General features: G+C 53.4%; 2 protein-coding genes across 2 annotated transcripts in view; both read right to left on the reverse strand.

Moving 5' to 3' along the window:
• LRRC32 (leucine rich repeat containing 32) overlaps positions 1 to 1,897 on the reverse strand; it is a gene marked incomplete at its 5' end in the record, with an annotated part of 8,505 nt that extends 6,608 nt beyond the window's left edge. The window contains one exon of the mRNA XM_080817722.1: positions 1,811 to 1,897. Coding sequence (XP_080673848.1) covers positions 1,811 to 1,897 — 87 coding nt within the window. The remainder of the gene's footprint in view (positions 1 to 1,810) is intronic.
• Positions 1,898 to 21,361: 19,464 nt separating this feature from the next.
• On the reverse strand, positions 21,362 to 56,772 carry LOC308350902 (guanylate cyclase D-like; the record flags this gene model as incomplete). Its single annotated transcript, XM_080816359.1, has 19 exons — positions 21,362 to 21,470; positions 25,344 to 25,429; positions 26,762 to 26,856; positions 27,694 to 27,792; positions 28,783 to 28,957; positions 35,164 to 35,356; positions 35,778 to 35,941; positions 39,879 to 40,027; positions 43,408 to 43,557; positions 43,842 to 43,998; positions 44,232 to 44,408; positions 44,851 to 44,931; positions 46,320 to 46,448; positions 46,533 to 46,629; positions 47,302 to 47,386; positions 49,111 to 49,177; positions 50,961 to 51,308; positions 53,248 to 53,543; positions 56,070 to 56,772. The coding sequence occupies 19 exons, from the start codon at positions 56,770 to 56,772 to the stop codon at positions 21,362 to 21,364; spliced, it is 3,360 nt and encodes a 1,119-aa protein (XP_080672485.1).
• Between the last annotated feature and the right edge of the window lie 13,852 nt (positions 56,773 to 70,624).

Below are 70,624 nucleotides of genomic sequence, written 5' to 3' on the forward strand. Positions count from 1 at the left end.
TGTACTGGCATCCACATGACCCCACACCCCATTTCATCTCCAGATATGAAAGGCTCCCGGGACACCAACGCCTGAGAGCCAAGCCAGGACACAAAGCTGGCCACTCCCAGCTTTCTACCGTGGTGCCTACAGGGCCCAGCCATGGCTGCCGGTCAGCGGGCAGCACTGGGCTGCCAATCCTGAAGGAAGCTTAAAGCCCAGGGTGCTCTCAGATCTCTGTTTCTAAAGACGCCCCCCACTCCCTGAGCTCTGAGTCTCCAGCATGACAGACATAGCCAAGTTCAGAGCTCCCCTTGACAACCTGCGACCCATTCTCTCTGGGATGCCAGGATGCCACTGCCCCCATTTTTTTTTTTAAAAGGAAGGAAGAGGACTTGCCACCCAACTCCATTTGGCCATCTTTGCATAGAAGGGAAACAGGGTGTAAAAAAGTAGCCAGCAGAGGCCAGCATAAGCTTGGGAGAGCTGGGTTCGAGCCCTAGCTCTGGTACTTCCTGTCTGTATGAGCCTGGTGGGTCACATCTCTTCTCTCGGCCTTGGTTTCCTCCACTGAAAAGACGAGTTCTTTGCAGGATAAAATGAGAGAAAGCCTTTAGTGTGGTGTGGGCCCCTCCCTAGCCCTCAGGATTGTGGCCATTTCTTTTTACCATTTTACAAATGATCATAATCCCTGTACTGATCTTCCCTAGCAGTGCAGAGAGGGCTTTCCTGCCCATCACCCCCCAGAATCCAAAGCTCACCCAGCTTCCCTCTGCCTGTGGGGTGGTCCAGGCCCTTCACCTCTCTGAGCCTCTCTCCATGGGCAGAATGTGACTCTGCACCTGGGGATGTCTGAGGTCTCCTCTGCCGGTTATTCTCGGATCTGGGAATCTCAGAAGGGCTCTGAGGAGCAAGAAGGGAGTTGGCAAAAGCAGCACCTGGCCAACCCCAGGGAAGGGCTGAGGGCCCCTGCCTGCCAGCACTCCCAGAGGTAGCTGCCCCGCCTGTGTCAGGAGTGTCTAGTCCTAGCTGGCTCCAAGTGGGGCTGCTGGAGGGCCTGTCCCTTCCCCAGCTTGACTCCCGCCTTGACCTCAGTGACTGCCCAGCCTTGTAAGAGGACCTTGGTGGTCCCTCTTCCCTGTATCCCACAGGGTCCCAGTGACTTCAGGGCTAGTCTCCCTGGCCAAGGGCAAGAAAAAGGAACAAAAGTGAATCCAACCTTGTCCCTGTCCTGAAGAAGTTCTTGGTCTGGCAAGTGAAACAGGCTTGGACCCATTCACCAATTCCCCCATGTGCTCAGTCTGAGAGTCCAGGAAAGGGCACCCAGAACCAGATCAGCCTGGGAGGGGCTGGGGAGAGGGGGCTCCCTGGAGGAGGCAGCCATGAGTGAGAGGAATCCCATCAGAGAAGCAGCAGAGGGGCACAAGTCAAGGACCTATTAAAGCAAAGGGGATTTGGCCCAGAAGGGACCCAGCTCACCCACCCCAAGTTCCCTACACATTTTCTGCATCATGCTGAGGGTCCACTGCTCTGCAGGGGCAGCTGGAGGGAATAGAGTCCAATCTCGGCCCCACTGGTCCTAGTCGAATGACCTTGGACAAGTCATCTAATCTCTCTAAACTGTAGTTTCCAACTCTATAAAATGGTAACAATGGTACTTACCTAACGGGATGAAGAGAACCTCAGGTCTTTAAACATCCTAGTAGGTACTCATGAAATGCAAGGTTCAAATGCCTTCCCTTTCCTCTTCTAACTCCTCTGCCTTCTGGCTCTTGGGGCTGGGGCAGGAAGACCCTTCAAGGATTTACCCCACCTGGGCAGGGCTTCTTACCATCTCACAGGGCGCCTTGTCTCGCTGTTGGGAGGAGGCCAGGCCCTGGGTCAGCACGGCCAGGAGCAGCAGGATCTGGTGGCTCATGGCTCTGCAGAGGGTGGGGAGGAAAGGGAAACACTGTAAGACCCCTGGCTCCTTTCCACTGCCAGCCCCCATCGCTCCTGTCCTGTCAGGGCTGCCTTCAGGGAACCCCAGGTCACAGCCAGAGCTGCACCAAAGACGTGGGTGATGGGGCCTGCCGCCTACCTCAAGGGCCCTCTCATGCCAGGCCAAGGGGCTAGGCTGTCGCCCCAGGCACCAAGAGTTTTGAGGCAGTGGGTGACTTGGTCAGATCTGGGTTTCAAAAGACCCTCCGTGATGGAAGACTGCATGAAGGCTGTGAGCAGGAGACAGAGGGACACTAAGGGCTGCTCCAGAGCCAAGCTCAGAGCTGGGGTGGGGTAAGAAGGGGAGCTAGGCCTCTGACTGCATTTTTACCCAGACCCTAAGCAGGTCCCCCATCCTAGTTTCTTAGGCCCCAAACGGAATTCCTCAATCCCCCCACCCCTGGACCTTTATTTTGCCCTTTTTCTTTTGATTTTCTGATTCTGGAGTCCCTGCCATTGTTTGAAGGCTGGGCCTGGAGCCCTGACAGGAAGCCCCGCCAGGAGGCCTGCCCTGCCCCCAGCACTGTTGCTGCGGACTTCCCCAGGAGCAGGTTCCAGGCCCTTTACTTTCACTGAAGTTACCACCAGCACAGGGGCCACTGGGGTGGGCCTGCTGGTGTCCTCTCTCCGTATAGCCCAGCCGAGGTGGCGTTGAGGGGGACCACAGAGGCCCTGAGCAGAGTCAAAGCCCAGTGCAGCTAGGGGCTCACTTACTGAGGACCTGGGCTAAGGGCAACAAGTCCACATCAAGTCGTTTCTTCCTCTTTCTTCCTTTTTTCTCTCTTTCTCTCTTTCACACCTTACTGAATGCCTCCTCAAGTCTGGCTCTGTGCTGGGAACTAGGTCACAAATAAATGCACAGAAGGGACCAGAATGCATACTGAGTGTTCACGAGGAAGGACACACAAAACCCTCCAAGAGCACTGGACTCAGTCACCCATAACTCTGTCTCCCTCCACTTACTTTCTGTGGGACCTTGTACAAGCCACTTCACCTCTCTGAGCCTCAGTTTCCCCTTCTGAGGTTAATGTCAACTTTGCTAAGTTTTGATAAAGACCAAGTGAGCTGCGTTGCATGAAAATACCCTCACAGAGCCCTTAATATGCACCAGACAGTCTTCTTAATACTTTAATCATTAACTCACTTAATGCTCACAGTAACTCAAGGACTGGGGTCTATGATTACCCCATTTTGCAGGTGGGAAAACTGAGGCTCAGATTAAGTAACAGACCAAGGTCACACAGCTCACTAGTGGCAGGCCCACGCAACCTGTGCCCTTAACCTCTACTCTAGAAGGTCACCCGCAGGTGCTCAGTAAGTGAAAAGTGAGTTGTGACTCTGAAGGATGCTTTAGAAGAAGCAGCATCTATAGGGCCTTTGAGGACTGAGACTTTTACTGTCGGAATCCACTAGCGTCCTTGCGATGAATTTTAAATTAAGATGGTTAGTCAGAGGCCCTTTTTTTTGCCCAAACATGCTTGAGCCACAGTGGTGTCTTTTCAACCTTATTCCCTGGCTTCAGCTGGAGGCCATGGGCCCCCTGCCCCCCACAGCTGCTCTCCTCTCACCTGCAGTTCACAGGAAATTTGGTTCTGCTGTTTAAAAAGCAGAACATCACCACCCATTTGAAAGCTAGTGTACTCAGAATTGAATGGAAACCTCTCAGTGGGACCCTTGAGGCCCTTGGGGAGTGTGTCTGCCCGGCCAGCTCTTCCCCCAGCTTCATCGCTGGTTCACTGTTGCCTTTCCCGCTCTGGCTTCTGGCAGCCTCCCACTTCCTTCAGTTCTGTGAGCACCTTTTCATTGCCCCAAACCTTCACTTCCTCCCCTGCCTTGTGCTGAATGCCTCCTCGTCCTCTGGGTCTCTGCTTAGATAGCCCTTCCTCCAGGAAGCCTTCTCTGATTCCCCAAGTCTGATGATGGATAACTCATCCTCCAGGTTCCCACAGACCTTGAGCTTCCAGTGAGCACAGCACTGAGCACTCCGTTCCTTCCTCTGATCCCTACTCCCCTCCCACCCAGTGCCAGGGAGGCACTGAGACTGACACAAGGTGGGGGGAGGGGGCAGGGGGCAGCAGGGGGAGACCTTCTTGACTCTCCCTTCATCTCCCTGCCATACTCCTTCCCCCCATCAGCGAGTTCTGTCTGTTCTGCCTGAAAAACAGACCCTGGGTCTGCTACCTACCTCCTCCATCGCCATGCTACACTGAAGCACTGCCCCAACCCTTGGCCCTGAAAGCAGCAGCACCCCACTTCCACCCGACCCACTGCAGGTGGTCCCCCACAGAGCCAGAGTGCTGTCTTTAAATCACATATCAGAGCATGAATCTCACTGCTTGAGAACCTCCCCTGCAATCCGGGCTTTACCCACTCTCCTCTCTGACCACATCTACCATGTGCCCTGCCCTTACCAAATTCTAGTTTTTTTCTCACCATTCCTCAAACACAGCAAGTGCATTCCTGCCTCAGGGCCTGGAATGCTATTCCCCAGATTCCCACACATTTGGTTTCCTTGCATTGATCATTTCCTGCTGATAGCTTTCTTTCTTTCTATCTTTCTAACTTTCTTTCTTTCTTTTTAAGATTTTATTTATTTGAAAGAGAGAGAGAGAGAACAGGGGGATGGGCAGAGGGAAAAGAACAGGCAGACTCCCCACTGAGCAGCCTCCCCCCTCTAATATGGGATTTGATCCTGGGAGCCCTGGATCATGACCTGAGCTGCAGGCAGAGACATGACCGACTGAGCCACCCAAGCACCCCTCCTATTAATTTATTTCTGATTCTATGAGAACAGGGGTCTATTAAATGGTGCTCACCAAACATCTATTGAACAAATGGCAAAGCAAGGGATAGAAGCTCTACTTGAGGGGGCTGTGAGGTCAGGACAAGGAAGGACCTGGATTGATTCTGAACCTGAAGTCAGGGCCACTCAAAGGAGCCCTCACTATCCCCCTTCTTACCTCACCTGCCAGATTTCACTCTACCCCCAAGGCGGCACCCGTGCATCCAGCAGAAGTCTCTGGCACCTCATGTGCAGGCCCCCTTAGGTTGTGCCCCCGACTCGCTGTGTAGCACATGAGGGCCACTCACTCTCAAGAGGGAGGACTGTGGTCACGTAGACCCAGGCTTACATTCAGACACCACCACTTCCGTGCTCCCTGGGCAAGTCCCTTAACCTTTTGGTGCCTCAGTGTCCCATCTGTACAGCAAGTCGCCTGGTGACTGTTTTGCCACCAGCTTCCCCCAACCACTGTGATGATCGAGCTGAGAATGACTGTGAAGGTGTCCTAGGCACACTGTCTTTTCCAGCTGGGGCAATGATTCGGAGGGCCGAAAGGCCCAGGCTGAGGAGGGAGGCCCCAGGCCTGCAGACTAGTAGCCTAGGCAAGAGAAGGCAAGAGACATTTTAGGACTCACTGGGAGGACAAATGCCACACACACACAGTGTGTATGTGTGTGTGAGAGAGAGAGAGAGAAAGAGAGAGAAATAGATTGGGGGAGGGCAATGCCTATTATGCTATTATAATAAGCCTATCCCTACTATTTCAGGACATTAGACATTGTCCTAAGCACTTGATGTGTACTATCTCATTGAAGTCACAACCCAATAAGGTGGTTACCATAATTTCCATTTTACAGATGAGAAAACTGAGGCTCAGAAAGTGACTTAGCCCATAGTTCATAAGCATTTGGGGAGGGTGGGGGTTAACCCAGGTCCACATAACCCAAATGCTGAGCTACCTGCTCTCTATAGAACTACTCTTACTTTCCCTGGAGGGCATTACAAGGCTCAGAGAGGTGACTTAACACAAAGTCACACCCGCAGTAAATAGCAGATGGATTCAGAATCTGGTCTGTCTGCCTCCAAAGCAAATGTTTCCACTACACCTGGCCAAGATCTCCCCTTCTAATCACCTCCAGCGATGCCCACCCGCACCCCTATCACACACAGACAAGCTCACAGGGCTGGGGTCTGGGGTGCTCCTCTCCCTCCTCCCAGCCCCAATCTCCAGCAGAGTAGGGTCCTGGGAGAGCTGCTGTGGATGTTCATACCAAGCAGTGAATCACTACGGGCCTGCCCCATTCTGGAGACATGTGCATCCCACGGGGGAATTAGACCTTAACCCAAAGGAATGTAGCTGTGATGGCGGAATTTCAGGCAGCTCGGGTGGGGGTGGGGGTCGGGGTCCCTCACATCTTACCACTCACGAAGAAGGCCAGCTTCAGAACCCTTCAGGGAGACGTGGGTGCCCCCCCTCCCCGCCAATCCCCACCAGAGATGGGCAAGCTACTTGGTGCGTTTTCGGTGCGGTGGGATAGGAAGCGCGCATCCGTCTGAGTCCGAGGGCGGTAGGAGACTTGGATTCAAATCCTGCTCTGCCCTTGACTAGCTGTGAGTTCCTCGGCAAAAGTGTGCCGGCCTTTCGGCTGCTTTTTTCCCATCTGTCAAATAGGAACGCCGGCCTCTCCCTTCGCGGGAAAGATCAGCTGAGACTGGAGCCTCGGGGCCGAAGGACGGTCAGGCTTGGCTCCGCGCGTGGAGTGGGGGCGGCGGCGGGAGGGGACTACTGGGGCGCGGAGGGGGTGGCATCGGGATGGACCAGTCGCACCCCGCGCTCTCCAGGGGCACGGGACAGCCTGTTCCCCGAGGGGCTGGCAGCCTCGCCCACGGGGCAGCTCCTACCTGGCTCAGCGCGGCCGGCGCTCCTCTCCCGCGCAGCCCCGGCACATCTTGCGCAAACCTGACCCCCCCACGGCCCCACCCCGCGCCAGACCCCGGGGTCACGGCCCGCGGAGGCCCACGGCTGCTCCACTGCCCCACGGGAACCCGACCCGCGAGGGGGCGGCTCGGGCTCCAATTTAAATACCTCTCCCGCCGACCCGCCCCACCACGCCCCCCCTCGGCCAAGCTACGGGGTCCTAGCGCCCGGCCGGCGCGCCCCCGCGTGACTCGGTTTCTCCGGAACGCGCGAGGGAGTGAAGCATCTTTCCGCTGGAACCCCGGCTGGGAAGGGGCGGGGTAGCAGGGGGCGGGATGAAAGGGCCAGGGAGGGGAGGTTCGCTAAGGAAGCGCTGGGCGGGCGAGGCCGCCGGGACCGCCGCACGTGCAGCTCGTGGCCCCGCGGGGTCCGGAGGGGCGGGAGTCGTGGGGGGGGGGGGGCGGGGGACTCTAGGAACCGCAGGTCCGCAGAGGAAATCCGGCCTGGACCCGTTTTCCCGTGGCCGGCGCCGCCGCACTTAGGGTGAGCAAACAGGAGAGCTGACGGCAGGGGCTGAACGCGGAAGGAAATGACCCTTCTCTGGCCCTGGGGCGGCCACAGAGGGGGTTCCCCACACGAGGGCCATCCCCTCTGACGAGTCCAGGAAGGTCACTTCCCCTCTCTGTGCTCTCTCCTATCCGCGCTGGCCTTCCTCCATCTCCGGGACCCTTAAGCAGTCCTGAGAGATGGTACCGTCCAAGTCCCCAGTCCCAAATGGAGAAAGTGAGGCTAGGGATGGGACAGAGAATATAAATAAAAACCAGTTGTCTGGGACTAGTAAGGTCCTCGTTTATGTTTGGGGAAACTGAGTCTCAGAAAGGTTACATGGAGCATCCAAAGTCGCGCAGCCTGTAAGAGCAGGAATTTGAGGCTGATCTGAGTGCTCTTTTCCAGGCACCATCCTGCTCAGGTTGGTTTAAAGTGCAAGGGAAGGGTGGCTCAGTGGGTTAAGCTAAGCGTCTGCCCTGGGTTCCCGTCATGATCCCAGGGTCCTGGGATTGAGCCCACACTGGGCTCCCTACTCAGTGGGAAGCCTGTTTCTCCTTCTCCCACTCCCCCTGCTTGTGTTCCCCCTCTCACTGTGTCACTCTCTGCCAAATAAATAAAATCTTAAAAAAAGTAAAAGTGCAAGGGAAAGTAGCATGGTGGTATTCTTGTCTGTTACATTACAGGTTGAGGCGCATCTTCCCCACAAAGCCACCCTCTCTCCCAGATGCCTTGGCCCTCCCTAATCACAGGTACTCTGCCCTACTAGATGTTGACCCAAGGGTAGGGGTGCCTGGGAGAGAAAGGTCATGGCAGTCCTTCTGGCCCCCAGTTCCAAGGATAGAATGTTTCTCTTCCCAGCCCGGACAGTGACACAGGGTGCCCCACTTTGCAGATGGGAAAGTAACCACCCAAAGCCTCATGATAAATCAGGGTAAAGCTGGGCTTAGAAGTCGGGATCCCTGAATCGCTAGGTGGCTGCCATCTTTGTTTCCTCCCATCCGGCTCACACTGGGGACAGGCCTGCACCGATGGAGACAGTCCAGAGAGGACAGACTGTGATAGCAGATGGCCCCGAGCCTTACCTAGCCCCAGTGGAGGAGATCGGGAAAGTCTTCCCTAAGGACGGGCCTCAACTGTGATGAAGGCATGGGTAGGAAAGGGTTTAGGAGCAGGGAAGGATGTCCCTCGCGGCCACTGGAGGCCTCAGATTTATGCTCATGGAGGTCCCAGCTGGTCACCCAAATCCTCTCTCTGAACTCTAGTGCTCTTCTGGTCACATGAAATCTCTGTTTCCCTGCCTCTACAGTGAAGAAGATAGTAGCTACTTCTTTGGGTTGGTGCCAGAATGAAATATAGCAAACCCAGCCAGGGGCCCGGGCCCAGCAGGTGTTAGGTAACTTCTTGCTGTTTTTATTGGTGATACCTCTGCTGTACCCTGCTGGCTTCCTTGTCCAGATCCTCATCCAAGGGGCCAGATGCCCAGAAGGTGCTTCACGGCATCCCTGCAGCATGGGCAGAGCGTGGCTGAGCCAGACTCTGGCATCTCCCAGGTTCTTTCTCGCATGCAACCCTCTCCTGCCACACCCAGGCCCAGGCCGGCTGTGTGCCAGCTCTTCTTTGCCTGAGCCACTGCCAAGCAGAGATCCCTGGGCTGGCACGGAGCTTTGGCTGGTGTTGGGGTAGGGCAGGGCTTGAGCTGTGACAGGCTGGGGGACAGCGATCTGCCTCCCGCACCCCCCCAAAGGCTGTGGTTGTGGTTAGTTAGTTCACGGGGTTCCACCTCACTTGGTGTCCGGATGGGGCTCCCCAAGAGTTGGAGATAGATGGGCAACCAAGTGTGCCTACCTGTGGAGGGTGCCCCATGGGACAGGGGACTAAAAGCCAAGAACGCTGTGTGCTCAGCACCCCTTCCTTCGTTCCTTCGCTTCTTCAGCCGTCACGTTGCTGTGGGACTTTTGGCAGGTTTCTTGAGCTCTCAGACCTTAGTTTGTGAATCTGCGAAGTGGGGCTAATAATATCATCTGACGTCGTGGCTTGCTGTGAACAATCAAAAGCAACCTCGTGTGTAAGGGCCCTGGGCCGTGGTGCTTGCTCAGTAAACATGACCTCCTTTCCCTGATGGGCCCCAGAAAGCAGAGGAATAAAAGTGTCCAGGACCTACCCTTGTGAAGCTCCCAGACCAAATGGGAGGCAGATGAGAACATAGGATGATTGAGTCTAGAGGCCTTGAAGGCCGAGTCCAGGAATCTGAGCTTCATCTGAAGGAGAGGGAGAGGTTGGAACTGACCAGGGTCAGGGTTGCCTGGCAGCCGTGTGTGTGGAGGAGGGGTGGTTTTCTTTAAAAGGCCACCAAGGCTGACTTGCCATCGAGTGTTGATTAAGTCCCAGCTTGAGCACCCCCAGGAATATGGAGTTCTCCTGAACAGCCAGCCTATCGATGGGCGGCTTAGTCTGCACCATGTTGGTATTTTTGTGAAAATGCTTCCACTCCCTCATCCTCTTTGTGAAGAGAGTAGACGTGTCTTTTCCTGTGTCGTCAGACTACTACGCTGAGCTGAGAGGGTTCTCTCAGTCACCAACTTGGGCTTAGGGCTCCCTGGGAGACCTTCACCTTAAAGCCAAGATGACATCCAAAAGTCTCAAGTAGGATTGAGCGGCCCCTGAGACCACACAGGACAGCCCAGAAGGGCGATGATGTGCATATCCTGTGTGACCTTGGGCAAGTCACTAAACCTCTGGGCCCTGCTGCCCCCATCTAACTGTAAAACTGAAGTGGAAAGGATCATGGCACCTTGGGCCCTCAGTCTGGTTTCCACTGCTCTTTGCTGAAACTCCAGTGTGGGCCAGTCTTTCATCTTATGTGGCAAATCAGGATAAAAACAACCACAGGGAGCCTTGCAGTGAGGTGTCTTTATTATCAGTTACTGACTAGGCAACAGGTTCAGCGAGGTTAAGTAACTGGCCCAACTCACACAGCTTTGGAGTAAGGAATTGAACCCCAGTCTTTGTACTCCCAAGCCAGATCTCAGTGTAAGGATATGGCTGTCCTCACTCCCTGCCCCTGCCTAGCACCTCTGTGGGCCCCTGGGAATCAGGAAGTCCCTAAGCAGCCCCTCCTGGGGCCCTGCCTTCTGGGGCAGAACACTGGGTTCCCCAGTTCTTTTACCACCAACCCCCTCTCTTTGCTCCCTAGGGCAACTGGGTTCAGACTGTGCTAGCTATGGGCTGACTCCTGGAGTCACAGTAGGAGAGGAAAACAATGTTACTGGATGTCAGCTGTAGGGAGTTTATGAGCCAAAAACCAATGTTGGGTACTGGGAAGTTAGCACTTACAAAGGGACAAGAGATGTGTCCCTTGCTCTGAGGAAGCTGATGTGTTACACGGGAGTAAGGAGGCCTTGCGAGACCAGGCCTGGTGCTAGGTACCACACTTGAATTATCTCCTCCTCACAGCCTTCTGACGAGGTGGGGGTTACTGGTGCCACCCCCCCTTTTACAGAAGAGACACCAAGGCTCAGAGGATGGTGAGACTTGCCCACAGTCACACAGCTAACAGGACAGGGCCCAGCTACCATTTCCATATGAGTCCTCAGATTCCACGGACCTCAGGCACGGCCAGAAACTAGCTTGACTGGTTTTCTGTTCTCAGTGGGGGGTCCTGAGCATTAGCAGTGACCAATGCCAGGGAAGGTGAGGCCCCGTGTACCCCTCCACTGCCACACAAGAGGCTCCGGGCTCTGAGTCTGGTCATCGAAAACTGGTTCTGAGGATTCTGGAGGCTCCGGGAAGCCCCAGGGGAGAGGGGGGATGGTAGACAAGAAAATTCGAGACTACGTGAAGCACACAGGCAGGATCAGAAGCGTCTCCAGAGCTTGACTGGGTTGGGCCGTGGACCATGAAACCACAGCTCTCTGCAGCACCCAGGCTGCTGGGAACTTCAGGGTTTGTCCCTTTGAGCCACAAAACTTTCTCTTCCATTTTAACCATTTGAAGGTTAAACCCCATGTAGCTTTTTCCTGAAGATCTAGAGTTATCGGTGTCGGCTTGGGTTAGAGTCCACAATGTCATGTCCCGGTTTCCAACACCAGTATCCTGGCCAAGCCCAGGGGGAGACAGACAGCAAACACATGAGTGCCCCGAGGACAGCATTAAGTGGAGGCCAGGCTGCCTTGGGGACAGCCCACCACAGGCGAGCTGGACCACCTCAGGCAAGTCATTCTTCCTGGTAGTCTCAGTTTCTCATCTGTGTACTGGGGACCGTCATTCTGCCACCTCAAGGGGGCATTGAGATGATACTGTGGAGAGCTGAGTGGAGTAGGGGTTGTTGGGTCAGTATGATTATTGATGTCGTCTTCCTCACCTGAGAGGCTGTGACTCTGTGGTTGACTGAAGGGACCTGCTGCTGCCAGATGAAGCACCCAGCGACAGGAGACAGTGACTGGGAGGGGCTGAGATGGAGGGACCTGAGGGCTGTAGGCTCAGGGCAGAGGTGGGCAGCAAGCCCAGCTCCCATGACGGGAGGGATGGCCCAGGGAGGACATCCCATGGTGGACATACCCTGCATCCAGGGGCTCCTTGGAAGTCCCTTCCCAACGTCTGGTTCCCCACTATCCTGAACTCCCAGCAGGCTCTGGGCTCCTGTCTTCCCATGGGGTGGGGGAAGCCCCAAGCTTCCAGAACCTGGCTCACACACACCCAGGTGATCCCCACAGATAAAGATCACCTCCTATAGTTTCAGAGAATCCTGCTTGCTTCCTCTACTTTCACTCCAAGAAAAACAGCAGATTCTAGGCCCCAAGAGGGTACTGAGGGAGTGATTCCCCTCCCCCACCCTACTTTCTTAACTTGCCCCACATGAGGCACTCCAGGGTTCACACAACAGGCTCTTCAGAGGCCTTGCCTACCTCCCCTCAAACTGTGGAGACCATCAGAATCCTGGAGGACTTGATAAAACTGACTGCTCGGTACCCCCAAGACTCTGGTTCTGTTAAGTCTGAAGTAGGGCCCAGAAGCTTCAGCTCGTGCCAACCCCCAGGGACACTGGTGCTGCCCGTTCGCAGGCTGCCCTTGGAGAACCGCCACACCTGTGAGGGTGAGGAGCCGCCTTCATCCTCTGTGAGATGGAGTTGACCGCAGGCCTTCCTCACCGAGTTGCCAAAATGAAGGCATGGAGAGGGAAGCTATGGTTACCAGGATTATGAGTCTTTCTCATCATGTGTGAAATTCTGAGACCAGTGTGAGGCCTCTGTATACTTTCAAGTTGGGAAGGGGACAGGCTGGCCTAGACAGCTTTCTGATGCAGCTTTTGTGTTGTAACCCATTCGATCCTACAAGACCCAGTGAGGTAAATATTATTATTATTATTATTATTATTATTATTGTCATTATTACCTCCATTTTATAGAGATGACATATGAAGAAACCTGGAGAGGTTAAGTGATTACCTCAAGCTTGCACAGCCAGCTTAGATACGTCTAGGCAGCAGGCCTCCATCCCAGACCCATTTAACACTATAACACGTTGTCACTTGATGAAACATTAATTAGCCGAAAGAGCATGTGTTCTAAGCCTCTTTAAATATACCACGATGCCCCTTGTGTGTAACGTCTTTTCTCCCCTCTTGGGTAGGAGGAGGAGTGGCCTGAGGACGGCAAAACCGAGGGAGAGAAGCAGCCCAGATTTCAGAGGCGGACCCCCTGGCTTCCCATCCTCACTGTGCTGCCCACTGCTGTGTGGCTTTGGGCTGGCGGCCTCCCCTCTCTGAACACATTCTGTCTCTGTGAAGTGGAGCAATAGTGGCCAACTAGGGCTGTTTGAGGAGTGAGCTCCTTTGTGTCAGAGCCTGCCTGCCTGTGGCACTCATCCAGTCGATGGCACCGCTATGATTTCTGGCGGGTTATTGTTTGCTTTTTTTCCCTTGGCAGCAGCTCTATCTTCTTCATGCTGGTTTCGTTCAGGGAAGGAGTGAAATGGTCTTTCCCTGGCTCTGCTTGGAAGATGTGGGGAGGGGGCCTCTCTGAGGCTGCCCCCAGGGGCGGGGAGAGCGGGCAGCGTTCCCATTCTGCAGGAGGCAGGTGGGGCTTCCAGAGCATGGGCTGGGGGGCAGAGGGCTGGGCACACCCAGCTCTTACTGGGACCATCTTCTTTGGCACAGGCCTCCGTGACCCCTTCCTGTCCTACTCACACTGCCTTCCTCAAGACCAGTAGGCCTTCCTAGAATACTCTAGCTCATGTCACACAGCCAGAACATGGCAGCAGGGAAGCTAGACATCTGCCCCTCCCAGCAGTGCTGGGCTGCCCCCTTCCCCTCTTAACAGCTCCTCACACGCACATGCTCCCCCCCTCCCAGACACACTGCACCTGTGAAAGCACATGCCCCAACCCCCACACCCCCTATATCTCTGTAAATCCCCTCAAAGACCACACAGGACACACAGGGCCACAACTCATGAAAACAATAAGCATCAGGCTTACACAAACATTACACAAAGGTACACACTATCCACAAACATTCCACGGAGACACGCTCGAAAGTCACATAGTCACAACACACAAGTACACACACGCTCCCAAATCTGACTCCAGTGTTACACCACACAGGCAACACATGGCAAAAACGGACACCTTGAGCATACCTTATGTGCACACTGGAGATAAATATACATATCTATCCCATGCAAACGCTGGTCACAAACACACCACACACTGCCCGCCAACATACTTCCTATCCCGTAATCACAGCAAAGACTTACAATCTCCAGGCTCCCAGACCCAGGACATGTACAAGGACCCGTGTGTGTCGGAACTATGCTGTGACCTCACAGTGCTTGTGACTCTGATTTTCTCCAAAGCAGATCATACACGAGTCAAGTGGCCGATCTCCTGGGGTGTGAAAGGGAAGAAGGGAAAGGACACAGCTTGACAGACTGGCGTGTCCTCCTAGCAAGCCTGTGCTCCATCCCGATGGGATGCTGGGACCTCAGCACACCGGGAGCTTAGAGGCTGGGCTGAGGCTGCAGGACCCAGAGGATGCCTTGCCCTGTCCCCAAAGCCAGCCACTCTCACTAGGTCTGGAAGCTTGGGAATGGGTATTCAGCCTTATAGACTGCTGTTCTCTGGCCTCTTCTGGGCTGTGTGACTTCTGACCACTTGCTCTCCCTCTCCTCTGCATGCTAGGGGCAGGCCTGGGTTTGAGGCCCGACCCAGACCCCTGAAACTGTCCTCACCGCTGCTCGCCTGGTGTCCTGGGGGCCAGGCTGTGCTTCCCGCTGGCGGAGGCCATCTCTCCGGAGGACTGGGCAGCCCCTTTCCCTGCAGCCTCTCCCCTCAGCATGGACACTCCCCTATTTCCTAAACCCCGTCCCAGCCGATCCATGTCCCCTCCAGCTACTGCTGCCTCATTTTGTCTCCAGGTGAGACCTACACTTGCTGTGTCCATTCCCACCCCTCTCCCACCCCCACCGACATGCCTCCCTCCTTCCTCCAGTCATCTCCAGCCTCATGTTTCAACCAGCTCATCCCCAGCTCTCTCTGTCCCTTGGTCACTTAGCTGTCCACTACCTCCTTCCTGAATCACCTTCTGCCCTTGGCACCCTGTGACACCCTCCCCTGGCTCTCTTGCCACCTCTCCAGCTTCCCTTCCCGGATCCTTCCCTGGCCCCTCCTCTTCTTCCTCCTCCATCTGATCTTTAAATGTGGAACCTCCTAGGTCTCCCTCTGCCTTTGGCCTGGCGTGTTTCTCCCCTTGACCTCCCTTCAGGAGACCTTCCTGCCCCAGGGTCTCCCTTTCCTATTCATCCACCCAGCCATTCATCCTCCACGTGGCAGCCAGATGGAGTCTTTCCTAAACAGATATGACCAGGTCGCTCCCTGCTTAAAACCCTTTGATGGCCCTGGGGGTCCAAGCGCATGTCACATTTCCCATTTTCCTGTCTCTTTCACTACTCTCAGGGCCCAGATTCCATATCACGCACCCACATACATCCTCCACCGTCTCCTTTCCTGCCATGTCCCAGCTGTGCTCAGTGATGTCTGCCACACTCCGGCTCTCCCTGCCCCCCGCTCTCTCCTGCTCTTCCCCACCCCCACGTCCCCCTTCTGTCTCCATCCATCTCTGTGTTTAGTGTTGCCAGAGGACCACCCTTCCTAGCACTGCCTGCCTTGAAGACAATCTGCCCAGTGCCTGGAAGGCCCCGTGAAGGTTTCTGGATGGCCAGAGTCTATTGGTGCCCTTGTTATTTTGTTCTTCCACTGCCCCACTGAAACTGCAGACAGAGACCTTGACCTCTGACCGCAACATACTCTGATGTCTGCCCATTCAGCATCTCCATCCGCCATCCGGACACCTGGCTGTTGGCCTTGGCTTCCCCCGGGGACCAGCCTCACCTGCCTGCTCTTCTGGACCTCACCCCAGAGCTCACCCCATTTCCTTTGGCTGGTCCCACCCTGTAGCTGGCGGCTGAGGCCGTTACCATGTCTGTGTCAGCTTTTTCCATGTAGTGCGTAGCTGTGGCCAACAAGGCTTTGGAGGCGAGGTCTGGCTCTGCCGTTGGCTTGCTGGGTAACCATGGACTGAGTCTCAAGAACTCCACGGAAAATATGGGGACACTAATGTGTACCTGGCATGATCGTAGTGGGGTGTAAAGCGCAGGTATGCCGTCCACATCAGTTCCTTCTTTTCAGCCTCCTGTGGGCTCCCCATAGGCAGGTGAGCCTGATTCAGCCCTTTAAAAGGTTCCCAGACCTTTGACCAATCTTATAATTGCTCTTTGGGTAGCTACTGATGAAGCAGGATGCAGAAGCTGGATGCTGGTTGGTTTGGGACGACAGGGGGATTGGGAAAAAGGGGGAAAGGAAGGGAGACTGGCTCTGCCAAAGAGGGGACTGGGGGAAGAACCGAGGGGCTGGGAGGGGTTCATGAAGCCCGGCTGTCTGATGCAGTGATGTGCTCTGGCTCCCGGGAGATCTCCAGCAAACTCTCTACTTCTCACAATGCACTGGGAAGTTGGCTCTGGTCTTAGGACTAAATCAAAGGGCTGCGTGTGGGCTCCAGGTGGACGCAAAGGGAGAACACAGACTGCCTCCACAGCCCATCTTTCCCCAGGCCATGTACCCGATGGCAATTGGAAGATGTGCCAAATGGGTATTGTGATGTTTCTCAAGCTAGTATTTGGGACTTGCATACCACAGAGTCCAGACCTTGGGGGTTATTAAAACTACTAATAAGAATGTCTCACGCTAGCAATCCTCTAGGTTGAAACTGAGGGTCTGAGCAATTTGAGAGGACAAGGTAGGGCTAGGCATGGGCGTGGGAAAGGGCTGGGCACCAGAGGGGTCCAGTGGGGAGGACCCACTGGACAGAGCTCCCTGGCAAAGGGCCCTGGCCATCTGCAGTGGGGAACGTGCTAAGTGGGAAGGTGACCTGGCAAGGTCTGTGCTGCTGGTAGACTGGGGATGGCATGGGCCAATGGGGAGTGGCGGCAAGAGAGTGGACCGGGGGTCGATGCCATCACTGAGTACCCTGATGGTGGAGCCTGAACAAAGGCAGAGGCCGGTGTAGTGGGTGGGACGGACCTGGGGATTGATTGTGGGGATATGGGTTGGGGAGAGAGTCATGGGAAGGACAGGGAAGAGAAGGTGATCACTCCCGGTTCTGGCCAGGTGACCAGGCAGAGCACAGTCAGGGCCTGGAGCCCAGATGGAGGACTAAGTCAGCGATGGAAGAGAGCTGCCAGCAAGAACTTCATTCTTCTGTCTGCGCATGGGGACCACTACACCTGCCTCCCGGGGCAAGGTACAGGGGGCCGTGTGGACATCCCCTAGGTGTTACTCAGTAGCAGCACAAATGTCTGGAGACTGGACAAAAGTCTGACATGGGCCAACTTGGGCCAGGCTTTTTGGATGGGGACAGGACACTGAGATCTCTCCTCTCACTGTCCCTCACTCATCGGAGACAGTCCCCCAGCAGAACTCCTCTGTGAGGGGATGCCCCACCTGTCTCTCTGTGCGCACAGTCAGTCCTCCCTTTCTGGCCTGGCTGTCAGCCCCTGAGCCTGCTGGCTGGGGAGGGACCGGGAATCCTGGGGTGGCCCGAGGGGCTCCTGCTTCTTTCTGGAACAGCTTGCCTGCCCCCTAGTGGACTTCTGAAGAGTATCAAGGACTCCCAGATACTGGAAAGGGACCTTGAAGATCTAGTAGACCCCGTCCCCATACTGATTGGGAGAATGAAGCCCCCAGCAGGAATGGCTTCTGTGAGGCCAGGGCTGGAGGTGGCATGTCTGGCCCTTGGGAAAGAGCCCAGGCTTTGGCGTCCTGCAGCCCCAGGTGAACAACAGGGGCAGTGGGGATGACAGCACCCCATGCCTAGGGCTACAAGGCTGGCTCCCTGACAACACACACACCACATGCTCAGTCATGTGGGGCCCTTTCCTCCTGCTCTATGTCCCTTCACCTCCCCTGGAAGAGCATAGATTCAGCTCGAACAGTCTTTGTGCAAACCTGGATCTTCATGCAGGTGGATTTCCTCAAAGTGAAGTTCTCCAGCCACCACGGGAGACTTCTCTAGCTCCCCTGCCCTATTATAGTTCTTCCCCCACTGGGGTCATGGAAAAGGGGCTTAGCCCCTGTCCTGCCATTAGAAAGCCCCCAGTTTGCAGGGACAGGACAGGACAGGGTGGCCAGGGGGCTGGGGGCCCAGAGGAGTGCCCTTCTGGCAGTATGCAGGGGTGAAGAGAGAGCTTCAGGAAGGACTTCCTGGAGGAGGCGGCAGGGAAACAGAGGCATAGAGGGTGAGGAGGAGCTGGCCAGAAGGGGTGAGAAGCACAGGGGCTAGGGAAGGTCACCCAGGCTAGTGCAGGGGTGGAGGTGACACCCTCCATAGCAGCAGACAGGGTGGTGGTGAGGAGAGACAGGGCAGCAAAGGGAAGCCATGGGCTGACACCCTGCCCGTACCTGGTGTGCAGGGTCCTAGCTAAGCATTCAACTAGGCAGGAGAGCTCAGAAGCTGGCCATGTGGAGGGAAGACTCTTTGCTGAGAGCCTTTGGTGAACTAGTTCTTTAGTTTGTGAGTTCATCCATTCAGTTTCCCGCTGCACACCTCCCCCTGGGCATTGGACTAAAGGAATGAACTAGATACAGATCCTGCCATCAAGGGAGGGTCAGGCAGGCCACTACTGATTACATATAGGGGGCAGATTGAGAAAGGGTTTCTGGAGGAGGTGGTTTCTAGATGGGTTTTGAATGACATTTGGGAGTTTGCCAAATGTGGAAAAAAGGATAAAGACGCATGGGTAGAGAAAAAAACAAGACTAACATGTGGCATCGTTTGGGGTTTGGGGAAGAACAGTCTGTCATGACCAGAACATTGAGTGGAAGGGGGCAGTTGGGGTGAAGCCAGCATGAGTAGAAGAATGCCAGGCTAAAGCATTTGGCTTTCCCAAGGAGTCCGTCCTGATCTGTGCCTTCCTGAAGAACCATATGCCAAACACTTCCAGACCACCAGGACCGGCATCCACCTTCTGGAACCCTGTGGTTCTGTCTGCCGTGGTAAGAACTCCACTCCTTAGACGTGCCAGGAGTGTTCCATTGCTGGAAACCGACCAAGGGACAGGAGGATGGCCCCAGGCTAATGGCAAAGGTGGGGGACTTCGTGGGGACCAGCTAGCAGTGACTCACCATGAAAGTCATGACTTGGGGCCCCATCTCTGGGGTTCCACCGGGGCAGTTGCATGGAAGCCCCATGCAAATGCCAGGCCGGCTCCTCGTGAGAGGAGGATGAGGTCCTCAAAGCCTCCTCAGCCTACCCGGGAAGGTTCTGTCCTTACCCCCCCTCATTCACAGAAAAGCTGTGTGCCCCCTGCGGATGCCCCCTCTAGAGCTTTCCAGGGACCACTGCTCTTTCTCTGGCCTTTTGTCACACTGTGTAACCATATCCAGTCAGAAGGCAGAAGGAGGCTGGCATGGACGATCACTTCACCCCTCCAAGCCTCTGTTTCCTCATCTAGAAAGTGGGCCTTTGTCCTCCGTGATCTTGTCTCCAGCTGATGAGGGAAGGTTGGGGAAAGGCAAGGACCCTGGTGTGGGGTCTGAGAGGGACCTCTGAGAACAGAGCTGCCTCTGCCCTTCTCAACATGGGCAGCTCAGAGAGTGGCTAGACGGACAAGTCCTACTCTCCCCATACTGCCGTTCTGGAGGGTCCAAGAGCAGGGAGACCCATGGCTGATCCAGGCACAGTCTGACATACAACCCATATGTGTACAAGGCGTGCACTTGGACACACACCACAAATGGACACAGACACGAATATATGGAGATCGGCCACTACTCCCAGACACACACCCATGGACACATAATGTACACAGAGCCATACAGGTCTGTTCACATGCATGTGCGCCCTGAGGCCTCCCTCAGGTGACAGCGTGCCTTCACAGCTGTTGCCGCCTTTGACCCAACAGCAGCCCTATAAGGCAGACAGGGCAGGGGCCTGGTCCCTGCTCTGTGGTGAGGAGCCCGGGGTATGGAGAGACTAGAGTCTGGGATGCCATAGGAAAGCTGGCTCTTGCTTGGACTTCTGGTCACCTGGGTCTGCCTCCCAGCATGGGTGCTCACAGAGACTCATGCCCAGAGGGACCTTGCAGTCACCTCGACCCCACATCCCTCCCACAGATGAGGAGCGAAGATCCACAGGCAGAATGTGGGCCACTAGAGTTCAGTGGAGGAAACAGGGCCCCGCTTTTGTCCCCACCACCCCCTTGGCTATACCACAGGCACAGACGTGGTCCCGCACAAAGCCATGGGTGTGTCCCACCGATGGGGGTGTGCAGGTCCTCCCTCCTCAGCACCTCCGCGGCCTTGCTCGGCCGAATGTGCTGTGTCCACAGGGCTCTCTCTCAAGGGAGCTGAGGGTTAGTAGCCCTGTTCAGCATTTCTGGAAAGTCCGGAGTAAAAAGGTTAGGCCCAAAGTCATGCAAGGTCAGGAATGGCAGTGGCGTCTCACAAAGCTAAGTCTAGCACTTTCCACCCCACAGCTGTTCCTGGCTCCATACACACAACATCCATGGGCCTCTTGCATTTCCTCTCTCCTGTTCTAGTGCGAGCACACGTGCGCACACACACACACACACAACCTAGCATCTGTGAGTGCACCCACCCACTGGGACATTTTTCCAATGACCCCCAGTTCCGAGTAGTGCCAGCTCTGTTTCCCAAGGGCTCTGTTGAAGAAGGACAAGTTTGTTTAGGGCTGAACCTGGCCCCTGGCCCCTGGCCCTCTGCCCCCAGTCGGGGAAATGAATTCCACTTGATTCTGTCTGCCCGCTCTGAAATCAGCCCAGGGGCTTTGGTGAGTACTCTTTGATGTTAGAAGCCAGTTTAATGAGTGGGTTGTGGATTTGTTTGCTTTTTTTTTTTTTTCCCTGTAAGACAGAAGTCTCATTTTCCTAAGAACTAAGGAATTATCACTCCACTCCCCTTCCTTCCCCGACATCCTGGGAGCCCGAGACCTGGACTCCCTGCACAGTGCTCACAGATACCCAGAGGGTGAGGCTGGTTAGGACGGGAGAGGCAGGGAAGGAAGCAGCATACTTACGGGGTTTCAGAAAAAGGGCTTACGTGGCCTCATCAACACCCATTTTAGAGAGGACCAACAGTCTCAGAAACGTGAAGTGCCGTCAGGAGGCAGTCCCTCTCAGTCGGGGGCCCTCATCTGCCTGGCTCTAGCTCCTGGGCCCATCGTGCTTTCCCCTGTGAAAGCTGTGCCCCTGGGGCACATGGCCTCTGGCCTCTGGGCACAGGCACTTCAGCCTTCCGGTGGGAACAGTGTTCTGGATGTGAGGAATAATGAGCCCTGTGATAACAAGCTCTGAGAGTCAAAATGATTAGTCAGGAACAAAGCACTGCCTGAAAGGGAGGGAATAATTCTATTTTTACTGTTTTTGTGTCAAGGGGCAAGTTTACCCACAGGATTCATACTGGAATGCATCAATTAATATCGCTCTAGGGCACTTAGTAACGAGGACCCTGCTGGCTGCCCGGTTGCTCAGCGAGAGAATTCTAGAGAATTCTTTGTGGAGACTGGAGCAGGGAGAGGCTTGAGGGGTATCTAGGCAAAGAGTTTCTGGACTGGCACAGGCCCCTGCTCCACTCTGTCCTCCTGCTTAGGGCCCAGCGAAGGCTTTCCCCGAGCTCCCAGGCCTGGCCATGCTCTGGCGTGCTTTGCCAAAGGCCACCCTGATTTCTTGGTTGATGAGGTCCTGCCAGGGATCTCTAGGAGAAAAGGAGAAACAAGAATAATAAGACCACCACCCGGAATAGGGGTGGACATTTTGAGCCCCCAGGTGCTCGCGAGGAGCCCCTTCTGCTTCTTGGGCTTGTCCTGCTCCTTCTGGCAGCCCGGCCATGGGCATCCCCAGACCAGGCTCGGAGAGGGACAATGTCATAGACTCGTGTGCATGCACAGCTTCATGTCCAGTGGCCTCCCAGGAGGTGGGGAGCAGGCCCCACGTCCATCCCCTGCTCCAGATGGTTGCTAGGAAGCCAGAATGCTGTGGGCTGAGGGCTTCTGTGACTCTTGGGGTACGAGGCATATCTGGGATAGGGACCTTGGGCCCCCGCCTGCACACACCTTCATTTTCTTATTTGCTTCCCTTATATGTCTGGAGGAGGGTGGGTTAGGGTTATGGCCTTTGCTTGGAGAAGAGAGCAAGGCTGTGAGTGACAGCCAGCGCCTCACATCAACCTGGCAGGGGACACTTTTGAGCCCGACTGGCAGGGGCAGAAGGAAGAGAAGGGAGCATTCCATGGAGTGTTTCTGTGACTTGAGATGGAAGGCATTTCTGCAAGCTCTGCTGTTGTGGTTGTGTCCCCTTCCCCTGATCTTCACCAGCTTCCCCAAACATCCCCAAATAAATAACGATTAATAACTTCCACACGTACGGCAAATACAGAAAGGGAGGATAAAAGCATCTTTAGAAAACTTGACTTTAAAGAAAATCATGTTATAGCATATACTTCAAGTAAAAATTTCAAATTTCATAACTGCCTTAGAGCCACAACTCCAAGACAAGTCCCCCTAAGCCCTTCCTGTAGAGATTTTGGGTGTGCGTGTGCACGCGCGCGCGTGTGGGGGTGTGTATGTATCTGCTGGTCTGTCTGTGATCTCATCTCCAGGCAAGCAGAGGGGCACGTGGTGGCCTTTCCATGCATGCGTGTATCTGATGCCCAGGACGGAGGTAATGTGGGTGTGCACACATGTAGGCACACTTACGTTTGTGGGCCCACGTGTGTCCACATGCTAGGACAGAGCCCGTGGGTGAGGTGGGTGTCGATTCCCCCCTGCCTGCCTGAAGGCCTGGGAGGCTCCCAAGTCAGGTAGAACTCCCCGCGACTCATCTCAGCTCTCTCTCCTCCCTGAGCCAAGAAGATGAAAACGTTTCTGGCACTTTCTAAAGTTTCCATCCGGGAGTGGAAAAGTCATCAGCTGACAAGCTCAGGATGACAAATGGTTGCCAGACCTGCTATTCCCGCTCCTCCGATGGGGTGGGCCAGGGCCTGATGGGAGCCAGCAGGAGCTTGCGAGCCCCCCTTCCCTGGGCTCCTGGCACGGAAAGACCTGTGGTGTATCCGCGGCCAGATCTCCTGGAGCTTATGTAAGCAGGGGAAAGTTCCATAAAGAACTCAAAAAGAAGCATCAGGAAGCAGCAAGTGCTGTGGGGATGCAATGCTGGGAGATGGGAAGGAGGTGACAGCAGGGTTTCCTTTAGTGCGTGGCATCAGAGCAGCCTGCCAAAGGAGCGGCGTCAGAGCTGAGGCCTGGGGGACAGGACAGGAATGGGCCAGGGCACCGGGATAGCAGGCACAGAGGCCCTGAGTCAGAAAGATGTTCAGGGTGTTTTAAGGTAACAGCAAGGAGGTCCCAAGCCGGTGGTGTGCAGTGGTAGGTGGCCAGAGAGCCCAGGCCAGGGGCCGGCGCAGGCCCCGAGGAGCAGGCCTCCAGGGCAGGAGGGAAGAGTTTGGGCTTAAGCCTCAGAGTAATAGGGAGCCCCAGAGGGTGTTAACTGTGGGACTTTCCTATGAATCGTGTTCCTGTTGTCCTTCAGACATCGCTGGGGCTACCAGGTGCTGGGTGGAGAGGCACAGTGGATAGGGGAGTGGTGAGGCGCCCCTGCAGCGGGCAGGAGACAGGTGTCCAGGTGGAGCCCTCAGGGGGTGGGAGGGGAGCCACTGGGGGACTCCTGGACGGCATCCTCCACCTTTCAGATGGAGGACGGTGAGGCCACCCACTAGGAGAGAGCCCTGGAGGAGGGCCAGGCTGCCAGGTGGAGCTCCCGAAAGGATCTGTTGAGGAACAATGAGCGCTCCATAGCTCAGAGCTCTGGAGGGGAGGTCAGGCCGAGGCCCATGATAGACGTCATCAGTGTCTGGGTGGGAAGGGAATCCCCACATTTCGGGGCCGGGGAGAGGCATGGGGCTGGCTGGCGCGGAGCCTGAGGAGGGTGAGTTGGAGAGGAAGGAGCCCAGCTGGGAGGCCTGGGGCATATTTCTGGGAAGAGGGAGGGCAAAGGGGAAATGTTGCTCCAGCTGTGGGTCAGGTTGAGAACCAAAACTGGCCTGCAGATCTAGTGACACGGATGGAGGTCACCAGTGACCTGCACGGAGTCTTCTGCTTGCGTGGGGGTGAAAGTCAGACTGCGGGGGCTGGGCAGGGAGTGGTGGGTGAGGAAGTGAAGTCACCATGAGCAGACAGGCCTTCTGAGAAGTGCGGCTCCCTGTGGGGGTGGGACCTGGAAGGCTGGGAGACCGAGGCCTGCTCTTGGAGGGGCAAGAGAGGCGGGCTGGAGCAGAGGACCTTGGTGGACAAGGAAAGGACATAAAGGGCCATAGCTATTCTCCTGCAGATGGGTGAGCCAGGGTGCTGTGCTCTCGGAAAGGCCCCGGGGCCACCTGTGTTCCTCACCCCACATGGCTGCCCCAGCAAAGTGTCCCCACGGACACTGCGAAGCAGAAGGACTCTGGGCTGCATGGAGGCCTTTCTGAGAGCAGAAGCTGCTTCTGCACCCAGGAAGCTGGAGTGGCCTTATAGAAAGGGAGCCCTGTGTGTCCTGCAACCTGGCCTATACACTGGTGTGGGCCCGCTGCCCCCTCACTGGCCCTGCAGTGCTGGACCCCATTCTGTGTCAGGGGGAAGGCACTCGAGATGCCCTTGGGGCCCCCAGATGGCAGGTGGAGAGGAAATGGCCTCTGTGAGCAGCTCCCTACCCATAGCCCCTGCCCCACCAGTCAGGCTAGTCTTTTCCCCGGAAGCCCATGTGTATCCTGCACACTTCCTGTCTTTGAGAGGGGGCAGCCTTGGGTGGGGAGGGGGGGAAGAGTTGAGGGGAACCAGTCAGAAGTTCTGATGACAGAAAACTCTAGTGGAGCTCAGCCTCCACACCTGCAATGAGCCTGTGGACCCCAGGACCTTCTCATCTCTAGGAAACTGTCATTTTTGGCCACTGGCGGCACCCGGCCACTCTGCTCTGGGCCCTCTGTGGACTGGACTGTCTGCTGCTTGAGAAGAACACATCGCAGCAGAACAGCTTTCCCTCCGCCAGCCCGCCTGTATTGCCCTCAGGGAAGGACACAGGGTCACACAGGACAGAGGACAAAGGGAAGAGCCAAACTACCAGGCAGGCACCAGCCCTCTAAAGCGTGCGTGTCCTTTGATCTATAAATTCCTCGTCTGCAGAAATAGTCTGAACGGCGACAAACGCCCGGTCACTTGTTATCAGTGCGTCACGGGGACCCGGCTCAGAAAGGGAAGACTGCGCGTGCGCGGCCGCAAGAGCGAGGTTGTCGCAGCTCCGCGGGGGCAGGCCCGACGCCGTCGCGAGGGAGGTGTCTCTGTGACGTGCTCTGACCCAAATGGAGAGCCCAGAGCAGAATGAGAGACCAGCCAGGCAGCGAGACCTCAACCACAACCCACGTGGCAGCAATAGGCCGTCTCTCAGCAGTGGGAACAGGGGACTCCTTCATCCCTAAAGAATTCTGTATTTTCCCAGTTTTCTACATTGGGCAGGTGATACTCTTATAATCAGAAAAAGAACAAACCCAACTTCAAACAAAAGAGGCTGAGCTTTGCGGGAAATTCCTCTTACTCACCCAGGTTTGATGTCCAGAGGTGTGGGGAGGGCCCCGGGGAAGCCTGCCTTCCCCACCAGCCAGTAGGTCTCCTCTAAGCCCTTCCCCTGGAGGAAAGAGGAAAGGGGATTGAGCACAGCTTCTCAGGCAAGGCCAGAGGAAAGGGCGCAGCTGCGAACAGCTCCAGTGCAGAGCAGCCTGGAGCCCTCTGCCAGACTGTCTGGGTCCAAATCCTGGCTCTATCCCCGGCTAGCTGTGTGGCTTGGGCCAACTTACTTCACCTGTCTGTTCCTCAATACCTCGTGAGTTGTTGTTCTGTTAGAGAAGTAACTGAATAATAATAAATCATGAATTCTATGACCAGCAGATCTGGAATGCTAAGATCCCAAGATGCTACAATCTGTGATTTTCCCCAACAGTTGCAGGACCCCTTGCCTGGGATAGGGGTACGGCTGCCTGGAACTTGGGAGTAGAGGAGGCATTAGGGGCTCTGGGCCCAGGGATGGGTATTGCCCCGTGGAGCCCCCAGGCCATCCTGAAGAACATCTGATTGGTGGGCTGCCCTCCCCGCCCCCTCTCTGCATTCCCCTCTGGCATCAGAATCCTCTGTTCCTCAGGACATCTCATGCCCACCCCTCAAACAAGCCTTATTCCAGCTCACACTCCCATAACCTCCAGAGCAAAGGATTGCACACATGCCAGCCCTCACAGGCTGTGTGACTGTGGACAAGTTGCTGCACCCTCCTGCTGTGACATTTCACAGTGGGATGAAGTCAATTCCACGGAGCACGCAATTTCTAGGCTTCTGTCATGGTTCTGGGCCTTTAAATGTCTAGGCCGTCCTGGTCTTACCACCAGCCCCTGACTGTACCCAAGGAAGTAGGGTAGGAAGAAAAGTCGCTCACTCGTGGGAAAACTAAACCATTACCTTTATTGAATGTTAACATTTCAAAAAAGAATGCAGAGGTGCTCATGGGCAGGGATCCCCTGGTATCACCCCTGCAGCAGCAGAGGGCGGTTGTGGGAGGGGTGGGTGCACAGAGAAGGCAGGCTAGCCACAGCCGGGGAAAGGGAAGCTGGGTGCCCCCGGGTCAGGGCAGGCTTCCGTGGGAGGTGAGATGTGCTCTAGGGTCCTGAGGGATGAGTAGGAACCTCACGATATTACAGAGAAAGCATGGGCCTTAGAGCCATCAGCTGTGGGATGCCAGCTACCTGACTGCAGACGTATCACTTCGCCAAATTTCATTTCCTCAACTATAAAATGGGAACATTGATCTTTCTTTCACGATTGCTGGGGCAATGGTGATCAGCTCCGTCCTCAACTACAGACAGGCATTTCCTTCTATGTCAGTCAAATGAGTAAGAATCTTACCTGCTGCCCACAGAAACTGGAATGGGGGTGGGGGGTCCATCAATTCCAGGAAAGAAAGTTCCCTTACCTTTAGCTCAGTCTGGCCTCTGATGTCAATTCTGTAGCCTTCGTCCAGGCTGAGCAGTGTCTGGACTGTGCTTCTGCTGACGTGAATTCTGTATGCTGACAAGAAAGGTCGTAAGTCACCACCTGCAAGCAGCATCCCTAGTGTTCGGGAATATCATCAAGACCGGTAACAGCCCAGTTCCAGCCAGTAATGTAAAATTCTGATTCATATGACACCCTTCACCTGACCTTTATGTCTCTCTGTTAGCCTGTTGGTCACTAAAATAGAGGCCTCGAGGAAAAGCAAATTACATAGATCGAGGGTTTAGAGGAACTCAAGATGAAGTCAGAACCCCTAGGAACATAATTTTCACTTACAGGGAAGTTTGTAAAGGCTGAGTCAGAGCAGATAAGCAGTTATTTTTATTTTAAGAGCAGGACTCCCCACTAGGGCCCACATATCTAGTCATTCAGGATGTGTACCAAATGACATTAGGGAACACATGACTTCTACAGCCAAAGGCTGAGGTCCTAGGACTCCAACTTTTGCACCTGCTCTAACCAAGCCATCAGAGTGGCCTCTCCTGTCAAGAAGGGCCTAAAATGGCATTTAAAAATTGAGAGGGATCTCCTCCTTGTAAAGACATGGAAACCAAGACCTAGAGGAAGAGTATTTTCCTCGAGGATATCAAGCAAGGCAGTGGCAGATTTGGGCTAGGACCCAGGCTTCCTGCCTCTCAAGTCATTGTCTTCTCTCATGAGATCATCACAAAATCCCCATGGAAAGTTAAAAGAACCAGTGAAATACATTATCTCCATAGAGTTGTTTCACTGACAACTAAGGTACGCTGCCACCAGGTGGTGGTTTGGTTACTAAGCATTGTTTCAAATAGCCAGGCTGCAGAGGTTGTTGAGAGTCCTCACTCAGGCAAGATAGAAATATCAAACACTCACGCAGCCCTGTGGACTCCATCCGGGATGCGGTGTTAACAGTATCACCAAAGAGGCAGTACCGGGGCATGGTGAGACCAACGACCCCTGCCACACAGGGCCCTGAAACTCAAATGTGCCCAGTGAATTCCGGGAAGTCCTAGACCCAAGAGAGGTTCCCATCATAGTCTTGCCCTTCCCCCCACCACCCCCAGCCCTGCTGTCTCTACCCCACTTCCTGGGCTCCAGCTGGGGGTGAAGAGGAAGCTCTATGGAATCTCTGACCGTACCCAGAGAGGAGATGATATCTGTGCCGGGGGTAGGGGAACACAGATAAATCAGAGCCAGTTTTTGTTCCTGGGGAGCTCCCAGCCTGGTGGGGGTGGGGTGGGGCGTGTAAGCTGTGATCAGCATTGTCAGATGGAAGGATCAGAGCTGTGCCAGCCCAGAGAGGGTGGTCTGATCCAGCACAGAGGACTTTCAGGAGGAGGTAGTGCATGAGCTGTGTCTTGGAGGACAAGAGAATGAGTCGGCAGGGAATGGCAGGTGCCAAGGCACAGAGACAGAGTCCACGTGTCTATGGGAAGCGGCAGCAGCTGGGTGTGGTTGGAGGGGCAAGTGGGAAGTAATGGGAGTTGAGGTTGGATGGGATAGCAAAGGGCCTGGGAGACTGTGGAGGGGGGTGTCAGGACTTTGGACTTTATCCTGCAGGGGAAACCATGGAGGGAGGAAGGGGTGGGGGCCTGAGAAGTATGTATTAGAGACCCCATGATCTCTCCTAGATCCATCCCAGCAAACGTTTTATTGCTTGCATAATCACAGAAGGTGTCTGCCCTGCCTCTTCCATCAGACTATCAGCTCCTCGGGATGGCCTCAGATGACTCTGACAGAGGCTGAGACAAAGTGTGTGTGGGCTTATATATATGAATGAAATTGAGCATCACAGATTCTTTGACTTAAAACATCTCAGAACCTTCAAATAACAGAAGAAAAAGAGGAATGCCAAATTTTCTATCCCAGAACTTTAGAATCTCAGAATCCCAGAAGCACACTATTGGGGTTGCTCCAGCCCGTGCCCCCTAGCCCGTCGCCCCCACGGCCCCCCATTTGTACCTGAGTGCAGGCCAGCGCGGATGTAAATGGGCACGTCGGGTGCATGCTTCATGCGGAAGCCTCTCACAGAGCTGAGGATATCCAGGGACATGTTGGCGATCTCAGCCGCGTGCCGACTCCCGTTGCGCCGTGGCAGGCCTGAGGCCACCATGTAGGCATCCCCAATGGTCTCCACCTAGAAGCCACAGCCTTCACACCCCAGTGCAAGAGCCCGCCCTGCTGGACTGTCCCAGAGCCCGCACAAGACCCTTCTTGGGGAGCCCCGACCCACCCCTCAAGTCTCCAGCCCAACGGTGTCGTCTCTGTCAGGACCTCCATCCCAGGTGCCCTAGCAACAGTCAGAACTGCACACTTCATAATCACCTCGGTCTGAATTGCAGTTGATGGCGCCTCTGTGGTTCCCCCCCGCCCACCCTCCTTAGCGGCAAGACCTGGGCACCCCCGTCTGCACAACCCAAGGTGACTTATCAGGACTTCATTTGGAGAGGAGCATTTGCATATTGGATGCACCCTGGAGGGCTTTGGAAAATAAGTACCCCTGGTCTTCCTTCCAAGGTGTACTAGAAAAAATGTAGGTTTGGGAATCATATAGATGTGGGTCCAATCCTGGCTCTGCCATTTACCTTGGACAGACCACTTCACCTATGCAAGCCTCAGTTTCCTCTCAGGTGGAATGCACGTTAAAGATAAAGTATTGAAAGAACTAGGCTCTCGTTAGCAGAAGGGAGGTGGGTGAGGGATGGATGAGACAGGGGATGGGGATCAAGGAGGGCACCTCTGATGAGCACCAAGTGTCGAACATAACTGTTGAATCACTAAATTCTACACCTGAAACTAATATTACACTGTATGGGACCTAAGATAATTTTTTAAAAAAGATTTTACTTATCTGAGAGAGAGAGCACAAGCTGTGGGGAGCTTCAGAGGGAAAGTGAGAAGCAGGTTCCCTGCTTGACAGGTGTGGGGCTCGATCCCAGACCCGCACCAAAGGCAGACGCTTAATCAAGCCACCCAGGCGCCCCACCCCCCCAAAAAAAATTGTTTTAAAGGAAAAAGGCTCATTAGAGCTGCTCAATGGATGGACATTTCTGTCTCCACCACCATCACCATCATCACTTCCTTGGCTGATGGTGTGGGAGATGAAAGAATCCCAGGATCCCAGAACTCGGAGGTGCTTTAAAGTCCACCCACCTTCTTCCTCGATGCCTGGCCTGGCTTACTTGCACCTCTTGATAGGAAAGTCCCTCTTCTAGAGGTGGCTGCTTCTTCCTCCAAGTAACTCTGATTTAGACACAGATGTGTACTGTGGCCTTCTGCTCTGCCCCTGGCTAGGCTACCCCTCCACCAAGTCTTTCCCTCTCCAGCTCCTGCACTGAGTCTTCTGCAGCCAGCAAGTGCTGGCACGTTGGGACCTGGGGAGCAGAGCTGTCCTTCTGGCCCCCCACATCTGCTCTCCCTCAGCACCTTGGTGGGCAATAATAATAATAATACGTCCCCTGCCCCTAGGGGATGCTGTAATTCATTAAATCTCTCTCACATTTGCTATGGACCCTGCCCAACTACATTTGCCTCTCCCTCACCCAGGCTATCTCTACCCCAACACCAGGCAGTGGTCTGCCCTAATCATGCCACATTCTATTTAGATACTTAAATTTGCTCCCAGTGGGCTGGCAGTCAGGGATTCCCACGATTTGCAGAATTTCCGGACAATTCCTAACCGTTGCTCCTGGTTGCCCATGCTTCCGTCAATAGGAACCTTCCTGCAGTCTGCAGAGACCCTCAGTGCTTGCTTGATGGCCTGGCCCTTCTGCCTCAAATGTTCTCTCTCAGTCCCTGTTTGCTGAGATCCAAGCCCACCCTCAGCCCAGCTGCCACTTCTTCAAGTCCGTAAGATCTTCCAGGTCACCTGTTTCCCTGCTCTGGGCTGGGAGCTCCTCCTCCCCTCCCCATCACCTGCTGACGTCCACCCAGCCCTGGTGGGCTGGCGGTGAATGTGGCAGGGGTCAAGGACATCGCTACTCCCCTCTCTGTACATTTCCACAGGCTAGAAAGACCTCCCACCCCATGCCCTGGGAGGGAAAGTTATGAGTGAGCCCCGGCTATCCTTCTGCCCACCCACTTCTTCCCGCAGGAGGAAGGACCCATGGTCTGCCTGGCAAGGTTGGAAGAAGGACTAAATGCTCGAGTCCTTGGAGAGCAGCTATGACATGCCAGACGCTGTTCCAAACCCTTCAGAAATATCAATGCATTAGACCATCCATGGCAAGAATTCTACCATTTCACAGGGGAACAGTGAATCAGAGATTTAAATCACTTGCCAGTGTCACACAGCGCAGATTTGAACTTGGTCAGTCCAGCTCCAGAGCCTATATGCTGTGCTGCCTCTTGATACCCTGGGTTCGGGCCCTTTCCCTCTCTATTCTGGGGAGTGTGCCTGCTGTGTGAGGTTTCCCTCTGCTACTGCCCTGCACGAAGTCAGCATGTGCGTGTAGGTCAGACCGGCCTCCCAGAGGCAGCCCCGGAGACCTATAGCTCGTAGGCCCCACTTCTAGCCACCAAGCGTACAGCTGCAACTCAGGGACAGTACGCCGGCTCTGGGGACCCAGCACTGCCTCAGTTGTGTTGGCTAAGGTCCAGACTGGGGGAGAGGAGCATGGTGGTTTCTCTAAGCTGTTACACTGACCTCCAGCCTTCTGTCTGCCTTCCACCTGAGCTGGGAGAGTTTGGTGTCACTAATAATTACCCCTACAACTCCGGGGACAGAAAGGTCCCACTCTCTAGGATCTTGGACCCATGATGACGATCACTCAAAGACTATGATCGTCGGCACTCAGCTGCAAGCAAGGGTATACACAGGTGCAGTCCTTTTGCAGATGGCAGGACGTAGCCAGAGGAGAAGTGAGGGCAAAGGTTTCCACACTAGCAAACAGGGACGTGAAATCCAACTCCACCACTGACTTGCTGTGTGACCTTAGGCTAGTTACTTACCTCTCTGAACTTGGGTTACATCTGAAGGGATAATGGCCTCTTCGGGCCATTGCAAGGATTCATGAAATCCCCTGTGATAGTCCCCAGGTTGGGCCAGTCTTCTGTAGATGTTTACCCAGCTCTGGGCCCCACCCCTAACCCTTGCCCTGTTCTGTGCTTACAGAGGGAGGCCTCAGCACCTGCTCATGGTGGTGCTCGGTGGCATCGGCATCGTGCTGGTGAATAGAGGAACCATAGCACTTCCTCTCACATGGCTTGATGGGCAAAACCATCATAAGCCACAGGCACTTCACCTCTGTTTTACAAATGGAAGCGTGAGACTCAGAGAGGTCAAGTGATTTGCCCAGGGTCACTTGGCAGCATGGCCAAGGCCAGTCTCACCCAGTGGGGCTGAGTGGCTGGGGTAAGTCCTCTCCACTCTGGCAGCCCACGTGGGCTCCACATTGGAGCCATGTCCATAAAGTATTCATTCAGTGTGCGCTGGCAGGGAGTCCCAGACCCCCGCAGAACTGGGAAATGATAGCCTGGCTGCCTCCCAACCCAGACCGGATTAAAGAGCAGTAACCAGATCCTGCTGGGGACAGAGGGGAAACCGAGGTGGATGGCGGGAGTGATGAGAGAAGCACTCGCACATCGTCAGGAACAGGCTGCCTGTTTCCCCACATCTGGAGGGGTGCGCGGGCCTTGTTTTATTTCATTTCATTCTGCCAGAAAGATGCAGACCTCTTGGCCAGAGTTCAGAGGAGACCAGAGAGCATGATTCAGAGCTGGGAGGGACACATGTGTGAGAAAAGATTAGCAGGAGAGGAAGAGACAAGCCAGGGGTGACTCAGGGCACATCAAAGCTGTGGGGCTCAGCAAGATGAGATGAGAGATGAGGAATCTTTTCCTGGGGCCCATGGGGCCAGCGCAACTCTGGAAGCAAGAGGAAAAGTCAGCCAGCGTGAAAGACAAGACCTCCGAACCTGGGCTGGGGAAGGAGTGCGGGCTCTTGAATGGGGAGCGGGAGGGACACTGCGTCCTTGGAATGTTGTGGAATGTTGTGGCTCAGGTGTCTGAGGCTCAATGTGGACAGAGCCGGGTAGTGGTGGTAGGCATTGCAGATTCCTGGCTCTACCACCTGCCGGCTGTGTGACCTTGGGCAAGTCACTTTCCTCTCTGGGCTTCAGCGAGCTCCTCACTCAGCCCGTATCTATTTCCGAAGGACCTACGGTGTGCTGGACATTGCCAAGCACTGGAGACAGAGCGATTTAGAACCATAAAGTGTGGCTGTGCTGTCTGGGAGTAGTCATGAGAGCACAGCTCAGGAGCTCCTAACCATGTCTGGGAGGGGAAGGAAGCTAACCTGAAGCGGGATGGAGGAGAAGGAGGGAGCCAGGTAAGGAAGAGGGAGAGCAGGGTCTGAGGAGGAGGCAACCACGTGTGCAAAGGCCCGGTGGCCCTGAGAGCAAAGCACGTGTGAGGAATGAAGAGGTCTGTGTGGCATGGCCAGGGATACCGTTGGGGAGGTAGGTAGGGCCAGTTCCTGGAGGGTCTTGTGGGCCACTATGAACCTGTGGCTTTTTCCTGAGGATATCCGTGACATGAGGATGGTGAGCCCCCTGGAGGGGGTCCTTGGGATCAGAATGTCCAAGTTCAACCCTCAGCTCCACGTCCCATTGGAAATTTGTAATTAGATAAGCCCCTTAAACACCCATTTCCTCCTCTCTATATTAGGGCACCATTACCTACCTCACAGATTGTTAGGATAGTTAAATGGATTAGTACATATAAAGCGCTCAGACTAGAGTCCTGTATAGAGTAAGCGCTCAGTAAGTATTGGCAATTATTGCTCCTGGGATACAGTACATAGTGCTATCAGCAGACCGCCTCTGAAACTTCCTGCCCAGGCCTCTTGTCCATCCTGGTTTCTGCCCCAGGGCCTGGTCTTCCCCTGTCCCTGCCTGTCTGGAGGGCTGTGGCTGGAAGGGGACTGGTGGGTCACAAAAGAAAACTGGAGTCTGAGTGTGGTGGTTTCTGGGGAGCTCCCTCCCCACCCTCCCTCACTGTGTCTAAAGCAACTCAAGACCTCCAGCAACTGCATCAGAATAAGGAGCAGGATTGGGGTGGGGTCCCCACAGCAGGCAGGGAGGGAGAAGATGCTAGTCACTTCTACAATCTCAGTTTACACAGCACTTCCTCAAGGGGGATAGGATCCACCCATTATCTGTAACCCCCTGGGTTGGAGTCATCATTCCTATTTTATAGGTGAGGACATTGAAGTCCAGAGAGGGGAAGCTATTTGCCTAAGCTACACAGATGCTGGTGGCCAAGCTGGGACTCAAACCCAGGATGGAGAGATGCACAGGGACTAGATCATGTAAGGTCTTGACAGCTCTGTCCCTGCTCCTCTCTCTAGTGTCCCCCAGGCACCACCCACTCCATCACCAGCCACTTCATGTCCAGCCATTACAACGCATTCAGCACTCCTTATACTTACTAGGCCCATCCTTTCAAGGCTCCAGCTTTGGCACATTATTCCCCCATGGCTTGCCTGGAGCCACCATACCCAGACTGCACAGCACTTGGAAAAGAGCACCTCCTCCAGGAAGCCTTTCTTGCTTTTTATTCTACACATCTATCCCTAGCTGGATTGGGAGCCCTCTCAGCCTCCGCTGCCTGCCCTGATCATCACTTTGACTGTTATCTTCATCTTTCACCTACAGCACTGAGTGGTCCTGGAGGGGAGGCATGGGAGATGACTCACCTCTTGGCCCTTGCCCAGCACAGGTGGAGTTTATCTTCCCCTTTCTTGAATCTGGGTTGGCCTCTTTTGTTAAGTAAACTCTATGCCCAATATGGCTCTCGAACTTATGACTCTGAGATCAGGAATTGTATGCTCTACTGACTGAGCCAGCCAGGTGCCCCTGGGTTGGCTTTTTGACTTGCTTTGACCAATAGAATATGTCAGAAATAGCCATGTGCCCAATCCTGGCTTAGACTTCCAGAGGCTTCTGTGCTTCTGCTTTCTCTCTCAGAACACTACCACACTATGGGAACAATACCAACTGGCCTGCTTGAGTCTGACAGACCAGGTGGGCCAGGGCTGTCCCATTCAAGGTTCCAGAGATGTGAGAAAGCCCAGCCAAGATCAGCAGAAATTCCTATCTCACCCACACTGCCCACAGATGTATGAGTGGTCCAGCTGAGCCCAGAGAACTTTCCAGCTGACCTATAGATTTGTGAGCAGTAACAAATGCTTATAATTTTACATCACTGGGCTTCAGTATTATTTGTTATACAGCAATAGCTAACTGATAAAAACACACAAATAAATGACGGGAAGTGAACGCATGACACAAACACAACAGTAAAGGAAGGAGGGATGCAATACCAGCCTCCCAGTCTCCTCACCTTATACACATCGTGGCTGCCCAGAACAGCATCGAACAGTGTGTAGAGGTCGTTGAGCAAGCCCACCACCTCAATGGGCTCACTCAGGGCTGAGATGATGGTGAAACCCACAATGTCACTGAAGTAGATGGTGACCTGGTCAAAGTACTCTGGCTCCACAGCTGCTCCCATTTTCAGAGCTTCAGCCACAGACCTAAAGGAATGGGAAGGACCAGAGTCACAAGGTGGGAGGACCCCCTTCCCACAGTTCGGAGGTGAGGGAGGGATTTTGGGGGGAAATTCCTTGGTTGAGCATTGGGGCATCTGGGTCAGGTCTGCTTGTGGGCTGGCTGCCCTCCAGCAAAAACCTGTCCCTCTCTGGACTTTACTTCCTCTGAAGTCAGATGGGGGACACTGGCCTCTCCTTGTTCTCAAGGGAGTGAGGTAGCAGGATTAATACTTACGTAGAGCCTGGCACATATAAGGGCTCTGTGAAAATGTGCTAGATAAATAAACAATGAACAAATTGAATGAGTTCATGGAACCCAGATTTAGTGAGCCCTTACTATGTTGCAGGTGCCATGCTCAGAGCCACCGAAGCTAGAGATACAATTAAGTCCTAAGCAGCCACTCACGGAGGGAGCATCTGAGAGAGCAGCCTCTCTGTCTTCTGCCTCTCCAGCTCCAGTTCCTCAGTCCGCTCCTGGATCAGATCCTCCAGGTTCTGGGAATACTTCTCCAGCATCCATAGCATAGAGTCAGCAACACTGGTCTTCTTGCCTTGATTGATGCTTTTGAACTGAAAATGGAACAAACATCCCAATTCATCTATGACGGTCAGCACACTTGCTCTCAGGTTGGAAACCTCAGCCACAGGAATGAAGTAGACACAGTCCCTGCCTGGAGGAGCTCCACTGGTGGGGAGCAGTTGTAGAATAGTCAAGGGATGGTGGCTCTGGCAAGGGAAAGCACAGACAGCTGGGAGGAAGCGTGAGTTAGTTCCCTATGAAGCAGGTAGTCAGGAAGATGAGTTTACAAAGGAGCCTATGCCCAGCGTAGCATTACCATTCACCCTAGTGCTCTGGTTCTCACAAAAATACTGTAGAAGAGACATTCTTTGTTCTTCTCAAAGATAAATGGATGGATGGATAGACAGGTGGGTAGATATGATGGATGGAAGGATGGATGGATGGATGGTTAGATAGATGGGTAGACATGATGGATGGATGGATCGGTGGAAAGTTGGTTGGTTGGATGGATGAATGGACAGATGGGTAGGTAGAAAGGATGTATGTAGATTATTTACATATATAACCATTTGTACCTATTTCTTTCCTTGTCCAAAAAAAAAACTTAAAAAAAAATAATAAATAGGTAAGGACACTGGGACCAAAGAAGAATAATGCATGCTAGTTTGGTCTAGCAAAATACATGTTAGAAGTTGATCCCAATTTTGAATATTAGCCTCCTAGCAACAAAACAAAGAGGGAAACAGAGATTACACAACCCACAGAGTCCATGAGACAGTGGAGCATTAAATTGGTTGCTCAATAGAAACACATCTACAGCAAGTTGCTGAACAGAGAGAAATACCCCTCTTAGGTCTTCATAGGAGGACAGTCACATATGGTCATAAATCATATCTTCAATGAATATCTTGCAGGAAATATGGCAGTGTGTTCCCTAAGGAGATTTACTAGAACCTTCCCCAATCCAGTTCGCACCTTTCCAAAGTGCAGTCAGTGGAAGAAGCAAATTAATGATGATCAAAGTGAAGGAGTCCATTGCTGTCTAAATCCAGCAGCTTACCACGTGTGCGTGTGTGTGTGTGGGTGTGCATATCCAACTCCATTAATACCACTTCTCTCAACCAAACATCTGTAAAGTGGAGAGTGGCAGCAGTCCCTAACACACACCTATTTTGTATTGCCCATTAAAAGCAGAGGTGTAAGCTTTAAAGGTCAGTCGGAGTGGGCTTGGCTGCTGCTGACCTTGAGACACCAAGGACACAAGGCTGACCAGTAGCTCACCTCCACAAGGAAGGCCCCCATCATACAAATGAAAAAACAAAGGGTCTGAGAGGTAAAATAACTTGCCAACGATCTCATAATTGTGGAACTGAGATCGTTCATGTGTTCATTTTATCAGCAGCCACCCCACTGAATTATTTAAAAATTTGGGATGTGTTTTCCATTGTTTCCCTCTGGTTGCCCAGGAACACAATCATAGGATTTGCAAATAGCAATAATTTTCTTCTTCTTTTCTAATATTCATCTTCTTGTTTAATTGCATTAGCTGGCATTCCCAGAACAATCTTAAGTGAACATGAATCCGGGGCTTTTGACTTCGAGGTTATCGTTCTTTCTCTAACACCTCACTCGCTTTCTTTCTCAGAGAACCACCACGCTCTTAACTTTGTTCTCTCACTTGATGGTCACTCAAATATGGCAAGTCGGGCCAGAGTTAGTCTTTTCAGGCAGCTTTTAGGGAGGTTGAAGCTCAATAGAGCAATCAACTTGCCCAAGGTCAAGGAGGTAAAGTGCTGTGTAGGTGTGAATGCAGGCATTCTGACCCTTAGCCCCCAAACAGCGTGGTAATCCCCACCTTCATGCTCTCTCTCATGTGCCCGTCCCTGCCTTCCCTGCCCCAGAGCCCTGGGCAGCATCTGTCCTCCCAGTCACCCGCCGCTGGTCACGGTGATCTCTGATCCCTGGATCGATTCCAGGCTCCTGTTAAGAATTGGCTGCTGGGCAACTTCTTCCTAGGAACATCGCCAAAGGCAACAGAAGCAAGGGCAAAAATGAACTATTGGGATTTCATCAAGATCAAAAGCTTTTGCACAGCAAAGGAAACAGTTAACAAAACCAAAAGACAACTGACAGAATGGGAGAAGATATTTGCAAACGACATATCAGATAAAGGGCTCGTATCCAAAATCTATAAAGAGCTTATCAAACTCAATACCCAAAGAACAAATAATCCAGTCAAGAAATGGGCAGAGGACATGAACAGACATTTCTGCAAGGAAGACATCCAGATGGCCAACAGACACATGAAAAAATGCTCCACATCACTCGGCATCAGGGAAATACAAATCAAAACCACAATGAGATACCACCTCACACCAGTCAGAATGGCTAAAATTAACAAGTCAAGAAATGACAGATGCTGGCGAGGATGCGGAGAGAGGGGAACCCTCCTACACTGTTGGTGGGAATGCAAGCTGGTGCAACCACTCTGGAAAACAGTGTGGAGGTTCCTCAAAAAACTGAAAATAGAGCTACCCTACGACCCAGCAATTGCACTCCTGGGTATATATCCTAAAGATACAAACGTGGTGCTCCGAAGGGGCACGTGCACCCGAATGTTTATAGCAGCAATGTCCACAATAGCCAAACTGTGGAAAGCGCCTAGATGTCCATCAACAGATGAATGGATAAAGAAGATGTGGTATATATACACAATGGAATACTATGCAGCCATCAAAAGACATGAAATCTCGCCATTTGCGACGACGTGGATGGAACTAGAGGGTATCATGCTTAGCGAAATAAGTCAATCGGAGAAATATAACTATCATATGATCTCTTTGATATGAGGAAGTGGAGATGCAAGGTGGGGGGGTTTGGGGGGAGGTAGGAAAAGAAAAAATGAAAAGATGGGATTGGGAGGGAGACAAACCATAAAAGACTCAATCTCAAGAAACAGACTGAGGGTTGCGGGGGGGAAAGGGGATGGGAGAGGGTGGTGGGGAAATGGACATTGGGGAGGGTATGTGCTATGATGAGTGCTGTGAAATGTGTAAACCAGACGATTCACAGACCTGTACCCCTGGGGATAAAAATACATTATATGTTTATTAAAATAAAAAAAATTTAAAAAAAAAAAAAAAAAAAAAGAATTGGCTGCTGGTCCTAGTTCTGTTACCCGCCCTCACTGTGGTCCCTGAGAGCTCGTTTTTCTCTGAGACCCAGATTTCTCATCTGTGGAATGGGGACATCACCCCTGATACCAGAGCTGAGGTGGGGAGAGAATGTGGGAAGTCAGGGGATGTGGAAAGGGCTCTCAGAGGACACCTGTGCATTTCTCCTGTCTGTCTTCCGGCTCTCGCTCCCTCATCACCTGTCTGGATGCCCGTCTTGCTGGCTGAGCCTCTCCTTGGCGACATGCCACTGCGGCCAGGAAAGTGGGGGTGGAAAGGTGAGACATGAAGCTGTCACCGCAGGCTTGGTGGGTTGGCCCCATGGGAGCCATTAGCCAGCTCAGTCAGGCCCACACAGTCCACCTCCACCCTGCAAACTCGTAGGGACTTGCCTCACCCCTCCTGTTGTAGTTCCCAAGGCCCCTCACAAATTCCAGCCCCACCTCTCATTCCCCGAGTCACCTTGGGCAAGCCCCTCACCTCTCTGTGCCTCAGTTTCTCTCTTATGAACCCAAGATAATATGAGGACCTCTTTGGATGGCTATTATAAGGGTTAAATGAACTAAGCATAACACTTAGCATGGGACGTGGCACTTAGAAAGGCATTCGACAAACATCCCTGGAACCCGGGGCTCTGAGAAAGTTTTTCTCAGACAGTGGACCTCAGGCCCAGCCCTCAAGAATGATGGGGCTGGCCTGTGCCCCCTTACCACGTAGGATTTCTAGGACCCAGAGGAAGTGCCTGGCTCCCCCTGGGAAAGTGAGGTGAACTGATGAAACATTTCGTGTGAGCACTGGCCTGGGGAGCACTGACCTGGGTGTAGATCTGGTCTAGGCTGGGTCTGTCCTCCGGAGCCTCCTCCCAGCACTGCTCCATCAGCTGGATACACTCGGGTGGCCCATGGTCAGGAGACACCAGGGGCCGGCACAAGGGAGGGGGTGACACCACCTTCCTGATGATTTCTGAAATAAACAGCATGTGGATGATAGGTTCAAGATCCCCAGCAAGGCTTGTGGGAAGGGGTTGGCCTGGGGTCCTGAGATGGAAGGCAGGGGAGGCCTCTGGGGGTGCAGGGATCAGGCCCTGAGAGTACTCCTTGGCTCCCCTGCTCTGTACCCCAGGACATGCTGGCCACTGGACCCAGGAGAGTCCAGGATGCGACCAGGGAAAGGGTCTCACACCAGTAGCTGGAAGAGTGGGTTTTGAATTCTGGGTCTGCTATGACCTCTCTAGAAGATGGTGGACAAGACCAAAGATCGCTCTGAGCCTCAGTCTTCCCATCTGTGAAATTAGCTTAATAAACTGCCTTCTTGAGAGGGGTGTAGAGGAAAGAGAGGATGGATGTTAGGCAACCAGCACCTACCAGTCTCTCCCACACCCCCAAACCCAACTGCTGCTCCCTGCCCTTGATGACCACGGATGTGCTTGAAACCTTGATGCTATGGCTCTTTCCGCCAGCCCAGCCACCTGGAGACTTTCTGGTGCCAGTTCCCAGTGGAAGAACGAGACTGTCTGCTTTCATTATTGTCATCATTATTATTTTCCCAAGACAGCCCCTACCATGATCTTCCTATCCCCACTCCCTGCAATAAAGACCGCCAGTCTAAGCCGAGGTCCAACAGATTAGTGTTCTAGTTCTGGCTCTGCTACTTGCCATCACTCTGTGCCTCAGTTTCCCCAGCTAACAACTGCTTGAAACAGCTCTGCCTCAGGAAGCTGTTGGGAACACTGGGGGAGCTAAGAGATCACAAGGGCCCTGGGAAAAAGTGGGGCTGAGATCAGGAGGGGACTTCTAGATCACCCATGCACATTCTAAGTTATGTCACCTCCCTGAGCCTCAGTTTAGCCACATATAAAAAGAGCATGAAACAGCCCAGACTCCCTAGGGCTCTCAGAGGTATAGTCCCCCTGAGGAGGACTGGGATTCTCCTCTCTTGGGCCAGGAGCTGGGAGCCCTTGGTGCCCGTGAGGAGAGGGTTCTTTCTGGACTTCAATCCCCTCCCCATTCCTTATTGGCCCCCTTGCTGGGGAGAGAGCATGAGTCCCTGTCTCATGGTACAAATAGGGAAACTGAGGCCCCTGGGAGTGAAGTGGCTCCCCCACAGCTACAGGGCTGGTAAAGCGCAAACTCTCAATGTGAGCCTGACCTCTTCCGGCATGATTTTCTTTGCCCAGAGGCTTCCAGCCCGCAGTCCTCAGACCCTGAGGGCTTCTGGGTAAAGGGTCTGGAAAGTTGTACGCGCTTACAAAGAAGTGTGCGCATACGGAATCAATAACACACAACACACACGTACAACTCATTTGCAGAAGTATTCGGATGAGGTTGTGATGAATGCCTTTCAAAATACAAATGCCTTTCAAAGTGTTGCTGATTTCAGAGCAGATTCTGTCTTCGGGTATTGTCTCAGTCAGCGGATATTAAAAATCAAATAGCAGCATGTGAGGCTCCAAACGTTTTTAACATTAAAATGGAGTCCTCAGACGTGAATGTGCTGAAAATGACCAGCCCAGGCCAGGCCGGGTCCCGTGTTCCCTCACCATGCCAGGCCCGCTGTCCACACCCAGGGCCTCACCGGGATTGAACAGCCATGCCCAGCTCTGTCGGAATATGCTCCATGGGTGACTCCAGAAGATTTGAGGGCAAGAGCCCTGACCCACTGCTTTCCGCGAAAAGTCCCTTCCCTTCTCTGAGCCTCACTCAGTTATGCCTGAAGAATGCACTTGCCCTCCCCCACCACGAGCTTGTCCAGGGGAATAATGCACATGACAGAATTCTGGAAGTTGCTAGTACCCCCCCCCACCCCCACCCCCACACAGGATCTTGAGAAGATGTTATTTCTAAGAGCGAGGAGGATCTGCTTCTAAGTTGGGAAGTTAGGCGAGAATGTGGAGTCCCCCTATCAGCACATCCTTAAAACCACTCAGGCAAAGGCCCACCAGGTGTCAGGCCCTTTGTCTAAAGAATTTCACTGAACCCTCACAACCACTCTGAGAGGCAGGCTCATGGTCCCCCCATTTTACAGATGACAAAACTGAGGCTCAAAGCCTAGGAGGGATTTACTCGAAGTTATAAAGCAGATTGGCACGGAGCTGGGCTTCGGTCAGTTTCCTCCAGTGCCTGTGCTCTTTGCATTTTTCCTCCCTGAGACCAGGGAAGTCACCGCCCCCGCGACACACACACACCGCCCCAGGGAGTAGCAGGCCCTGGACTCGCAGCCCAACCCAGTGGTGACCGTCCAAGGGTTCCAGGCCTGGTCCCTTCCCCTAAAACCTCACAGAGTCCAGGCCCAAGGGGCTGTGCCCTGGGTGCCAGGCGCATGCACTCCATCTGGCTGGTCTCCCCTCTCCTGGTGGGTGGATGTGGGGGGCCGGGCTGCTGGGGGTGTTGAACAAATGGCCTGACAAAGGCTCCTCTCCTTCCCACTCCTCCACCTCATAAATTTGGGGACCGGAATGCTCATTACTCACTGAGCAGGGCTTTGGTGGAGAAAGGAAGCGAGCCAGGCCTCCCGTGAATTAAAGATTACCCACTGGGGGTGGGATGGGATGGCAGGCTCAGTTCCATCTCTGCCCTGCCCTGCGGCTGAGGTGCCAGGCCATCTGTGGGGACAGGTTCCTGGGACTAGATACAGGCAGCACGGGGACAGCTAGAAGAATAGCCTAGGGTCTGGCTCATCCTGACAGGGAAGACAGAAGGGGAGGAAATCCTGAAGTTGGGCCCTGGCATTGGGGTCAGAGAAGAAAATGTCTAAGACCAGGCGATGATGAAGAAGGTATAAGTGAGGATCCTGCACACCTTGAAGGAGATGAGATGCTCTGGAAGGAGCCGCACGTGGGCAGAGAAGCAAGCCCCCAAGTACTGAGTAGCCCAGCCACATCTGACATGGGCTAGGGCCCATTTTTTTGTTTCACCCCATTTCAAAGATAAGAAAACTGAGGCTCGGAGAGGGGAAGTGATTTGTGGCAAGTCGTATAGTAAGTAAGTGATGCAGCTGGGGAGAATTGAGGTCTGTAGAAGCACAAAGTTGCCACTAAGCAAGGGGTTGGTTAGAGCATGAGCCCCCACAGATGCAGCAATGACCCTGGAAGAGGCAGAAGGGGGTGGAGGTTTTCTCCCTGAAACCAGTGTCTTCAGCCCCAGAGCTGGTCACTGCCGTTTTCAGCAGAGCTGCCGAAGGCTGCCTGGTTTAAGACAAAGAAACTCAATTCTCACTGTCAAACCAGGCAAGCATGTCTGTGTGGTTATTCCCAGGCCTGGATTTCCTGATGGCCACGGGGCTCCCCAAAGCCATGGGGACCCCAGCCAGGGGAAGGCCACGGAAGGAAGACAGGGGTGCTGTACCTTCTGCAGAGAGCCCCGAGGAGCTGTAGGGTGGGCCTCGAGTCAGCACCTCCTGCAGGACGATGCCGATGCTGAAGATGTCTGCTTTGAGGGTGCCCCGCCCAGGCGCCCCCGGCCCCCGCAGCAGCTCCGGAGCCGTCCACAGCAGCTCTGCAGTCACAGGACAGGGCCACGCCGTCCTCACCCACCGACCCCCAAGCTGGGCAGGGATGGGTGGGCACTTCACAGATGTGGTGTCCTTGCCCAGGAGGACGTGGGTGCTTCTATTCTCCCCATTCCCAGGCAAGGAGCCTGGGGCAGCTCAAGGCCACACCAGGGGAAGTGCTGGAGGGTTGGACATCTCCCCCCCCCCCCCGCACGCCTGCCCCATAAGCATCCAATGGAAACAGAAGCCCCAGAACCTACTGATGGCCCCTGCCTACCCCCGAGCTGACCTTCTGGGGCTGGCCGGGGGCGGGGAACCCGCTGAACATCCAGGAGCTCCGCATAACCGTGGTCAGTGACCTTGAGAACAAAGCGTCCATCCACCACACAGTTGCGGGACTTGAGGCGGCCGTGGGGGAAATGCCGATGGTGCAGATAGCGCATACCCTAGTTGGACATAATGGTGGTCCAGAAGGCCTGTGATGAATGGAAGGGGCCCCTGGTCCTCTCCAAATCCCACAGACCCTAGAAACCCTTCCTGCCTCTTCTCACCTTTTCCCACACTGTTCAAGATTTTCTTAGACAAAGTGGAAAGAGACTAGGTCTTGGAAATCTGAGCATCCCTTATTTCCTTGCCTTCTCCCTGGCCCCCCAGCTCCAAACTCAGGGAGGGTTCTCACACGGATCAAATCCAGCAGCAGAGAGGCCTTGAACGTCCAGTCCAGCCGCAGAGCCTCATTCCGCAGCAGGTCCTCCAGGCTGCCCCGGGCACAGTGCTCCAGCACTAGAGCACTGACCCCAGGGGCCACAAAGACACCCAGGCAAGCAGCCACATTCTCATGCCGCAGCTCCCGCATCTGTTGGGGCAAAGGACACAGTACCAGCCCCCAAGGGCTTGTCAAAGGCTTGACCAGATACAATCCACATCTGGTCTTCCAGTATTTAGCACCCAGCACAGGGCAGAGCACAGAGAGGCACCAGAAATGTTGGATGGATGGATAGATGGATGGATATGTGGATGGATGGATGGATGATGAACAGATGGATGAATGGATGATGGATGGACAAATGGATGGTCGGATGAATGGATGGTTGGATGGATGGATGGATGACAGATGGATGGATGCATGCATGGATGGATGATGGAAGATGGATGGATAGATGGATGATTGAGAGGTGGATGGATGAATGATAGATGTATGGATGATGGATGGATGGGTGGATGGATGGACAGATGTTGGTTTGATGAACAAGCAGGTGAAAAACCAAGTGGAAACATCATGGGTAAATAAGCCTTACCTTTCTCAGGAGGCTGAGGCAGCTGGGCCGCAGCTCAGGGGCAGTGCCCCCTTCAAACCTCTTCAGCCACACCCACTCTCCCTGTTTGAGGAAGAAGAGTTCACTGCTGCTGGTCCCCAGCTTTATGACCTTGGGTAAATCCCTCCATGTCTATTGGCCTTGGCTTCTTCCCCATAAATTTATTCTTTCTGTGTGCTCCAAGCCAGGCAGAGCCTGGCCGGCAGAAACCAAAGCCAGACTTTCACTTTGGTGGGGCCAAGACAAGGGCCAGGTTTTGGCTGACAGACCCAAGTTCAGTCCTAACCCCGCCACTGTCTAGCTCTGTGACCTTGGATGTGTGACTTTGGTTCTCTGAGCCTCATGTTACCCACTGGGAGTGGGAGGGGATGGCAGGTTCAGTTCCATCGCTGCCCTGCCCTGCAGCTAAGATGCCAGGCCATCTGTGGGGACAGATGAGGGACACCTCAGAGGTTAACAATTGGTGTACATAAAGCATGTTAGTTCCCAATCTCAAGGTCAGCTTTACTCTGCAGACCTCAGGCACCCACAACACCCCAAAGCCTGCGAAGTGAGTAGGGTGGGAGGTGTTTGACCCGGGGTCTGTAGGAGAGGGGAGGATGGAAGAGAAGGAAGCTTCGGCCCAGGGCTCTGTCCTAGCCTTGGCCTTGCCCAGAGCTGGCTGCTGCCTTGGCCCTTTGTCCTCTGTCACTGTTGGGTTTCTGCCCCCTTAGCCTCACACGGCCCATCAGCTAACTCAAAGGAGCAGACAAAACATGCTGTGTACATCATTAAAGCCTCCTTTCAGCATAAAAGATAAAAGACGGGATTCTGCTGGAGAGAAAGTGGAAAAGAAGGAGCGTGAGCCTCATGTCACTTCCTGCACAATTAGCCCAGCTCAACTGTGAGTCACAGAATATGAGGATGGGAGCACCAGTGAGTTGTCGATCTTGAAAACCCAGCCCCTGAGAAGCCACAGTGTCCTCAGCAACTTTAGAATCCTGCTGCTCTAATCTCTGACTTTGCAGCCTTCCTATCGGCTGGTGGCGAGGCTCTGCCTAGAGGCAGAGTCTGGGGCTGGGTGCTGGCCCACACCTCTGGACCTCAGGGACCTGGGATCTCACCATCCCTTGCTGAAAGAGGCAGGAGGGTGATCCAGGCTGGCCCCGTGAGAGAAACCCTGGGGTGGACCCATGCCCGGAGTGCTCAGGCCCACGTGGCCAGGATCTGGGTGCTTCCCAAGGTCCGGTCACAAACCATGCGAACTGGGAGCTGGGAGACTTGCTTCTCACTCCTACCATGCCGCTGATTTGCTGTGGGACCCAGGAAAGTCACTGGTCCTCTTCAAGCCTCAGTTTCCCGTTCCATAATGGGAGTAGGGCGTACGGAGCCCCAAGAGGCTGTGGGAACCCTCGCCTTCTCCCAGACTCCAGCTCCTCAGGCCTGGACATTGGGGTGACAGAAGCCCTCACCTGGTAAACGGCCACACTGGTGGGTTCCTGGGGGGCTGGAAGGCTCCTTGCTGACCCCTGGGCCACCGACCTCAGGCTTCCGCCATCCACCGCACTCCTTGATTCGCTCAGGCTGTCCATGTTCAGCCTCTGCAGGGAGCAGGCATGGTCAAAGGCCTGGGCCAGGCTTCCATCAGCGGCTTGCCCAGCCAGCCCGTGGCCTGCCCCACCTACCCGTCTGCTCGGGGGCCGATGGATGAAGGTGAGCTCCTGGGCTGTCAGCAGGATCCGGTGGGGGCCCCGCACCAGCTGCAGCTGTTGGATGCCCAATCTGGAGGCCAGAGAAAGTGCAGGGCAGATGGATGGTACACATGTCACTCCCAACTTGATCCAGCCCCTTGGACCTGTGCTGCCCCGGAGCCCTCTCCCCAGCAGTCCCAGCTGGGCTGGGAGGGCACCGCTGAGCGCTTTCTCCTAAAGAGGCCCTCAGCCCCAGCTCAGGGTTTGCCTCCTGGCCTAGTATGTCTGCTAGTCCCTAGTTCACAAGTTCACAAATTGCCTAGAGGCTTTCTGGGGTGATCAGAGCCTAGGGTGAGGGCAGGGGGTGGAGCCCTAGCCCTCCTAGATGTGGCTAAGGCTCAGGGAGCACAGAGAACTTCAGACCCAGGAAGAATTGTCTTTAACGCTGAAGGGCCCAGGGAGTCATCCTGGTCAAGCCCTCATTGTTCATATTCATAGCCTGAAGCTCAGCAAGGGACAGTCCTGGGGGAGGTCCCAGGCTTCTTCCCCAGCTTTCAAATGGACATTTCGGGAGGCACCCCAGCCTCGACAGGGCCCTGACCAAGGTTCTAGGACAGACAGGAGTTCTGGGTGGTCCTGAGGTCCTAGGAGGATAGGAAAGTTTCCTGCGGATGGCCAGAACTGTGCCTAAGGAAGAGACACCTTGGGGGTGGGGGGGGACACCAAGGGGTGGAATGAGGCTCCAGGGTAGACAGAGTCTTACCTGATGAGGCATGTGAGGGCCCCGCCGGCCAGGACCAGGAGACAGGCCAGGGCAAAAGCCAGGAGGCTGCCAGGGGGCTGGGCATCTGTTGGGGGAGCAGGGCTCATGTGAGTCCTAACAGTAACAACAGCAAAAGGAGAGCGGCCCCTTTCCCCCAGCTCCTGCGCCTCCCCCTTGACCTTCCTCTGGGAAAGGGAAACACAAACCCCTCCCCAAGCCCTCCCCAGGGATGAGGTTCAGAATGGCCTCCAAGTGGGAATATCCTATCTGTGGGCTGGTCATCACACACAAATACTGATTCCTAGTGTTTTCTGTCTGGGTTCTTGGGCTCCCTGTACCCAGGTCCCCATGGACCCTGCTCAGATCCCATTATAGTCCTGATCATACTATGGTCTCTTGTCTCCTGGCATATTAGGTCCCTTCCCATTAGACAGAGTAGCTGGATAGGAGGACCTGTGTCTTATCTCACTGTCCCTGGCACTCAACACAGGGCCTGAATGGGGCTGCATAAAAATTTTGTACCCCTCTCAATTGCTGTCTTACTTCTTACATTCCCCCTGGGATGGGCCACTCACTACCTCTTTTGGCAGCCGGTTTCATTGTCCTTCACTCTGACTGTTAGGAGAGCCCTCTTGAGGCTGAATCCAAATCTTCAGCACTCATGTCAGGAGTTGGATATAAAGAGGCTGCTAAGGATCACTGGGCAAGTTTGGAAGGGCTACCTTGGGCAACCCTGGCATCAGCTTAGGCTGGCAAGGAGGCTAAATGCCCAGCGCCATTCTGGAGAAAGGACGTTGGCCTCTGCTGCCACAGGAAGGGGGCCATCCCTTCCTCCTTCCTTGCCTCCTCCCTTCCTTCACTCATTGGAGGATGAGCACTGCTGTCTGCCCCCTGCAGAGCTCCCCAATCTGAGTTAAGTCCGACATAAATAATAGCAGCAAATAGCTTGCAAGCCGATTACACTATTGTATTGCATTCAGCACCTATGCTGAGACTATCCTGTAGCTCAGTTCGGTTATTCTGCACAATGACTTCCGGAAGCAGGGATGGTCATGATCACAACTTAGTAGGAGAGAAAACAGAGAGAAGGAATGGTCTGTGAGTAGCAGAGCCCAGGTTCAAAGCCAGGCAGTTTTGCTCTGGCATCTGGCCTCCTAACCACAGCTCCATCCTGACTCCCTCCCAGGCTCCCAGGGGCTGAGCTCTGAGTCTGAATCTGGAGGCAATGAGGGAGCAGGCATAGAGCCTGCAGCCGAAAAGCGTTCCAGGCCTAGGGGGCGGCAAGTGCCAAGTTTCTGAAGCAGGAGCAGAGGCGTGTGATCAAGGGAGGGCAGGGCAGAGGAGGAGGAAGGCAGGCCAAGGAGCTGAGGGGGCCAGGGTGCTCTGAAGTCCAAGGCCAGGATTCCAACGACGTGACTCCGGGTAAGGCCAAGTTCCGCAGGTTCTGCTGGGGGCATGCCAGATCTGATCACGTTTCCAAAGGATCCTCCAGCCTGCCGGGTTGTACGAGGACAAGGGGGGAAGCAGGGTAGCAACCCAATGAGAGATGATGAGGGCCTGGGCTGGGCAGGGCCAGGGAGGGATGAACCGCTCTGCTTCTGGGCAAATTCTAAAGATGGAGACCCTAGGGTTTGCTGACCGATCAGATGTGGCATGTGAGGTTAGAGGTTCCTGCGGCTCTGGGAGGTTGGGGGGCCGTGACCTGCAATGGGGAAGATGATGGGAGGCAGGTTGGGGGCCAGATCAGAAGTTTAGGTTCAGAATACACCAAGTCTGAGATGCCGACTAGACCTCCAGGTAGCATCTTACTGGACAAGTCCAGTAGGAGGTGGGACAGATACGGAGTTTGGGAGTCAACAGGGCTGTAGACGTCAATCTGGAGGCCACAAGAATGGGTGAGATGCCAGGGGAGTGAGCGCAGAGGGAACACAGAAAGGCTCAAAATACCAGTCCCACAGGTGTTGGTGGTAACAGGCTAGCTCTGCAGAAGAACAGAAAAGGTGACCAAGAAGGAGCACGAGCAGGGGAACCTGAAGAGCGATGGAGCAGCGGGGAGGAGGGAGAGGGGCTGACACTCCCTGGCCCAGCAAGGCACAGACTGACAACTAGCCCTGGGTCTTGGCCCTGCAGAAACCGTTGGTAGCCTCAGTATCACTGCTCCTGTTACAAGAGGGGTGGAGACAGTCAGTGGAGAGGATTCAAGAGAAGAGGGGAAGTGACATTTAGTCCACTTAGCATGGGCGCCATTTCAAGGAATCTTATTGCCAAAGAGAGTCAAGGAATGCAGCAGAGCCTGAAAGCAGGGGTGAATGAATGAATGGCTCTCTAAGGTTAACATTTCAAGACAGACAATCAGAGAAAACAAAGAACATGGCACGTCCTCTTGCCAACAAGACTCCTGAGACTCAGGCGGTGGAGAAGTCAGCAGTGGACAGGACGAGTCCAGCCAGTCCTAGGGTTCCTAGATGCCCCCTGGGGGAGTAGTTTTCACTGAGGATCTGCGACCACGTAGCCCCTCCCCACCTCCTCGAAGCACAAGCCCTGCTCCTAGGCTCTGCCTTGCCCGTCGTGCAAGGACAAACAGTGGAGGGTGCTAGGTCTTTGTTCCTATTTCTACACAAGACATGGAGAACAAGAGAGGGTGTGCAACTTGCCCAAGTTCACATAGCTAGTCAGCAGCAGCACTGCACACACTTGCCCCAAAGACCCTGCATCTGGTCTCTCCATCCATGATGCCCGATTAATTGTATTGGAGATGATCATGACAATCCAGGGCTAGAGTGTGAGCTGTCGTTTTTGGATTCCTGGGAGAAGACCCATCCCTTGGCTGGTGCTGCTGCTCAGGCCCCCACCATTACCCACTCAGAGCCCTGGCTCAGAGCACCTGCCCTTCCCCTGCCCCCTTTATCAGGGAGCTTCATCATGGTTGCTGGCCATGGGCAGGAGTCTTCTCTGCCGTCGCACCCTCGATTCTCGGCACTGAGCATAGGACACAGTGGATGCTGAATAAATGTTGGTGGATTGATTGGTTAAATGAATTAATTGAAACCTGTTAGATGGTGAAGTCTGTGAGCCAGGGCTGATGGAGCCCAGAGGAGAGAGATACCCCTTCATCAGTCCCTGGCTTCCCTGCTCACACTCTGATCACACTGTGCTGTGTCCTTTTCAGCTGTCTCCATCTCTGCCACCAGACAGAAGCCCCTGGAAAGCAGGCCCTGGAGCTGGTCTTCAAGCACATCAGCTCTACGAGGACAGGGACATCACTTCGTTCACTCCTCTATCCCTGGGGCTGGGCACAGTGCCTGACATGTGGGAGGTCCTCCAGCAGCATTTGTGGAAGAGGAGGGGCAAAGAAGCAATTGGATGAAGGCAGCTTCATGAGCTACCTGCTAGTCTGGGGGATGAATGACACCAGTCCTCCCCAGCGTGGGACACACACCCTTTGAACATAAAGGTGCTTGCGGGGATCACGGAGGAGAGGCCCCAGCCCTGACAGATAAGACAGATGAGATTTAACCTGGCAAGGTGGCGAGCACTCCAGGAAGGAAAAAATGCATTGAATGGATGGACAGATGGATGGATGGGTGGATGGACAGACGGATGGATGGATGGTTGGATGGATGGAGGGATGGGTGGATGGGTGATGAATTACCTCTCACACATAGCGTATCGGGGTCAAACCAGCAGCTGGAGTCACGTGCTGGAGGGGCCCCTCCTGGAAAGTGTATGGCCCTGTCCAGGGGCTGCACTCGCCATGTGCCTGTGTCCAGAATGTGGGTGGGGACCAGCTGGCTTCCCTGACCATCTGTGTCCAAAATGACATACTGAGCCAGTCTTCTGCCCTTCTCATCTGTCCGGATCCTCTGGCTAAAGCCAGCCACGTTCAGAGCCCCTGTATGGTCCCCCAGGTGGGCCCCAGAGAGCCCGGCCCCATGGCTCTGAGAGCGGTTCAGGGCATGGATCAGCAGGACAACCGCGTCATAGATGGTTCCAAAGAGAGGGGACACCTGTGGAAGAGAAGGTCCCTCAACCACATAACCCCATGACACCGACTCCCAGACATCTCTGAGCCCTGGCAGCCACAATCTTGTGGATTGTCACCCCCACTCTGCCCCCCACACAGCCTTCTCTGTGGTCCCACTGGGACCTCAGTTCCGCTCAGCCGTATGACAGTCTCCACGGCCACCACCAACTCTGACATCTCACGGGCACCTCCAATCTGCCTAGTACGTCCAAAACGGAACTCCTGTTCTTCAAGGTTTCTGTCTGGTTCTGCGACACAAACATTCTTCCCACAATCTGGGAAATGGAACGACCACCTGCCTGCTGTCTCAAGTCTAGGTCTGATTCCCGACTCCTCTCTTTCTCTCTTCCGGTTCGTCACTGAATCTTTTCGGTTCTATTTCAGAACGTATTCCCAGCCCAACTGACTCCTCACCTGCTCTGCTCTTGCCATCTGGGTCCAAGCCCCCTCACCCTCACCTGGCCAACACGGGAGCCTCCTAAAGGCCTCCTTGCTTCATCTGGGTCTCTTCAGGCCACTCAGGCAACCAAAGCAATTTTTTGTGAAAAACCATAAATCAAGGGGCACCTGGGTGGGGCAGTCGTTGGGCAGCCGACTCTTGGTTTCAGCTCCGGTCCTGATCTCGGGGTCATGGGATCAAGCCCTGGGTTGGGCTGTGTGCTCAGCACAGAGCCTGCCCAGATTCTCTCTCCCCCTGCCCCTCCTGCTTTTGCTCTCTCTCTCTCTCTCTCACTCTCACTCTCTCTCTCACAAACAAATCTTAAAAAAAAAAAAAAGGGCATAAAATGCCCCACCTGGCCAGGCCCCAAGCTCATCTCAGACTCCTGTTCCCATGTGACATGACAGTCCAGCCTCTCCATGCCCTCTGCCTGTTCCTCTAGCCTCCAAAGCTCATTCTGCCCCTGGGCCTTTACACCTGACACTTCCCCCTCCTGGGTGCTCCTGACCCAGATCTGTACCCTGGCTGCCTCCTTCCCATTCAGGACTCCGATCAAGGGCTAACTCCTCAAGGTGTGCTCCCCTGCTTGTCCTAACTCCTGTTACCCTCTTCTCCATCTCAGCCACTCTCTGTCACTTTATCCTGTTTTTTTTTTCTTGGCGACATTATCACGATTTGAGTTCGGTTGTATGGTTGCTTGGCTGTTATCTGTCTTGCCCTAATGGAAGCTCCCTGGAGGCCAGGTCTGCCTTATCCATCGCTGTGTCCCTGACGCCTGGCCCAGGGGCAGAGCAGAGGGACCCCATTCACAACTGTCAGATGAATGGCTCCTGCTAAGGCTCTCCATCAGCCTCTACAATCCTGTCACCACCTCCAGACCCTGCTGTCTTCTTGTCACCAAGAAACAGACATCGCAAGGGGGACTCAAGCAGCTGAGTCCTTATACGCCAAAGCCGAGACAGCACCCACGCCCCAGCTCCGCTGGCCCCCCTCAGATTCACAGCAGTGACTCCAGAAAACATTCCCATTCTCCCACCCCCGGCATCTCGCCTGCTGATCTGCACAACGTGCTAGGCGATGCGAGGAAGAAGAGGGAGAATGTCTGTGAGAGGAAGAGCAGCTGGGCCAGAAAGGAAAACTGCAGGCGCTGAGCTGGAGATAGAAAAACAGAAGCAAAAAGTCACCGGAGAGACAGAATTGAGGAAGCAGGCCAAGAGAGACTAACAGACGCCCACACACAAGCAAGCACGCGCGCGCACACGCACAGACACACACAGACGACAGAGAGAGAAAACTGGAGATGGCGCGAGGGCACCTAGGGACTAGGCAGGGACACTTTGTCCAGTGAGGCACAGGTCACGTGGGGCTGGTGGGGCAGGCGGCTGGCTGACCAAGACCAGGAAGGCCTAGAGTGCGTGAAGAGTGCACGTAACCCGCCTGCGGCCCCGCACTCTGGGCCGTGTGAGGGCCTGGACAGACCCACCTGCTCTGGTTCCAAGTGTGTGGCCGCCTCTCCACTGGCCATGGCAGCTTCAGAGGTCTTATCCGTGGGGCCAGACTCCAGGCTGATGGTGAGCACGGCGTCATAGACCTCCCGCAGGGGCCCGCTGTTGCCGAGGGCCAGGTAGGAGTGGTTGCGGTAGGGCAAGGCGAACAACATGGTATCGTAGGGCAGGAAGACCAGCCTCCCATCTGCCAGGCCCCGGGCCCACGCTCGGCTCAGCAGGGCGGTCTGCTCCAGGCCCCCCAGGAGGGCGGAGTGCATACACAGCACCACAACTGGAGGCAGGGGGTGGGAGGGGGTAGTGACAGGCTTGCCTCTGCAGGCCTTCCCCGCAGCCCAGGGTCTGTGGCCCTGGAGAGCTGCTCTGAGCAATCAGGTCTGATCCCTACTGTGAGCACATTCCTCTTTGCCTTCACGAAGGAGATAGGCCCTTGATGACACGGCAGCCAGGTTTGTCCCCAGGCCCCCAGGGCAGAAGGGAGCCCTTGCCCAAGGCAAGTGTCTCACACATCTACCCAAGGTAGTGGTCCCCTGTATCTTTTCTCTCTTCTCCACTTGGGTCCCTGACCAGGGCTACAACCTCAGCCAACAAAGGACCACCCACACAGGTTCCTGCAGCAATCCTTTTTCTCTAGAAAATCCATGAAAACAGAGGCACTTAGGAAGGCTGGGGGTCTCCCTGCTGGCGCCTGAGGCCCTCTGGTCATGTGGAAGTCAGAGCCTAGAGTCCTGGGCTCTGGTGAGCCCCTGGGTGGCCACACTGTGTGGGCCATGGGCCACAAGCCACCTGCTCCCTGCCCCAGCAGAGTGGGGAGGACGATCAGAGACTCACTCAGTAGGCCCAGGAAGAAATAGAACCAGGGATTCCTTTGCCCCATCTCTTTGGCCCTGTGTTTACTCTGGCTTCACACAAAAAAAACCCTTCATGTGATAAGTTCGGGGTGCTGTTCTGCAGTTGGCCACAGGGGAAAGCTGATACCCACAACCTGGGAGGAAGCATGCACTGGGTTGGAGGGGGTTTAGTAGCCTCATGTGGCTGATGAGGACACCATAGCACAGAGAGGTTTAGTGAGTTGCCTGAGGTCACACAGCTGGTAAGATGTGGGACCAGGAGTGAGATTCTGGCAATCTGACCCCAAAGAATGTGCCCTGAACCCCTCTGCCTCCCGGCTTCTGAAAGCCGGCAATTTGGTTGGAACTCAAAACTCGGCAACAAGGGTGGAGAAGGAGTCTAATGACGTGGCCCCCACCGCTGCCACTGTGTTCAGGCCACGCACAATGGAGCTGTCCATTCTCCTAGTCCCATCGTCACGTTACTCCATTCCCTTGCACTGGAACACCTTCCTCCTCATTGCTGCCTTCACTCAACTTCCTCTCAGGCCCAGCCCTGGTGTCACCTCCTCTGGGAAGCCCTCCCCAGCCCCAAACAAAGCACCTCCTACCAGACCATAGCTCCTCACTGCTGGGGCCTGGGTGCTCTCTCCCCACCACTGCCCCCCCCCCGCCCCCCAAGCCCAGCCAGGCTCTGGGCCAGGGCAGCGCTCGGTGACTCTTGGCTGAATGACGTATTTTCAGAGCACTCAGCCCCAAGCAGCTGCTGCTCATGACGCCGTGAGGCTGTAATGATTCCCATTTCACCCACTGGAAAACTGGGGCTCAGAGAAGTGAGGTCCTGCTCCTAACAGACAGTGGGCACCCCGGGGCCAGATCTTGCTGTCCACCTGGAGTGAACTCTCAGAGCGGCCACACGAGCTGGTGGGCTGCCCATCCTCCCCCCTCAGGCGTGGGCTGCAGTTCCCTCAGGTGGGGGGCGGCAGTCACGAGTCTCTGAGAAACAACACTTTCCCCTGCTGCCTACAAAACATTCTCATATTGCCACCTTTGTGCCATTCTCATTTCTCTCTTGTACTCAGTTCCGCTCTTCTCTCTTTCTGTTCCCTTCTTTCTTTCTTTTTTTGTACTGCTCGTCTTGATTCGCTAGTTTCCTGACCCCCCAATGGGCCACAAGCCACAGTTTGAAATAACCCCAATCTAGATTAACTTTGAAGTCCCTTCAGTTTTCCAGGTGCCGCCTCTGCCCCACAGTCTACGCACCATGCCTCTCCTTACCTGACTACTTCCTGAAACACAGGCATCTGTCACCTCCCCCAAGAAGCCTCAGACCCCCAGGGCCCAGCCCCAAATCTCCTCTGATTTTCCAAGCCTCTGTTCCCTCAGATGGTCTTGAACTCTCTGTCATAATCCCCGGCTTATATACCTGTCTCTCCATCACATAGTCATGTCCGGAGCTCCCTTGTCTGTCCTGTGCCCCTACATGACCCAGCACTCAGCACAACAGGGGCTTGAGAAAGGCAAGAAGTGACTGCCTCAGTCGGGGAAGCATGTGCCTCGTGATCTCAGGGCTCTAAGTTCAAGCCCCACTTTGGGTGTAGAGGTCACTTAACAATAAAATCTTAAAAAAAAAAAAAAGTGATTCTGACTCTAGCTGCCTCCCTGGCTCAAGTACTGCTACGCTCTCATTTCCTTCAGGGTACTAGGCAGGAAGCAAGGAAGCTTTGGGCTCTCATTCCACAACTAACGCTTGAATCATAGCTCAAAATCCAATGGCACGGCTTGCCAACTGTGTGACTCAGACAAGTTACACACCTTCTCTGAGCTGCAAAGTGCAGAGCTCAATAGGACTCACTCACAGGGCTGCTGGGAGATTAAATGCAGGGCTGCCATCCAGGGCTCAGGCCAGTGTCTTCACAGCCACAGGAAGTCCGGCTGCTCACAGGAGGAAGGCACCCAGGTACACTTACTTTTCAGGCTGTCCACGCTGCAGAGCTGCTCCAGGACCTCCGTGGCCCCCTGCTCCCCGGGTCCTAGAGAAGTCACCAGCCCCACAGGCAGCCCATGTGTCCTGAGAGTCATGGCCACCTGCCGGGCTGTGGCCACCCAGATGTCCTGGTGGGAGGACACGATGGCCACGCGTGCCCAGCCGAAGTGTCTCATGATGGACAACAGCACGTGGGCCGCCGAAGGCAAGGTGGGCACTAGCTCTCCTCCTCCTTCTGGAGCTCCACACGCCCAAGAGAAGAGGGTCTTGCCCCAGCCTTGGGCCAGCAGAGCGGCTGCTTGGCAGTAACCAGGATTGACGGGACCCACAAAAGCAGCTATGGTGTTCTTGTGGGCCAGGAACGTGGCCAGGGCATGAGGGGTGTCACAGCCTGTGGGAAGGACTACGGAAACCAGCCTCGAGCCCAGCACCAGTGAGGAGTCCTGGCTGGCTTGGTCCACAGCCAGCTGGGCAGCCACACTGGGGAGGGCTTGGGCAAAGATGGGGTCACAGTCCCAGGGGCCCAGCACTCCTAAGGTGAAGGTCCCTGCCCCCAGGGCCAGATCGGGGAGGGAGCCAGCCCACAGGAGGGCACCCCAAAGCACCACAGAGAGAAGAGGAAGGGAAAAGGCTGTCCTTGGATGATGGACAGTGGCCCCCCACGGGCCCTGGGAGGGCAGGCACATCTTCCCATGTAGCCACGCCCAGCACCAACCTTCAGGGTACATGCCCCCCCGTGAGTCCTGCGAAAGGGGGACAAGAATAAAGTTTGCTTTCTGGCACTTTCTGCCATTACTGCCTGCATGATTTTGAAGCAGACAGCACCTCTCCCCAGAACCTCGGCCTCCTCATTGATAAAAGGAGGGATTTGGACCCATGATGTCTGAAGACTGCCCCCCCTTTAGGGGCCTTACATCCTCCCCAAGACTGCCTCACAGCCTGGTGATGCCCGAGTATGGTCCCGGGCTGAAGCTTGGTCCCTCAGTAGGGGGCTCGGGAGTCAGCACTGGCCAGCCCTGGCTCCCATTCTCCCCTTCTTTGTTGCCCTACACCCATCTCTGAGGTTTCTAAGCCTCATTTCCCTCTTCTGTAAAAATGTGGGAAAAAAAGACTACTTTATGGAGGGATTGTGACAGTTAAGTGGCATGACGTGAAGCACTTAGCACAGTTCCTGGTACTTAGGTGTTCCATAAATCCTGCTTTTCTCCCCCTATTATTTGTTTGTTTCCTGCACTCATCCACCCAAGTGGGCCAGTCCCCTGGTCCTCCTCTGAGCCTCCCCTATCCCATCCCCTCAAGCCCAGCACCATCCCCCAGCACTTGACTCTGCTGGACTCCGGGGCCCCTTAGCACACACACGTTTGTAGTAGGCGGGTTTACAATGTGCGTGCACAGCCCCCTCTCTAATCTGCTCAGCCCCGCTCAGACAAAGGCCTTCCTATCTCCATAGTACAGATGAGGAAACTAAGGGAGACTGGATAGAGTTGGCGGAGAGCCAGGATGAGGACAAGTCTCTCCCATTCATTCTCCAGCCCACACAGGATCTCCTTGATGAAAACATTTGGACTAAAGCACCCCCCACTCCATCCCACGGTCCCAGGACTTTGATGTCCACCCTCTGCCTACAGCCTGGTCATTGCCCATTTCCCAGTCACGGCCCTCAGCCAAGTCCTCCCACCCGCTTCATGCAGCCAGCAGCCTTCCACTCTGGGGGCCCCCTATGGATAAAATCCAATCTTACCCTTAAGAAATTGCTGGGCCGGTAGGGAGGTGGATTCTGGCGAAGAGAAGAGCTGACCGCAAGTGCTGGTAGTAGGCAGGACCTGTAGGGAGGTACTGTGAGCTCATGGAGGGCTTCCCAGGGGAGGCAAGCTGGAAGCAGCCTACGCTTGGAAGTGTAGGTCAGGAGAGTAAGGGGATGGCTTCTCAATGCCAACAGCAATGGTCTTTGCAGAAGAGGTCCTAGAAATTATGTTCAGGGGCTCCTGGGTGGTGCAGTTGCTTAAGTGTCTGACTCTTGGTTTCGGCTCAGGTCATGATCTCAGAGTGGTGAGATCAAGCCCTGTTTGAGCACGGAGCCTGCTTGAAAGCCTCTCTCCCTCTCCCTCTGCCCCTTCCACTCATGCTCTCTCTCTCTCAAATAAATATATTTAAATCTTAAAAAAAAAAGAAATTATGTTCAGTGCAGAGGAATAAGAAGGTCCTTGGAATCACACAGCAGAATAAACCCTGATTTTTATCACTCACTTGTCCCTAACCCTGGATGAGTCGCTTAAGTTCTCTGGCCTCCATCTTCCCATCTGTAAAGTGGAGATGAAAATAGATATCCAGCAGATATTATGACAAAAACTAAAATGCACAGAGTGTCTACGATGGGGATATCACTGGGGTAGGGAGGTAAATAAGTAGTAAGTAGTACTTGCTAAATGGAAGTAAGTGGGTACTTACTTGGAATAGTTTCTCATCATCACCAGCACCGTCACTGCCATGACCATCACCATCTCGGGATCTTTGAAGAGCGGCAGGGGTACCGTGGTGTGAAAAGAGCTGAACAGGGACTTTCTGCCCCTGCCCTCCTTGAGACCTCAACCTCCCTACCTGTGAGAGGCACCAGTTGGCAGTGCTGGCCAACCCTGAGCCCTTCAGGCCTGTGATACTACAGTTCTCCCAGCTCGGGGCTCAGGGACTTGGGGAGGACTGCTCTCCTCCCAGCCTCTGAGGAGCACTCTGTGCCCTCCCTCCTCCTCTGTCATGATGTGCCAAGTGGTCTCCTAGCAACACCGCCACTTGGGATGAACCCCTCTGGACTAGCTGGGCTTGTTCTGGGCTCAGAGAGAGCTAATTGTTTCCGGTTGGAAACGTAAGCTTATGAGCCTGATACTAATGACAGCCACCTCGCCCCCTAGTTTGTACTTTCCGAAGCACCTGTGATCCACTACTTTGCCTCGTCCTCTCAGAGGCCCCAAGAAGAGGTCTTTTACCCCCTTCTTCAGAGGAGGAAACTGACTCTGGGGGAACAAGAGTGTTTCTGAACTCTCACCAAAAGTTAGGGTTGAGTTGAAACTGGAGTTTGACCTTCTACTTCCCAACCAAAGACAAAAATCACCATTTTATCAAACACCTAGAAGAGCTAAACATCTAAAATAGCCCTTCTGTGTATAGATGGAGAAACGGAGGTACAGAGGTATATGGGTTTCTTTCAGTCCCACAAAACAACAGCAGGCTCCCCGGCCCCACAGTCCGTCTGACCACACTCAGCATCCCAGGAATCTTACAGCTGAAGGCATGCAGGGGCTCAGAGAGGACTCGGGCCTGGAGCTCCTTTTAGCTCCAGCGCTGCTGCTGACTTGTGGAACAGAGCCTGTGCCCATTTCTGTGCCTTGGTTTCCCCATCTGTACAGGGAGGGCTTAGTTTAGATGTAGGTCTCCAAAGATCCTTCAACTCTAATGCACTAGGTGTCAGTAAAAATCAGGAGGTGGTTGGTTTTTGTCTCTGAAGTTTTGTCCCATGTTCCAGCCCTTCCCCCAGGAGTGTGTGAGCTGCCGGCGCTCCCACCTCCAGCACAGTGGGTTAATTCAACACCCACCTGGGGAAAACCATTTGTATTTTTAGACTCTAAGAGATGGATGCCAATGATTAGGAGCAGATTGTTTGGCTTACAGAGCAAGCCCATGGAATTAGTCAACTCTTAGTAGAACCCAAAAAGATTGTCCTTGGCTGCATTAAAAGACAAATGAGCAAAATAAAAAAGGTAAATAGGAACCCAAGGAAGGAGGATGGAGGACTCCTGTTAGAGCAATGGCCCCTTCAGCTCCTGTAGCCAAGGGTCACCCGGCTAACACCCCCCCCCAAACCTGACCCTTCTTGCCTTCCTTGAGGGCAGCTCCCCGAAGACCCACCTGCCATGCTGTGCCATTGAGGCGGACTCACTGTATCCTTGTGGATCCTAAGGTTGCTGCATCAGGGTCTCAGATGTTAAGCTCTCCAAATAGGCTCTGGTCTGGGGAACCCCCATTCCCACCACAGCCCCCATGGTTAACACTCTATCTCCAGCTGCCTGTCAGCTTCCCAGGGCTCTTGCCCAATGAATGCCTCATATATGGCTCATTTCCTCCTTATCCCCCTTAGGGGCCTGAAGAAGCCACTTGGAAAATTCGATCTATTCAAACCCTAGGGCTCTGGGGAGCCAAGCAGAGAAAGGAAGGAGGGAATGGAGGACAAAGGAACTGAGGGAGGGAGGAGGATGTCTTCAGCACTCTGGACAGCTCCAGACCCGGCCTGTACTCGTGGGAGGAAGGAAGGATGGGCTAAGGTTAAGGTAATTAGCATTACTGAGCCTCCAGTAATGTGCCGAGCCCTGTGCTGGGCAGTATTTATACAACTCAGTGAGACAGGTTTATTGTTACTCCTATTTAATAGATAAGGAAAATAGTACCCAGAGAAGTTAGGTAATTTGACCAAGGGCACAGAGCCAGTAAGCGGCAGGGCCAACTACACATCCAAGCTTCTGCTCATCACACCACATTGATTCTCTGGGATCATAATGGTGATTTTTCTTTCTTCTTTTTTGGACGCTTTTATGGAACTAGATCCCACAGTCCAGTGGATTTTCAACTCTTCCTTCTCCACCTGTTCTCTCCTACGTAGGTGAAATTGACCTTTATTAAGTACACGAAGTATTTACCATGTGCTAGTGATCCCAACTCATTTAACTCTTACAACAACCTTATAAGGTTGGGTGTTGTATTTTGCTTTCTTCACATCCCTTAATTTATACTAACAATATTTCCTGAGCAACTACTATGTTTCAGGAACTGTTCACTTAAGATACATCCACAAACAAACAAACAAACAAAAGTAAAAAAAAATTTCCCCCTCACAGAGCTAACTTTCTAGCAAGAGTAGGGCATCAACAAACAATACACATGAGAAATAGTTAGGTTTATTTTTTACTTTACAAAGTCATAGGTGGTATAAAAAAAGAAAAGGTAAAGACAGGTAATAATGTTGCATTGTAATTCAGTATAAGTATTTTCTATATTGCTACACAATCTTCATATTTGTAACTTCAGTGGTCAAGGAACATACTGGGTGGGTGTGTCATGTTAGTAATTATCTTTTTGTTGGATATTTTTAGCCCTAATCTTGTTCTGGAAGGATTTTAGGGCCCTTGTTGATGTGCCAGACGTATGCCAGTTTGCTCTCAGATCCATTCATTGACTTTCCCAAACCTGACTGGGCTCCCAATATGGAGATTAGACAGGGCTTTCTGCCCCACAGAGGGCTGACCCTGAAAACTTCATTCCCAGCATCCCTTGCCTCTGGTTTCTGGCTGGATCTAGCCAATAGGAGATACTCACAGGAGACTGGAGGCAAGGAGAAAGAGAGAAGCTGGAGATCACCCGCCCCCACCCCTACATGTGGAAAGTATCCCGGCAATGGCTATGTCTCTCTGGTCCTGGCCTCTTCAAACACTGCTCCTGATGTGACTCCAATTTCTGGGCTCAGGTTCCACCACCTCCTTCCCTCCTTTTCCTTCCCCATTAGGAGTGGTAGAGATTTCCTGCTGTTGCCAAAGTCTGAACTGCTTCATATCCCAGCATCTTTGTAATCATTCGCTTACTCTAATTTCCCACTATTGATGTACTGATGAGGACTGTGTTTTCCAGAATGTACCATGACTCATATACTATATATCTGAGTTGTTTGCAATTTCTCACCATTATGAATAATTCTTTAATAGGTATCATGCCTTTATCATCTTTTGCATTTTTCTTTATGATAAACCTTCAGGAATAGTCATCAATAGATCAAAGAATAGAAATATTTTTAAGGTACTCATTACATATTGCTTCGTATTTTAATGGATTAATGTCAAGATATTCTTTAGATAATTGGGGACATTTGAATATGGACTGAGCAGTGGTTATTCTTAAGATTTTTTAGGTGTAATAATGGCAAGGTGGTTATGTAAAGAAATTTGCCATTTGTTTTCAACTCTGCATATTCTAATTATATAGAGGGAAATGACATGATGTCTGGGATTGGTTTTGGATTATCATACAAAAGGGAGAGAGATAAATGAAGTATGAAAATATCTTAATTTTTGAATAGATTGTGGTTGTACTTGAGTTAATTATAACTATTTTTCCTACTTTGCTTATATTTGAGAAGTTCCATAATAAGAGAAAATAGTGTTCATAGCAAATAACAATGTAGGTATACAAATTTCACCAAATCCTCTTCAGCATTCAGTATAATATTTTTTTAAGATTTATTTATTTATTTAAGAGAAAGAGTGTGCACAAGAGCTAGTGTGGGAAAGAGGGAGGTGCAGAGGGAGAGTGAGAGAGAGAATCCCAAGCAGACACCCCTTTGAGTGCAGAGCCCAACTCGGGGTTTGATCCCACAACCCTGAGACCATGACCTGAGCCAGAACCAAAAGTCAGACACTTAACTGACAGAACCACCCAGGCACCCCTATTTTTTTTTAAATTTAACCAGCATTTTTAAAAATCATGCATTGTATTAGTTTTTCATGTTGTCTGACAAATTACCACAAACTTAGTGACTTAAAACAGCACATGTGTTTTGTCAGTTTCTGTGGATCATAGGCATGGGTGCGGTTTAGCCAGACTTCAGCTTAGGGTCTTAAGGCCACTTAAGGCCAGGACATTGGTCATGGCTGAGTTCTCATCCACTGGCTCAGCTAGGAAAGGATCTGCTTCTAGACTCCCTAGCGTTGTTGTCTAGAGGATTCATGGGAACTTGCTTCTTCAAAGCCAGAAACAGAGGATCTGCTAGCAAGATAGTCTTAGAAAACATAACGTAATCCAATGCAACAAAATCATCAGAGTAACATCCTACCACATCCTTTACCCTATTCTATCGGTTCTAAGCAAGTCACAGGTTCTACCCACACTCAAAGGGAAGGGCGATACAAGGCCACAAATACCAGGAGGCAGGAGTTGTGGAGACCACCTTAGAATCTGTCCACCACAGGCATATAATAGTGGAAGAAACTGACAGCCTGGAGGAGTTCATTCCACAGCAATCTGGGTCAAGACTAGAACCTGAACTCAAGCTTCCCTGTGAAAATCATCACCACCTGCTTTTTGACTTTGCTAAAGGGAGAGCCAGAGCCATCTTCTTTCCTTCCCTCCATACTCTTCCCCTGACTTCTATCATCTCCCTCTCACCTCAAGGCAGGATCCTGTTCTCTCATCTAAAATTGCCTCATTGGACGGTCACATAAAGGTCATTCTTGCACTAAAGGACCAATGGTAGATATAAACTTACTAGGATTTCCAAACCTGGCTATCTGCTGGGCTGACGCAAGACAACAAGGCAACAAGATGATTTGCTCCAAGAGAATGAAGGTTGACTCTGAGACACTTGGGCCATGAACAATCACTGGGGACAGTTTTTGGATGGAAGGAATAATCAGTTACTATCTCAGAGTGGGTAAACCCATCCTGACACAGTAACCAGGAGTGAACTCTGAGGTCTACAGACCTCGGTTAAAATCCTGAACCCATCATTCACTCTCTGAGTGACCCTAAGCTAGCACTTAGCCTCTTTGAGCTTCAGTTTCCTTATCTACAAACACAGTGATACTATTATATCTATCTCACAGGGTGGCTGTAAGTGTTAAAACATTCCCTAAGTGATGGGAAATAATAATGACATTAATAACCACCCTCACCATTATCAAGCCCTTTACTAGTTGCAGATACAGATTACGTGGTTTGAAAAAGAACGTGTTCCATGCCCTTGAGTCATATAGGAAAGGGGGATTTTTTTTTAAAGATTTTATATATTTATTTGATAGACAGAGATTACAAGTATTCAGAGAGGCAGGCAGGGAGAGAGAAGGAAGCAGGTTCCCCACTGAGCAGAGAGCCTGGTGCAGGGCTCGATCCCAGGACCCTGAGACCATGACCTGAGCTGAAGGCAGAGGCTTTAACCCACTGAACCACCTGGGCACCCTGGAAAGAGGGATGTTTAAAGAAGGAAAAGTTTACACCAGTCAGGATCCCAGCTAGAAGCAGAGGCACATGAAAGTTAGGATAATTCAAGGAGGATTTATTTACCAAGGAATTGTTATCAAAAGAATATAGAAGCTTGTGCTATCACCTGTGGTTAGCAGTAGCAGAGCTGCTACCATACCTGGCCCCAAAAGGGTGGGGGGCCCAGTCACTAGACCCTGGGAGGATGAAGTCATGAGAGAAGGCGCCTTGATGGAGGCAATGACCTCTGGTTGAGGGATACAGCCAGTTCGAGACAACCCTGCAGGGTAGCAGCGGTGGAAACAAATCTCTTGACTTTGCTCCTTTTGATCTCCCAGGTCTTGCCTTGGTTAAACTCAAGCAGAAGCCCGCAGGCATGGAGATTTGATGGTGTTTCCCACACAAGCCAGCCTCCCATGTCAGAGTGAGGGAGAGGGAGAGATCTTCTGGCAGGCAAAGGGAAAGTATATGGCACAGTCTCTACCTGGTATAACAATCCAAACCCTCATTCCTGAACGAACTGAGTCCTCAGTGGCCTGCTCTTTCCTGGGGTCCCCATTAACTATTAACCAGGACCCAGTGACAAAGGAAGGTTAACAGCAGGCTCCCGTTAATGTCCTGAGTGACAGTCCTCCCTGCCCCATTGTGAGGCAACAATGACACCTCCCATAGCAATTAGGACCCATCCTTTGGCTTATATAGTCATGCTTCCCTTCTCTGCCTGTTGATTCAAAGTCACGAGGATCCCAAAATGGTCAAGGGACAGTTTCAGCTTCCAGTTCCTAAGATGAATTACTGTGTCCCCTGGTGAAACTATTCCTCTCCTAGGAACTAGATGCTCCAAACTGCCAAGTCCAAGATCAGGCACAGGTGGCAGCAAACATTCTTCCAGTGAGTTTGTGGGTTAGGCGTGAGAGACGCCACTGCTCTTCATTTTTTGGTTTCCAGCCTGTGCATTCTGTCCGCACACTTGGGCACTAGTATCAAGCATAAATTGCATCTTGTGAGTACAAACTAGGGTCTCCAGCTCGTTCCATAACTGAGCTCCGGCAGACCGGTCCACGGTTCCATCGGGCCAGATGCTTCAGGATGATGGGAGGTGAAGCTAAACCAGGGAGCCCAACGCTGCCGCTCCTTCGCGGTCAGATGCTCCCCTGGTCGGATCACTGCTGTGGAAGACCCTGTGGTAAAGCCAGGAGTAACAGAAGAAGCTGACGGGCAGCGCAGCTCATCTCGTCCTCAGAAGTGTTGAGGGCTTCCTCTGCCGCAGATGCTCTCTGGTGGGCCTTCACGTGCGATGGGGGTCTTCACGCCTTGTGACTGTTCTGAGAGATCCACCCACATAGCTCATCGGCTCCAGTTTTCCTATCATTTATGCTAAGTCCTTGGTCATCCCAATGACCCATTTTCAACTACCCATGAGTCAAAGCGAATTAGGCCCTCAGGCCATGTCTCCTCCTGCACGACGTGGACAATGATTGGGAACCCCCTGAAGTTCTGCTCCCTGGGACGATTTCCCTTCATCCCTTGTGTTTCAGAACCAGCTTTCACTGGGGGTTGTAACGCAGCTGCCATCTACTCCTGGCTGAGGCCAGCGTCTCGATCCCGGGATGGAGCCCCGCGTCCAGCTTCCTGCCCAGCAGACAGCCTGCTTCTCCCTCTGCTTCTGCCCCCTCTCCCGTTGGGCGCTCACTCGCTCTCTCTCTCTCTCTCTGACAAATAAATAAATAAATAAATAAATAAAAATAAATAAATAAAACCACTCTTAAGTGGTCAAACGAAAAATTTAAACCCCAAATCCCAGGCTAGGGCATTTGCCAGTGAATCCGGTCCAGTCAAGTCTTACAATTCATCCCTTTTCTCTGACATCCTTGGAATCCACTCCCACAGGCTCCTTCCAATATAGACCAACAAAGTCTTCTAAGAAGTTCACCACGTAGACAATTTTCTTGTGGTGTAGGTTGTGTATTTCTCCTCCATGCTCCAGTAATGGGCTTGGAGTCCGTGAAGAATGATGAGAGAATGTTCTGAGCTGTGTAGGGATCCGCTTCTGGAAGGACTGCTCCTGGTGGGACCACTTAAAAGCTTTTATGCAGAGAAAGGAGGTGCATTCTGACAGGCAGGAAGGGGCTGCCTCTGCTGGCCAAAGAGGTTCAGGGAAATTTGCAGGTGGCAACTCTCAGCCCCAAACCATGTCTCCCCAACGCCCCCTCCTTCCTTGTTACTACCCCTCATTTAATGTAAGGCACCTGGGCTGGGGATGCCATGACTCTGCGGACTTTGCCGTTAGAACCTGGGTTCGGTCCTGCTACCCCTTTGCCCGCAGGCCCAGGACATAAGGGAACCCTTCAAGCTTTGGGGGAACCTTCTACAGTTCACGCATCTTCTCAATGATGTCATAATTTTACATTCATTTCCTCATTTTCTCTTGGGCTGTAGGAAGAAGCCAGGTGCTCCACTATCTTTATAATGAGTATTTTTGCCACAGGGCCACGTGCCACAGCCCCCCGATACACCATTCCAGCTGACTGGCATTCCAGCTGCACGACCTCCCGTGCAACCACTAATGATCACTGAAGCCATGGCGATCCCACCAGATACGGTGAGTTGCACCCTCTTTGCCTCAGAGAGGGGATTATCCCCGCATTGCTTGAATACAAGACCGACCCAATTCCAGAATCCTGTTGGAAGGGTCTGTCTCCTAAAGCAGCTCCCAGCGCTCAGTCAGGGTCCCAGGAGGAAACCAAAGGCACACTCAAATTCGGATAATTCTAGGAGGGCTCCTTCATAAGGGTCTATTATCAAGGAGGAGATGGGGGTACCATAAAAAATATTGCAAAATCTTGAGGTTAGTGGTAGCAGAACGGCTGCTTTCCCAGGCCCAAAGAAATGAGAGAGAGAGCTTTCTGGAGCCCAGAAGACAGCGGGCTGCCGGGAAAGGCGGAAGGGCACAGCCAGATTGCAGCCTCCCTGCAGGGAGGAATCCACGGAGTGAGAGGCCCCGGTGATGTTGTCCATACAGGCCAGCCCCCGGCAGCTTGAAGGGATGGAGAAGGGTAGAGTGTTGATCTGGGTGGGCAAATAAGAGGCCCCGGTATAGCCACTTTTTCCCCTGAGGTAGTCAGGGGATCTGACTACCGGCCATCCAGACCTTGCAGAAGGGGAGGTCTTTCCAAGAGCAGATCGAAAAAAGGCGCCTAGGAAGAAAGGGGTAACACCAGCAAACATGCAGAGACCAGAGAGTGCCAGGTACATCCAGATGTTGGCTGTGTATCTAGAAAGAGGGTCAGGGGCAAGACACACAACTCATAGGCAGGCCTGGACTCAAACCTGGGCCCTAGTCTCCAACCATCTGGAAGACGACCTATTTCTGGAGTTTGTCCATCTTCCTGCACTGGGTATCCAGAGACCACCGAGAGCTGATGGCTCTGGCTGAGACCCCATACATTCTACTCTTCTGCTCACCCAAGATCCACAGCCTTCTGGCCCTGATCTCACCTGGGCTCATCTGACCAACTAAGTCTTTAGCCATTTGCCCCGAGCAGCCGGTGCTGCAATCAGACATGGTCTCCATGCCTGATGGGGCCATAGCCTGGCATCTGCCTCCTGGGGCAAACACGGCCCTGACAGAAGGAAGTGCAAGGTGCACACAGAGCCCAGGGGAGGGGGCAACCTGCCTGGGAAGAGGCAGGGAAGTCCCCGGGAGGAGGTGTCCCCTGACTAGGCCCCAGGTGTCTGTAGCAAGCAGTTCTCCACATGGAAGGAGAGGAAAGCAGGTGAGGCGGTGGGACCAGCAGCGACACGTGTCTGGAAGTAAGGGAGCAAGGAGAACAGTAGGCTTCCTGTGGCCGGGGACAAGGCAAGGAACAAGCCTGGAGGGACCAAATGAGAAAAGGCCTCAAGTACAGGCTCAGGAGTTTAGATTTTACCCTGAAGACAAAGGCAGGTACGGAGGGAGGCACGTAGACTGCATTTTCAAGCCCTTCCTACGGAAAGTACATTTGCACTTTCGAGATGTTTCTATTGTTGTCCCCATTTTACAGATGAGGAAACTGACACTCAGGGAAGGTACGTAACTTGTGCAAAGTCACTTGGCTTGTGCAAGACACATCCATACGTTCTATGAGCATATTGTCTCTGAATTTTGGGGGAGACCAGCGGAGTGTGGTCTAATACTGGGAAACAGCCTCAAACTTAAACAGCCATTTCTTTCGCCCATGGATCTGCAACCTAGGCTGAGGCTGGCACGGAAGGTTTGTCTCTGTGTCACACAGCATCAGCTGGGTGGCTTGCCCAAAGCAAGTCCCAGGGGTGGAGGCTTGTCGGGGAGCAGGAGGAGGTTCCTGGGAGGGCCGGTCAGGTGTCTACTGGTCTCCCAAGTCCTGACAGAGACGGAGTCACAAACAGAGGGTGGTTACCTGGCATCAAGGTTGAGACTAGGAGGTGGCTGTTCTGCTCAATCTTGGGGGACTCTCCACGTGGGTGTTAGAGTCCACGCCATCTGGCCTGTGGAGAAATGGAAACCCATAGCTGAGGAAGGAGCTTTACATGTCATCTGTGCCACCTCTCAGGCAGTATCTCTACCCATGCTTGCACACCTCCACTGTGAACCCCTCACTCCCCCTGGGCCAGCTGCCCCGTTGTGGGCTGCTGGGCTCTTAAGGCTTCTGTCCTGCCTCCCTCTGGCCTCAATACCCAGGTGCTGTTCTACACTTTGCTGATAGAACAAGCCTGCCCCCCGTCACCTTCGTCAGCCCCAGGTAGTCAAGAAACGTCACCAAACATAAAGTACCAACAGAGTCACCAGTCAGGATAATCACGATAGCAAACACACAGTGCCCGTTATATTTCGGGCTGTTCTACGTGCTTGGCATATGTAATATTCATTTAATCGTCACACTCCTATGAGAGAGGACAGACCTCCCCTGTCTTGTTCATTTCTGGATCCCCAAGACCCTGTCCAGCACTTACTAGCTAGATCATAAGTGCATGTTGAATTATTACCCGTATTCAGTGATGAGAAAACCAAAGCCCAGAGAAGTTATTACTCACAGCAGGTCACACAGCTTTTAAGGGCAATGCTGGGATTTCAATTTAGCAGTCCAGCTCCAGACTTCATGGGTGCCCTCAGCTCCCATGGGTGCCATTTTTTTTAAATCATGTCAACCATTCCCTCACCTTTTCTCTTCCCAGAAAATCATCCCCAAATCCTTTCCTCATAGAGGCAATGACAATGATGTGACATGAACGGCACTTAGATGACATGTGATATGCTCTCGTCTCCTAGAAGCCTTGTTATAGCCTCTGTAGTGAGATTCAGAGGAACAGGGGCTCAGGGATGTCTCCCCCAAAGCAATGCCTGGGCACATAGCGTATGTCTAAAAAAATAGAAGTTGCATGAGATAATTTTACAGATGAGGGACTGAGGTTCATAAAGCTTAAGAACCTTGCCTGAGGTGGTCAGGGGCACCTGGGTGGGGCAGTCGGTTGAACATCCAACTCCTGGTTCCAGCTCAGGTCACGATCTCAGGGTCGTGAGATCGAGCTCTGAGTCAGGCTCCATGCTCTGCAGGAAGTTTGCTTGAGATTCTCTCTCTCCCTCTCCATCACTCCCTGCTCGCTCGCTCTCTCATAAATAAATAAATATCTTAAAAAAAAAAAAAAGCTTGCCTGACGTGGCAGAATTAGTAAGTGACCAAGCACTGTCTTGAAATCAGTCTCTGTCCCTAAAAACTGTTTTCTCCAGCACCACGCTGCCCTGCCTCTCTCGGGCTCAGTTTCCTCATCAGTTGAATGGGGATGGGATTCCTCCTCGGGGTTGGGGTTGGGACAAAGGATACAATGGGTGTGAAGGTGTTCTGCAAACAAGAAAGGAGTACACGCGTGGGGCTTTCTGGTTTCTTCCTCACTGCGGCCCTGGTGTAGAGCAGGACCTGAGGGTTTCGGGGGGCCCCCAGAGAGTGAGGATGATGCTAAAGGGCGTTAGCAAATCTGGGATGGGTGGATGGATGGGTGAGCACGTGGGTGGGGAAATGGAAGCCTGGACACATGGATGGATGAAGAAATAAGTGTCCTTTTAAAGAAGACATTAATGTGGCAGTGTGGACTCAGGCTAGTATTTTAGTCTTTCTCCAGCAGAGGGCAGCAAGGTTCCAATTACCGGCCTAGAGGAGCTTTGCTTGGCCCCGCAGGAGGGCGCTGTAGCCCGCAGGAGGCCTGCTCCGTAGTGTGCTGGGCTCTGGCACACAAAAGGAACGAAGACGTAGGGGACCACACCAGAGTCCACAGGGGTGAAGGGCTAGAGACAGCCCCGGGGGTCCACCTCCACTAACGGGGACCTTGGGGAGTACTTCACACCCAGCGCCGTTCCCTTTTGTAAAATGGGAAAATAAGTGTCCTTTCAGTGTCATAAGGATTAGATGAGATACAGCGAGTGCGCATTCTCCGCTCCAAGAGGTGTGTCTACCTACCTGAGGCCACCCAGCAAGCACGAGGATTATAAGACGACGTCTATGAGAACAGAGTTTT

This window comes from Martes martes, assembly GCF_963455335.1.
Source record: "Martes martes genome assembly, chromosome: 10".
Taxonomy (NCBI): Eukaryota; Metazoa; Chordata; class Mammalia; order Carnivora; family Mustelidae; genus Martes; species Martes martes.